This window comes from Corvus hawaiiensis, chromosome 10, assembly GCF_020740725.1.
Source record: "Corvus hawaiiensis isolate bCorHaw1 chromosome 10, bCorHaw1.pri.cur, whole genome shotgun sequence".
Taxonomy (NCBI): domain Eukaryota; kingdom Metazoa; phylum Chordata; class Aves; order Passeriformes; family Corvidae; genus Corvus; species Corvus hawaiiensis.
Window position 1 is genome coordinate 24,454,114 of NC_063222.1, and position 69,303 is coordinate 24,523,416.

The following is a 69,303-nucleotide window of genomic DNA, read 5'->3' on the forward strand; positions in this document are numbered from 1 at the left end:
TCTAAATGTTTGCCAGCATGGTACCTCTCATGGGCAAGAGGATTTTCCTGATGTTCACTTTAAGTTTTTCTTCTCCTCATCTTACCCTGTTGACTCTTTGCATCACTCTGTGCCTCATTCCACCCTGTCTGAATCCTTTGTCTGTTTTCACACTGAGCCAAGCCTGTCCTCAGGCTGGTGTCTGCTCACCTGCTTGCAAAGGAATTGTTGGTTTTGTTTACCAGCTTTATCATTCCCCACTAAAATCACTCCAGTTTGCATATGTCTTTAGTGTATACATATCTGTGGATGGTCCCTTGTATCTAAGGGAGTATAAATTATATTGCAGCCGGTGGAGACAAAGGTGAGCAGGAAATGATAAGGGAAATGAAGAGTTTGTCACATGAGGGGAAACAAGAAGGGTTTGGCTGGTTTTGCCTACAAAAGGAAAGAACTGAAAAAGATTATCAAGCCTAAAGAGATTCAGCATAAATGGCCATAAGTATGGTTAGGACAGAAATTGTGATGTTCACCATTGAGGAAATCAGACTTTAGGGCAGACAGAAAAAAAAAGGTGTGCTGAAGTTTGAGGTATATATGAGGTGTGTCCAATGATTGCATTGTAATGTTGTATCATGGTGTTGCCCAGAAGATGATTGTGACCTCTCCTCTCCTGTCTCCTGTGGCCCTAAAATGATCAGGAGTATCCTACTCCTCGGTATCCCTTTTTCTTACTGAGCTGTGCAACATCCTGCTGACAGCAGGGCTCTGCTCAGCCTCCAACACTATTGCTGACCAGTATGGACAAAAGGGGTGGGAAAACAAAGAGCTTTTCTTCAGGTAGTCTTGTAATCTGATCTCTACGGTGACTCAGCCTCTTTAACAACAGCTGTCTCAGGGACATGCAGTGGTTTGCGAGCAGTAGCGAAGATTTTGCTGCCACTTCCTGATTTCTGCCTTGAGAGTGATCTAAACTGGGACATGACTGAAACATTTAAATGGACTTCTCAGCCCCAGGAATGGCAGACTTTGGGATAGAGTACAGAGGAATAGAGACATCAGGAAAGAGCCCACAAACCACTTGTGCAGAGCTGCTGCTATCGTACTGATGAAGAGAGAAACTTGTGAGAGAAAACTACATGGAAACCCTGAAAGTGCTGTAAAAACTGAAAAGAGTGAAAGGGATCCTCAGGTGTACCCATGGAAAAGACAGGTATGTTCTTTGTTTAAAATAATATCTCTCCACAGCAGGAAATCACAACCAGAAAAAGCAGGATTTCTCTACAGCTCAGTAGAGCTGTAGTGTACATGGAGGTCCACTGGTTTGTGTCATTTTTGTATTTCTAAGAAATACAGCTGTGACAACATATTAAGACCCAGACTTTAAACAATGCTTCAGCTTTTTGTAATTGTAAGTGCTCTGCTCTTGAACACTTGTATCATGGCTATGATATATGTTTGGATGGAGGTAATGGTGGCAAATTGTCAGTGCATCTGAAAAAAGGTAAGCAAGACTAAACGTTACTAAATCGAATTCTGTCTGCTGATCCCCTGAAAGATGACCAGAACTGCCAGGATAGGCATGAAGAGGACAACCCAAAGAGTTCCCCATTTGACTTTGTTATAAAGCAGTTCCAAGGAAAGAGGTGTGCTCCTGAAAAAAGGCAAGAGCAGCCTTCAGCTGTCAAACAATTCTTCAAGGGCTTTGACTTTGGGAAATCTGAAGGCAAGGACAGAAGGGAAGTTGAAGAAACAGAAATAAGCCATGCTGGAGCTGATGACCAGAGTGACAAGCAAGATCTCTCTGTAGAAGGTAATGGTGGTACAATATGAGTAAATATTTTAATTTCAGAGAAAATCAGCTGGTTTTTTGCTAGCCAAAATCCTGTATTTGCTGCCTACAGTTTATCCTCTAGCCAGGATTTACTTCTGATTAGAACATTATCAAGCATGTTTTCTGATTTGATAGAGGCCAAGCAAGGAGTTAGATCCGTGTTGCTGAGGAAGGATAAAGCTTTTGGATGACTTCTCTCTTGGTCTGCAATGTGAGAGTCAGTGCTGAAGTCAGCTCATTAGTTGCAGAGCTTATTTGGTTTCAGAGCCAGGCTTTGAGCAGTAGCTTGGCTTGTTGTATTTAAGATGGGTCTCTGTTCTGCTAAAGCAGTCTGAAGACAACAGGAGCAGATGTTTCCTATCCCTTGACACTGGGCAGGGGGAGGGGAAGGGAATGGGAATCCATCATTTATGTTATTTTGCACACACAAGAATACTCTTTACATCCACTCCAGAGAAAATGGAACTATTTTTCAAAAGCAGCTGGAAGGTGAGGCTTAGTACCCCATCCTTTGTCCTAAGGGGCTTGGGTCAGTTTGGGGAAACAATAAGAGGGCAGCTACTGAGAGTGGGACTGCTATTTTCTGTAACTTTTTCTTTGAAAGCCCAGAAAATCAGGAACTGCCTCACACCGATGTATGAAAATGCAGCAGGAACTTTGTACTGATTTGATCTATAGTGATCTTATCAGTCGGGTTGTTGTCCACATTGATGAAAAATAGAGCCTGGTTTATTGACAGATTTGATTCATTTCCTAAAGCCTTCACCTGCAAGCCTCAGGCAGGATTTACAGTGGTGTTTCATAGCAGAGGTAACCAGGGCCCTGTTTTCTTTGTTGCTCAGATGGACTTTCACATCTCACTTCTGAAGTGGAGTCACCATCTGGTGAGCAGAGATTTAATCAGTTCATGGAGAAACTGGGAAAGAAACCCAACAGCAAGAATCTGGATCTAAATAATTGTGCATTAAATGCGGCAGATGTAACAGAGCTGGGTAAATGCACATTTTATTCAACTAATCACTTCATATATTCCTTTAATTTTATTTGCCTGTTCAATTTTTCCCTCTCCTCTTTTCCCTTCCCTTTCTTTTATACAGGCCATATTGACATTTCATCTAATGGTCCCAGGTCCCTGAGAAATATTAGTTTACAAATTATATAAATTTTGTAATATATATTAAATATAAAAATCATCCAGATCTGTGAAGCAGATGAATATCCTTCATTCAGATACAGATAAGAAAAGTGAGGTACAAATTCTCATGGCTTTATAATTTTGTATTGGTTGTAGAAAACATCTCAATATACATCGATATCCAGGGTGTGCAGAAACATGAAACAGAAAAGTTTTTCTTTTCTTTCCTTACAGCTTCTTTACTGCCCTTTCTCCCAGAGCTGGAAGAGATCAGTCTGTCCTGGAATGGTTGTGTTGGAGGGACTTTGAAGGCTCTCACTGTCCATCTTCATCATGTGAACCTGTTAAAAGTCCTCCGACTTAACAGCTGCAGGCTGACAGCTGAGGATGTCATCTCCTTAGGTACAGGATTTCATTTACATTTACTTCCAGACAGCTTGGGGCTAATGTAATCCATCTCATCTCTTCCTATGTCCTGCTCCTGCTGCTTCCACACTGAGCAAAGTAAACTCCTGCTGCAAAACAGTAGAAACTTGGGCTTACGGGTGACCTTACACCTTTAGGTAGCTCTGCAGAGTCATTCCTCAGGGTGTGAAGCTCTCACACTCAGAAGGGAACAGAATTCAGTCTTATTTGCAGGAAAGAATGTTTTCAATTTGGATTAGGATTTTTTTGGCTAGAAGCAGAGTCAGTTACAATAGGGCCAGCTTAGGTCTTGGAGCTGCAGCACAGGTGAGTGCTCATCATGAGAACCCCAGTGGTCTTTTGGGAGGAGACTTAAAACCAGAAGTGCTGCTTCAGAGCTTTATGGCTTGGTGTTTTCCAAGTCTGGGAGAAGCTTATTCCTCTGCTTACTTCTTTGCTTGGAGTGCCTGCACCCGGCTTTCTGCAAAGCATGAGATGTAAAGGTTTTAAAGGTGGTGTTACACACTCAGGTTCTGACACGGAGTCACCTCTGGGCTTGGAGTTTACTCTGGGGTGGATCTGTGGTTTGTATTTAAAAGAAGGGCAAACACAATAAATTAGGAATGATAAAAGTTACTGCTTATTTTGTAAGTTCTAAAATGGGTCTGTGTCATAAAGCTGGGGTTTGTTTATGTCATCCATATCCAAGCCTTTTCCAGGAAAGGTTCAGAAATAATACAACATGTATGGTGGCAGATAAAAAGTGGGTCATGCTATCTCTTGGGGAGGAAATAAGCATCTCTACAAAAGCTGGTGAAAATAACTGCTCTGTTTCTGATGAGTGTAAAATCTGTGTATTTAATTTTCTAACATCTTTTCAAAATTATTTCATTCTCTTTCCAACCCTTTTCTCATATTTTTTTTCCTTTTGATTTTTATTGGTTATTTTTACAATTACTTTATTCTGCCAGGTTCTCCAGTGCCGTTTCCTTCCCAGTTTGGTTTAGCTTCTTCTGGGACAGATGCAAAATTGATTGCAGGACTTGAATTTCCAGTCAAAATGTGATGCCCTTGACATGTGGAATAGCAACAGTCAGTTTGCATTGATTTTGCCTGTGATTTTGAAAACAACTTGTATATTTAGGCCAATCCTGGCTGTGTGACCTTGTCCACATCTCTCTGAAGAAATGTGGCCTCTTGTGGACTCAGCACATCCTGCTTAGAAATCAATGTCTGAAATAGAACCATAATTTCAACCTATTCTATGTGATTGCTCAGAGCTTGACTGTGAGAGGTGATAGGAAACCATTCCTGGAGTTATATTCCTTTATTTATCTTCTGGGAGGAAAATGTGTCTGGAATTCTATAGTCCTCATGTCGAACAGAAACAGGCTATGCTGCACTTCTCAACTGTAGAGCATTGCTCAGTGTTCAATACTGAGGCAATAATTTAAAATAAATGCAAAAATAAAAATTAAGACATGTCCTTTCCTCTCAAACCCAGATATTCACTTAGAGAAATAATTATTTTTCTATTATAAATCTTTTGTGAAAAATTAATTATGAAAACCACCCAGACATGAAAGAATGTTACTGTTAAAATACAATTCTCAGTTATTGGACTTTAGATCAAGAAAATTGTGTATGACACTTTGAAATTGTATTTGCATATGGTCTGATTAATTGATCTTTTGTGGGAATGAGTTTATGCAAATATGCTCTGCTTCCCTCCTCTACAAAGGAAGCTAGGAAGCTGGATTTTACCGTGGGATGTTAGTATTTCAAATAAACCCTAACACAGTTCAGATTGGCAGGTATGTCAAGCCTGGAAAAGGCTGATTTTTCTGAATGTAGTAAAAGTCAGTTCTGCCTGCCTTGAAATCAAGGGAAAGTTAGTTTGAGTCAAAACAATGCTCATCTTGGTTTCTTACGAAGTGAGTCAGAAATTCCTGTCAGAAATGAAATTTTCCCATTTCAGAAGTAGTTGTGAGAGGACTTCTTTCATTCCCTCCAAAATGATCTGTGGACACAGTACAGAGGATGTTGGAAATTTGCCAAATAAAACAGCAGAATTCTACATGACAGTAAATTCAGACTTGTCATCTGTACTGATTTCCCTCTAGACTGGACTTTCTGGTCCCAGCACAGGCCAAACAGCCTGAGGAGGGTTTGGGAATCCAAATAAATTTCATGTTTGTGTGCACTGTGACAATGACTTGTGATCTATATTGCTCCTTAGACAATGTGAGATTTTATGCAACACTGCTGCAGAAGCAATAATTCATTTATTTAACAATTTTCCCGACAAGACATTCAATATAAAGTAAACTGAGTATTAAGCATCTAACCTTCCTCTTTAATATATTCCAAACCTGTATTTTTGTTTGCACTGAAATTGATACATAGAATGAATCATCCTAGACTTCCATTACAGGAGAGGCATTTGAAACTGTTTCTCAGCTTGAAGAACTGGATTTATCATGGAACAGTAACATAGGTGGAAAACTATCACTGCTGACAAAAAAACTCCAGGATGGATGCAAATTAAAATGTCTGAAAATTACAGACTGTAACCTGACGGCAAAGGATGGAGAATCCCTTGGTATGTGTGTCCATTGAGCTGGGCTGAGACTGGCTTCACAAAAATGGAACTTGTTTGACTTAGATGATGGTTGTATTGAGCTCAGTATTAGTGAAAAGTTAATTTATTTCAAGCTCTGCATTATAACAGTATTTATGATGTGGGGATTTAATGCACTTTCTTCCAAAGAAGGAAATTATTCGCTCTAATCGTATGAGGGAGGGTTGAGAAGATCTAAACCACAGTCTGGCTGCCTCAGTGGTCCAGGGTTTCTGGATTCTTTGAGACCTTGAGCAAAAAACATGTGCCAGAATTTCCACCACTGATTGCTTAAAATTAAGCAACTGAATATGTAGTTGGCCATGGGATTGGAAAGAAGGTCTGAGGACTGGGAATTTAGGCTGAGTTGGCAACCACTGACCACCCTTTCCTTCTGTCCTCTCACCATAGCAGCTTAATCCTGTGTGGTCTTTTTATCTCATTGTGTGTTTTAAAAGGTGTTTGCTCAGTAAAGAGAAGCCTCATGGCTCTCATCTCCACTGTAGGAGGAGCCCCATATGTAACACACATTCCTATGTATTTTCAGTAGAAAATTTTCTTTCTCTTTGTATTTCTGCTTTTTATTCCCCTGTATTTTTCTAACAGTCCTTGTATTTTTTCACTTTTATTTTCATAAATGTTTTTCACATATTTCTTGATTCCTATCCAATCTTTATGTTACTGTGTTGTTTAGGTAGAACAGGAATTTAGCAAGTCTAAACCACACTTACAGGCAAACCCAGGCCACCTCTTCCTGTTTATCATGGTGCTGTACTTTTCTAGAGTTCATCTGTATGTATTACAGACAATTACCAATTCTAGTTTTCTTTTCTTTTTTTCTCCCCAGCTGAAATTCTAAATGTGATCCCAAACCTCGAAGTATTAGATCTCTCTATCAACAAAAACATTGGCTGCAGCATGAAGGTTATTGCTCAGGATCTGAAAAATGTGCCAGGCTTGAAAGAGTTAAACTTGCACATGTGTGGATTAAAGCAAGACAGCCTCCAGAGCTTAGGTTAGACTTTATGTTCAGAAGACTTTCATTCTGAATAAATTGTACATCTGAAAACCATTTAAGAAAGGCAATGAGGTGGGATTTTGCTGATGGTTTGGCAGTATTAATGGGCAATCATTATTTGCTGTTTGAGGACTGATAAAAGACTCTACAGGGCCTTTCAGCAGGAGTGGAATTTATCTGCCCTGAGCTCAAGCTTGTGAAAGTCAGTGGGGAGAGTCACCCTCCACACCATTTATCTGAGACACATCTCAGGGCTGTGGCTCCCTGGATGTGCTTCCTCTTTCCCCAGACAGAACACAGACAAAGACACAAACAGGTCAGCTAACTTTTAACAAGCTAATCCTACTTTCCAAAGGAAATCCAAATTTTCCATTATCACTTAAAGAGTGTCCAGTGGAGCCCCATGAAATGGGATTGTTATATGTGCCCCTCCCTAGTGGATGTGGCAAAACAACTGGCATTAATTAGCACATCCAGCAGTAATTTCTGCAAAAGGCTGAGGATTGACTGGACCTGGGGGATGAGCTGGCCTCACCTTCACCTGCTCTCCCAGAGAAGAATGGAGCTGCATGGACAGGGAGGCTTTGCTGTATTACTGTGTGTCTGCTGTGATTATACACTGAAGCTTAGCCCAGGAGCTTTGCCTGCAATACCTTGGGCAAACTTTGACGTTGAAGTAAATAGATGCCAAAGCCCTGACCTGGGCTCTTGTGGCAGCCAGTGACCAGCCTGTTCCCTTTTCCATTTCAGACACTGCTTTACAGCACCTTGCAGAGCTAAGGAAATTAGACATCTCGTGCAACAGAGAGATTGGTGGTGGCTTTAAAGACTCAGCAGCTCATTTGGCCAGCTTGAAAAATCTGGAAGTCCTTGATCTTCACCAGTGCTGTGTCACAGAAGAGGACATGACCGTTTTGTGTAAGGACATGTTGAGGAAATCCATTAAGGATCTCAGTTTTGCCTTCTGAAAATATCTCAAAGACATAAAAGATTCTGCCTGGCAGAACAACTGATCTCAGGACTTTTTTCATCAGGCACCTCTGAAAGTACACTGTGGGGGAGAGCTTTCTTGGTCAATATGGAATGGGGTTTTTTCGCTGAACCAAAGGAAATCTCAGAGTGTCTGATCCCATGTGGAACTAAGGACCTGAATCTGCCATGATTCAGACCCACAATGGGAATGTGGGAACTGCCACCAAGCAGTGCTTTTTCTGATAATCAGTGATTTAGGAAATATCCAGGGACAGTGCCCCAGTGGTATAAGCGGGATGGATCCATGGTGTGTATGTGCATGGAAATATAACTGCCTAAAACTCCCTTGATGAACTGCACACCGAGTAGAGGGTATTTTAGGAGGTCTTGCATTGCTGCTGCTGTGTGCTTTCTCCAAGTTGAATTGACGTACCTAGAAACCACTATGAAGAAAAAGGCATTTCACAATCAGTTTGTGAGACAGCCTGTTTTTCTCTGTTACCATAACTTTGTCTTTACTCTTGACAACAACAACAAAAAAAATCCCATGACTCAAAGCCTATATTGCCCACATCCTATTTTCCATGACAAACAACTTGAAGACATGATGATGATGAAGCTTTAGGAAATATTCAGTATTAGTGATATCAATCATGATTTAATTTATTGAATAATAGAGAATAATAGCATTAAGACAAGAAAGAAGTTTCAGTTAGCAATGAATGCATTTGGAAATTCCCTACTTCACCTAAAATTTCCAGGAAGCCATATTCTGACAATGCTCCACATAGCATGGAAGACTTAATTTCTGAAACAGTTTTACTGAAAATGACAAGGCTATTTACGGTCTAAAGCATTACTCACCATGAACTTGACTGTAAAAACTTGGTCTTGACTTTTGGATTGATTTATAAAGAAAAGAAATTATGTCAGGCAAATATACAACTACACATTTTTTATGGATTAGTGACTGTCTAATAAATATTTCATGTTTTCATAGGCCAGGTGATACCTTTACTCTCCAGTCTTCAAGACCTGAACTTATCCTCGAATAAAAATGTAGGACTCTCATCTGATCCTCTTCTGGGCAGGCTCAGGTTTTTACCGAAGCTGAGATCTGTGAGCATCAGCAATTGTGGCTTAGGTGAAGAGTCCCTTTCATCACTAGGTAGGAGTGTTTCTTTAAAGTGTGCCTGTTCTCTGTGTATCCCTGTAGGACAAAGCATTCCCTTCTCCTTTGGCTGAACTCCAAGGATCATGGTTACATTATACCTCAGGTCCCGAGTGGAAATGCCTGTGACGAAACCAGTGCTTTGTAGGACCAGGTTTCAAGGGAAGAGAATTGTATGGCTTCCTCTACTACACCTGAGGGGGTGAAGTTCACTTAGTCCTTTGTCTGATTGTGAGCTTTTAGATATTCCCTAATTTTGGGGGAAAAAAAGAAAAACATGCTTTTATGTTATGTTGTAATCATAGTCTGGGTGTAACACTTTACTCACTGGGCTAAAGTTTTGACTGAGGGTTTTTCACCTCACTGCAGGTGAAAATTTCAGTAGAAACTTTCTGGGTTAGAGTTCAGCATGGGGAAATGGAGGAAATGACTGCAGTGGTGGAACAGATATTGCATAGCCATGAAGAAAAGTCCAATCTAACACAGGACATGTAAATTCAGCCTCTTTTGCCTACTTATTGCAAATCTCTGTGGATTAGTGGCCTTTGATAGGTGTTCCATATGGCACATGAAATCTTAGTACAGAGGGATCTCTCAGTTACTGTGTCTTGTGCACTTGTATTTTGTACTGTTTACAGTGACATTAAACCTGGAGTAAGACTTGACTGCCTCCAGCAGAAGCAGTAGCAAGCTAAGCTGGTCAGAGGTCCTTGCAGAAAGAGTATTACATAATTGTAGTGATATAAATATAAGAGTGACACCATGGAAATCAGAGCTGTCAAAAGATAGAGAGCTTTACACCCTAAATAGTGAGTTCACAGCAAAAAACTTGCTGTTTTTAAATTAATATAAAATGGTTTAAAAGCAAGTTATTAAATTAATTCAGTGCAACAAGGCCAAGGCAATAATGTGAATAGAAAGACAAAAAAACCTCTCCTTAGAGTCCTCATAGATTCTATAGGCAGACCCTTCTTATTATCTTTTGTCTGACTTTTATTGGGATAAAAGAATTCACTCTAAGCACAGGTACTCAGCCTGTTAGGATCCTATTTACGGGTGAATTGCAGGTGAGGTGTCTGTTGAGGCCATGTTGTTTTCTCTTAGTAAGCAGAAGTTGCTGGTCTTAATCTTTTCAGCTGAGGCTGCCCTTCACCTTCCTGAACTGGAGATATTAGACCTTTCTTGGAATAAGTGCGTTGGTGGGAACCTAAAGCTGCTTTTGGGAGCACTAAAGCTTGCAACGGAGATTCAAGTGTTAAGACTGAGCAGCTGTAACTTGGTGGCTGAAGATTTGGCACTTCTAAGTACGTATAACATGGTATTTACTAGCACTCAAGGAGCCAGGGCATTTAGACCACAATTCAGAAGGGGCTTGTTCCATGGGCTGAGCATGGTTTTGCATAAATCAAATGAAAACATGGAAAATACAGGAGTGTTTTTCCCAGAAAGGGGTTTCATTTTTCTGTGTGTCCTGGACATGCCCAGTGGAAAAGCCTAAAAGGCTAAAATGCAAAGAATCTTTTAGCACTTTTATGTATTAATACAAACAAAAGCATCATTTAGAAAATGTAGGGTTTGCATCTGTTTTTTATATCAAATATTTAAAGCTGCCTCTGAGGAGTTTTATTTCACTCGGATGCTGTTTTAGGGCTCAGTACTTTAGAAAAAAATGTCTGTGCTGACAGCCAGTAATACAGGCACTAGCAGCTCCCAATCCATTAGGTGGGTTTCTGGAGTCAGGCTACTTGGGGAGAATTAAACCAGGAATGTTTTCACCCACCTCTTAGCAGCTGCTAAGAAGTACTGGAAAACTGATAAAGGACTAAATTCTAGGATTCTTTTGAAACTCTCTTATTTTATACTCATCCTTGTGATTCTGTGGGCCTGACTCGGGGGTTTGAGTGTCTGAGATTGGCAATAGCTGTGTGACAGCTGTGAGGCCCTGGAATGTGAAATTTGGTGAGGTGAAGCCTGAATATTTTTTACTTTAAAAACCATCACCCTTGATGGGTGTTTCCTTTGCCAATCATATGTTAAGGATCCCTTTAGGGTATATTAGACCCTCCCACAGTGAGAGGTGGCTGTTGTAGTCATGCAGTCTCACCTAGTTTTGCTTTCCTCTTTCTAAATCTCCCTGTAAAGCCTGTCTGCCTCTTATAATTGGCACTTGATATAGCCTCCTTCCAACTGACTCCAAGGTTTTTGGGTTGCCATACACTTTTAACTCAATACTTTGTTCTTCTTGAACTGCCTGTGCTTTAAGTGTTGTACACTCCTTCAGCTGTTATAAAACTGTCTTTCTGAGATCAGCAGCAAGTGGTTTTATGCTGCTGAGGAGTTAAATCTTGCTGTTTGACTGCTGAAATGAGGTATTAAAATACCATTCTCCTTTCTGAGAAGCTTTTAAAGCAGTTGCCAGGATTTATTAGTTGTGTTTGTGTCTGTCATCTCTTGCAGCATCCCTGAGGCAAGATGGCCATTTAGCCAGATTGCAGAAGCTGGATTTGAGTTATAATAACAACATCTCTGATGAAGGCTGGGCTGTCTTCTGCCAAGGTTTAGGAGCATTCAAGGAACTCTCGGAGCTGGATGTGAGCCTCCGGCCTTCATCCTGCCGGGACTGCGGGCCATGGTTCAGGGAATTGTTGGCAGCACTGACACAGCTGCCAGCCTTGGCAGAGCTGGGCATGCAAAGATGGGCCCTTTCAGAGTCCCAGAGGAAGCAAATGGAAAGCTTTAATCAAGACAACAAAAGAAACATTCGTTTTGACTGTTGATGAAGGTTGGAGGTGTCTGGAAGGCCTTTTGAGAGCAGCACATGAACCAAGCATTATGTGTCTCTGACTTAGAAGACTGCAGTTTTTAATAATCTCTTGAAATAATTTCACAATTATAGAAAACTGTTATTTAACCTTCTGCACCATAGATCATTCCATTTAATAACATATTCTTTCAGGTTCTCTGGGCCATGCTTACACTACTTTATCTTCAGGGTCACTGCCCGCAGAGCAGTGCTGGATTCAGAGGGGATGCACTGCAGGTTTGGCCATGGAGGGAAGGGCTGGGGTGTGTGTTAGTGCAAGTGGGTGGGCAGTGTGAATGTGGCCTCGGAAAAATACCTCTAATGTGAAAATACCTGAAACCTCCATGTTTTAATTTTAGTTTCTTTTCCCCCCAAACTTTTGCCTCTTTGTGAATTAATTAAATCATAATTGGGAGATTTGGCAACCATCCCAACAACTCAACATTACAGATTAGTCCAGTAAGGAGAATACAGAAGGAGCTGGTCTGCCTCTGCTCTGGCCCTTGATGCCATCTCATAGTGTAGGTGAGTCCTGTATAGAGGATCAGAATAAAATCAAGGTAAGAAACCATTAATTGGTGTCTTTGCAAGTCTCAGGGGCAAGGAAAAAGCTGTGATTAAATCAGAGATATGTCCTGCTACTTTAACAAGAATTTTGGACACAAAGCAATCAATAAGTGCCAAATTCTGGCATAGTCACTTGTGCCATGGAGCATGTTAACACGTGAGCTCCAGGACTGCAGTGGGATTATTCATCGGTAAGGTATTTTAGGAAGTAAAGATATTAGATGTGCCCACTGAGTGAGGAGTCTTAGAGAAATCCTGAGGCAGCTTGAGGGATAAAGTACTGCTCAATTAGCTCTGAGCATCTCTACACGCTGCAGCAATCTCCTGGAGGAGAAGCACAACAGGATCATTCAGTGGCACTTTCCTAACTTGCTAAGGCCCCCCTCAGCAAGTTCTCCCCTGCAGATGCTGATCAACATTCAGCTTTCAGTCCATGCGACCCTTCCAACATCACCTTTTGCCTGTTCAGGGCTATAACCAGCAGCTGACCATGCTGTGCTGATACCTATTGATCATTTAATCCATGATTTCATGTAGGAGTCACCCTGGACTTCCTGGTTCCACTTGCAGTTCCACTGGAAAAGTGCACTTGGCTCCCCCAGCTTGAGAAATGGGTTGAACTGGAGTCCCTTGGTCAGAGGCAGTAGGCAATTGCTGTGTGGGATCCTAAACCTCTGAAATAAAGAAAAGAGCCCCCGCTTCATACAGGGCTAACAAGAGATTTTCAAGCAGTGACTTAAGCCAGGACAGTTGTTCTAATGGGGAAATACCATCATGTCTGTTTAGCAGCAGCACACCAACCTGTTCTTTTTATCACTTGTCTTCATGTGACTTTCCTGCTCAAATCTGCCTTTGATCCAACTGGGAAACTGATCTTTCTTCTGCTCTGTGATAATTTCTCTGGATTAATCCTTTCCCACTTGAACCTCTCTCTCCAGTTCACCTTTAATGTCTACATTCTGTTGAAGGCTTCCTGACTGAACTCAACTTCAGTGTTGGGGTTTCTTGTTCTTTCATAGCTGGGCTCCTCATTCTCATCTCCAGAGCACAGTACAGACCCACTGCTGGCAAACTCTCCCCCTGGGCCTGATCCCCCTGCTCAGTCCTTTGCCCTCTTACTATTCTGTCATACCTATTGTGCCACTAAAAACGTTTTGTTCCTTTTATCACCTCTACTAAATGTCCTGTCAATCTGCCAGTCTTCCCAGAAATTTCTCTTCCAACGATTTCCTCCTTGGCAGTTTCTGATTCATCCTTCGATCTGTTCCGCTTTGCCTTTACTTAGGGTGAAAAAATTTCATTAGACATTTCCAAACAATCAAAACAGCCTCAGTTACCCAATGAAATGGAAAATCAGAACAGAGCTGTCCCACTTTCCTGGAGTCCCAGCTCTCTCTTGCCAACAAGCATATTAATGAGATTTCAGTATCAATCAAGAGCCAAACAGAAATGAGTTCCATACCCTGGATGCAGATTCAGAGAGCACTGCCTGGGGATGGAACTCTGTGAATAGCTGTCTCAGTGGCCCTGCCTTCATCAACTCCCTCAGGATGCACCACCTTCCCTGAGGTGAGACAAGGGGAGGGAGAGCAGGACTGCAGTTCTGACCAGCCAGTTAAACTAAACAAAGGGTTCTGCTCCCACCCACTCTGCATTTTGAACCTGCACAGTGGCTGGCCCCAGTCCAGCTCTGTGCTCTATGTACACTGCAAATAAAACTCTGAGGGACTTAAGGGGTAGCTGAGCAATACGGAATAAAAACTAGACAAGGACATTATGTGTCTAGGACAAGCAGCTGCCTGCGTGTCAGGCGAAGTGGAAAGACATGGTTGCACATAAACTTGGCATGCAAGAATTAGATAATATTATGTTTGTCATGGTTCTTCTTAATGACAAAGGTGTTATGGCGCGTCAGAACCAGAATCATGGCAGAAATTGCATCCTGCAGACCCACTGCTTTCAAATAAGCCTGTCATACACAGACACATCACAAACTGTCACCAAAGCATCTTAGAGAGGAGCAGTACCACTAAGGACGTGACAGCTTGCAGTCATTCAAAGTGCTGTAACTGCAGATTGTCAAAACATCAGTGAACAGTTTTGCGAAAGTGTGGAGATACTTTCAAACAGCTTTTTACACCTCTCTAAGACAGGATTGACACAGACCAGCACCTTAATTGTATCTCTCTTGATCGGAGAGGCTTTTTAGAGTCCTTGCTAGGAGTCAGGGAGATGAATGGGATTTCTGTATTTTCTCTGTCTTCAGGTTGTTTATTATATCTTATCAATAATTCACATGCTGACAGCATAGCACGAAGCAGAGCAAAATACAAAAGGCAAGTTGCAGGAAAGCTCAAGGCTTTTTAAAGGTAAACTAACCAATGGTCACTGAAAGTGTACATTATTTTTATTTTTCTACTAATTATCTAGTCACACAATCAGGAACTGTGGAATTCTTTGTCTAATCATCAACTACTTCTACTGCAGAATATGGAGTAGTAGAAGAAGAAGGTCTGGAGAACAACAACAAGCCTCTACTTTGATGTTTTTTGCTTTTATCTATTTACTATATTAACAAACCCAAAACCTCTAAATTTTTCACCCTGTGACAATCTTATATTCTATCAGTTCACACCAGTGTAGATTCTAATTCTTCCCAGAGGGTAGGCAACTTTCTCCATGGACAAAGGTCAAAACCAGTGTTGTCCAAGGGGGTAGAACCCTTCAAAACAAGCAGAGAAATATTCTCTGCACTCTGGGTTCCCACAGGATGGTAATGCAGGTCCTGGTAGAAGTGTGTGTTCTGCTTGTCTGGAATCCTACTCCATATTTCCAAACAAGGTACTGATTGTCTCTGGAGTTAAAGTGCATAAGTAAGGTTTATAAACTGTGATATCATTGGAATCATTACTAAGCATAGAGAGTAAACATGAGTTTTAAACACTGAGCTTTGATATTATCCCTGTTGTGACAGCTCTGGCCTGATGCTGTGTCATGTACCTAAAGAGATTAAGAGTCCCTCCAGTCCTGCATTTGGGAGCAGCTGAAGTCCATGGAATTTCCGTGTTGCAGAGATCTTCCCCCTTCTATTGCTCCACCCTCCGATTTGCTTATGTCTTCTGGCAGACATTTAATTCCTTTATCTTGTCCCAGCTATAATCTTTCCAATGACTTCAGGAGAAAGACCTTCTTTGGAACGATAGCAAATTGATTTTCAGACAGGCTAAGGCATTTAAAATTTTCAGTTCCTTCACCTCTTCAGGTATCTAGACACAGTCATTAAAAAGATATATTATGTCAATTAAATAGTAATCTTTGGGATTTTGTTTTTAGGGAAGAAATCTCCTAAGAAGATTCTGTGGAGCTGCATTACTGTTGATAGATGAACACAGAATATTCTGCTCGTTAATGTCCCATTATACCTCACAGTATGGTGGAAATTTTGGCAAAGACATCTATGTTGTTTCCTGTGCTGGAAAGATTTCTTATGGGTTTATTTCTTAGCAGAAACATTAGTCTGCTTCTTCATTTCCTTTGTATGCACAGTGCAGGGGAAAGCAATTTAAATTAATGAAATCTGAAAGGGAGTCTTTTGCATAAACTACTACTTCTGTAAATGTAACCTTCAAGAAGAAAACTGCATCAGTGAAAAAATCCTTGGGAGAAAAGCATTGCATTATATAGAAAGGAAAGTGTATTCTGAGCCCTAAAATGAGGATGTCTATGAATACTCTTACACTTACCATAGCCCAAGGGTGCATAATTGCTCATTATCAAATGAACAGCAAATGTTCATGGAGTTAAAGACATTAACAATATCACATCCATTTTTATATTGCCCTTTGCTCACTTTATGACATATTGATTCTGTGCAAATGCAGCTCTTATTTTCCAGTGTACACAAAAAAAAAAAAAAAAAAGGTGCAAAAAAACCTGCAGCAGTCCCTCCAGTCAGGATTCCATCTTTATGATTCAACACAGAGGTCAGTGTTTCCACATTCTTGCTTTCTTCTCCCTGCCTGAATGCTGAGATGCCAGCGTTAATGAGGAACCCAGGCTCGGGTGTGCACCAGTGGAATGTCCCTTCTCCCTGTGGTAGGGAAAAGCGGCACTTGTTTGTAATGGAGAACTTAGATTGTGCAAAATGGAGGCATCAATAAAATAAAAATTAAAACAAAGGAACAGATACATTTTTTTCATAGTGCGTATTCCTTTAGGAATAGCATCAGAGCGTTTTTCACTCAGATCTAGTGTCCTGACGCTGATTAACCTGGCGGAGAACACAGGTACAATGTGTAATGTGGTATTCCTCACGCAAACACGCGAAAGAGAAGGCCAGCAGCAGAGCTGGCGCGGGATCTTCTCCAGGCTGTCCAGACAGTCTGAGCGCTCTCGTGTCAGGGGGATTCTCCAAACCTGGAGGAAGTTCGTGCAGGAGATAACGAGCCAGACGCAGCACAGCCAGCTCCTGGCAGCGCTGCAGTGCAAGAAAACGGAGCCCACCCTCTCCTGCCTAGGAGGGCAGTGGTGAAATCACCAGAGGGATTTATTTGCTGGGAAGGGCCAGCACAGGAATCTTTGAAGGAGCAGCTGATCCGTGTAACCATGGACAGTTTTGCAAAGGCTCCTCGGAGACCGCGGGCAGACAAATCCGTGCTCTGGGGGCGCGGAAAGGAGCCTGCCCTGCCCTGCCCTGCCCCGCCTGCAGGGTCTGGGCAGCACCGGGGGCTCAGCCCCGAGCAGGGACACCGGGGGGCTCCTGGCAGCTCCTGCTGCGGGCCCGAGACACCCTCGTTGGGAACGGGCTCCGTTACCGACCTGGGCTCGGAGCAGCCCCGTTACCGAGCCCACCGCGGGCCGGCCACCGCAGGCTGGGCTGGGGACAGGGGAGAGGTGGTCATCGCTCAGGTAAGGCCTGCGGGGCTGGGGGGCTCAGCTGCCACAGCGATCGCTTCCCTGTTAGCTCAGATCCTTTTATCTCTGAGTTTATTACAGAATATCCTGAGCTGGACGGGACTCACGAGGACCACCAAGTTCAACTCTGAAGTGAACGGCCCACCTCGGTATTATTAGCACCGTGCTCAACCAACTACAGCACATCAGAAACACACCCACCCTTTTCCTCATGCTTTTCCTGTATCTATTACTCCAAACCAGGAGTTGTAACTCTTTCCATACCAAGCCCATTTATATTGTTATGCAGATCCCTCCTGGTGCTGTTGCTAGGCTACCACAACGATGCAGTAACACTTGGTTTTGTTTTCCTGCAGGTCATGTCGGTTCTTCAAGATCTTCACCTGCACTATGTGCAGGCCTGTCAAAATTTGAGCCAGCCTGAAAACCCCTTCATTGCTCGTGTGCTTCAAGAAGCTAATAAAAATGATGACATGTAAGGAGATAACAAACGCTGTGTTTCAGATGCTTCTGAAAGCCTTAAACGGGGTAGCAGGATGAGGAATTGAAAAATGAGAAAGTTCATGCAGTTTCAGGCTTAAACACAAATCAAATTTAACGTTTACTGCTGAAGTTCTGGTTTGACTCATCTTGACATCATCTTGGCAGAAGTTTGTAGCTATATATCCTTTCTGGGCAGCTTTACAAGCAGTGAAATAAAAAAAAAAAAGTGAAAAATGTACAGGATGGTGCCTTTCTGTCCCTTAAACAAGCCAAACCCAGTGTCTAGTCATCCTAACTCCCTTCTTTGTTTCTCACTCCTGTTTAAAAAGTCTCAGCTGCATCCAGTTGCCTTCCAGATGGTCATGCTTCCCTGAGCTGTCTCTGAATCCTGCCAAGCTATTAACCACACAAATTCTCTGTCATTAAGGGGCTAGGTACTGCTTCCTCTGGAAGGTACTGGATGGTGCTGGGGTCAAAGTTAATTGTCCTTTGGGGGAAAAAAAACGTGAGAAAATGAAATTGTTTGTGTTAGGTTTTAATCCCGAGGGCAGGATAAAGTAAATAAAGGAAAGGGTGCAAGTAAAAGGAAGATGATGAGGTAACCTCTGAGATAATCTTTATTTCCATCTGCCATCCCCTCATCTTGGTTATTTCTGATTTCTGTGCAAGTGTGGCCTTGCAGCTGAGCAGTACTTTCAGAAAGGGCAGTGCTGAGCTACAGCTTCAATCTCCTTCTCTGTCACGGTGTTACCAAAGCCAGTGGCAAGTGCACCAGTGCGGGCAGCCGTGGGCACACCTCTTATCTGGAGAGAGAATTTATTTCTCTCTATCATTTTACTTCTCCCATGTGCTTACATTTTTATGTTACTGTAGAAGTTCAAAAGGAATCACATTAAAATTAGCTGGAAATAATCATCTGGTGCCTGTGCTGAGAGTTACAGATGACGATCTTGGAGTTCTTGTCTCTGTCTTAGGCCAAGCTGCCTTTATCACAGGTAAGGTTTTTCCCTGCGTGTTTGCCATTGCTGTGTTAATATAAGAAAACATGATCAGTCTTGATTTCAGCCTTAGTTCATCTTTATTTCTTTTTGTTCAGAGATCAGTTCAATGTAGATATGCATCTGTCACATTCCTTATTCTTCATCTTTTTCAGGTTTGGATCTTGCCTATAATGTATTGACTGATGCTGGAGCAAAGACCATGGCAACATTCCTCCAGGTGCCAAGAGATATTCATCTTTCAGCAACTTGGAATTTATTTGTCTGTAGTAATATTTATATGTGGTGTACTGGGAACAAGAATGAGCTGGCTTGGCAAAATTCCAATAATTTTGATTATCACATCCCAATCCATCCTACTAGAACCTCAGATTGTATTCTCTGTGGAGATTTTTAATTTCTCGTTGAAGACCTTTGGATATTTGGCTGGGGTGTCCTGAGAAAAGAATGATGTAATAAACTATGAGGCTTTTAGGCTCACAGTTCAATTCAACAAAGGGGGTAATGGTTGTGTCAAGTGTGCCAGGGCCTTTGTTTCAGCTATTTTATAATCTCTGTTAACCTTTTTATAGGCTTAAACATAGGGAACAATAAAGCAGCCTTTTTGTCACTGTAAGCACTGGGGTACAGGTGGAAAATAGTGAGTTGTCACCCTGTGCCTGTGTTCCTAGAGTGTGAGGGGCACTGTAACGTTCACAAAATGCCTGAATTTGTGTATCTGAGCTTGACCATCTGCCTTGTTTGGTCATGCTGAGCACAGGATTCCTGGGTGGTTCCTGAGGCCCTGTGAGAGCCCTCCCCACAACAGGCTTTGTGCCTTGCCCTCATGACCTGACATAATTTGGCATTCTTTAATCACTTCTCCAAGTCATGAGCTGCCTGAAATGCTGCAAAGGGCAGAGTTTGGGATCTCCTTTTTGGAAAATAAGCTGTGCTTTAGAAAAAACTCTCATTGCTTTCTGCTTTGTTTGTTCCCAAGGAAAAGTCCACTCTGAGGTACCTGAACCTGATGTTCAATGACATAGGTGCAAGTGGAGCAGAGCTGATAGCAGGAGCACTCCATGTGAGTATTTGCCTGGGAGATTTAGACAATGGCATCTCCTTTGATCTTTCTGCTTTTGATGACCAGTACTGGCTGTCCTGCCAACACCAGAGCTGGCTGAAAGGGGCCTCTGTCTTTGCTCCATTCAGCATGTTGCTGTGTCACAGGGATTGCCTGTTTTCCCAAGGCACACTTCAGAAATCAGATTTCACACAAGAGAAAGTTGCACTGTGCTGCCATTAACATTTAATTATCTATAAAAACACGTAATTGTCTATAAAAAGCACAACTATTGCAGCTGGGTTTTTCTGTGTGAGAAATGCTATGCTGTAGGATATATGATGACATAATTTTTTCCCTTTTTTTTTTCCCCAAAAAATTAGATTAAATTTGCCTGTACTTTGACATCAATATTTGTCTTGATTCAAGATGTCTGAGACATGTTTTCAAAACTTTGCCTTACGGCAGCACCACAAAACCAAGTTTGTTATTTTTAATGTGGTTTCCCAAGGAAATGAAGCTTGTGTGTAAGATTTGTTGTGTTTGTGAAGGGAGACTCACATGAGCTCTTTCTTCCTCCTTCACATCTTTGAACCCTGAACTGATTTCAACCAAAATTGACAGGCCTCCAAAACACTAAGGCTGTGCAGTAGATGTACAGGGCTGGGCTCATACAAGGCTTACCAGATTTAAATCAGTATTGATGCTATTTGCATCTCAGATGCCAATTTAGGCAGAAATATTTGCCTGGATTATTTTCATGAGTGTGATGAAATTAATGAATTTGGAAGAAACAAAAGTTTTCAAATACTGGAGTTTTGCTTGCAGACTCTCCTGTGTTTGATGCCACTGAGGGGAACCTGAGCCAAGAGCTGAGCTAGTATTATCACTTAGATACAATTCTTCTGGAAGTTTGTTTTGCCTCTGTGTGACAACCAGCAGAATTCACATTAAAAAAAAAAAAAAAGATAGTGTTGTTTTTCAGACCATCTTAAAGGATTTTTTTTCTTTTTTTAATTTTATCTAGAGGAATGAAAGTCTTGTGCACCTGAGAATGACTGGAAACAAAATAGGAAACCAAGGTGGAATGTTCTTTGCTTCAATGCTAAAAATTAACTCAACCTTAGAGAAGTTGGATCTTGGAGACTGTGATGTGGTAAGTAACCCAGTAAAATTATCAGCAATAAGACATAAGTCTTTCAAGGGTATTACAAGGGTCCTGCAGTGCTTAATTAGGGGGAAATGCCATCTGTTGTCATTGATTTTGTGACAGCCAGAGGTAACACTATATATAATATTGCAACATGTGCTTGGAAAGACACATTGCATAAAGCACCTGTGAAGTCAGAACTGGGGATATTTTAGAGCCACTGTGTCTCTCCAGGAATTCGAGTGCTTGGCTTGCAAATTTTCTGAGTTGTTTTTCTGCTGTTCCTTTCTGTTAAGCTTTTTCTGATGTTCCTTTCTGTTAAGCTAAGTCCTGTATAATTCATGTTGAAGAATGGACTTCTCATTCCCCAGAGAATCTTTTCCTTCTAAAGTGTGCAGTGCCTGTAACACCTGAAGGTCACCCATCCCATTGCTCTGCTGTGCCTCTCAGAGCTTGACCCATGAAGGGCATAAGCACAGCAGTGCTGAATTGAGTAGAAAAGCACCCATTTACTCTTGGACAATGTGGTTCCTCCTAGAGCTGGGCACTGAAACTCTTACACAGAGCACAGGGAGACTTGGGAAGCTGTGCATCACTTTTAGAAGGCTACATTTGCCTCCTGGAAATTTGGAATTTGCTTCTAAGCCAGAAGGGGAACACCCCTCAGAAAATGTGATGGTGTTAGGAATACATGAACAAGGAAAGTGTAGGCAGTGTAGGATTTATTCAAAAGCTTAGCATGTGTGTGCTTGGTAGGGAGTTGATAGAGAGTTGGTTTAAAATGAAATGGCTTTGGGTACAGACCAGCCTAATTGAAAAGTAGCACAAATATAAAATAGAGGGCAAATTAGGAGGAATTTTTTTTTAAAAAGTCTAGATTTGCCTGATTCATACTAAATATGAATTTACCTAGTGGATAAATGTTAGGGGAACTCACATAAGCTGATTTTGCCTCATAAACCAGGGAAATCAAAATACAGGATCAAATGAATGTACAAGTATTTTTGAGATCCATTATTTTTGCTTTTTATTTTCTGAGTTGCCATGTCATTTGTACTACTTAGTCTAATTTCACTCTGCTATTCCACAGGCAGTTGGCATTGGTATTATCAGAAAATCTGTTACAAGTCTGTAAGCAGTTGCCTACTGTACTCTCATCCCCCAGAGTACATGAAGGCAGAAATAATAGTAATGGTAATTTGGTAGCTTAATTTATACACTGAACAGGTTTCTCTAAATAGTTTATTTCTTTTTTGTTCCCAGGGCCTGCAGTGTCTGATAGCAATAGCCATAGCCCTGACTCAGAACAAATCTCTAAAAGCAATAAACCTAAATTGTCCTTTGCTGTCCAACCAACAGGTATGTGAGTGACTGTGCAGTCAGCTCAGAGAGAGGGGCATAAGTCAAGTCAGTACTGATGTATTTATGGACATCTGAACTACACAACTCTCCAGATTTCCTTACAAACTGGAGAAAATGGTTGCAGGAATATTATTTTTCTCTTTCCAAGTTTTGTGCAGTCACTGACTGCCCCTGTTTAACTAGAAGGTTACATTTAAAAAATTTTCTTTGTTGGTACATTCATTAAATAATGGGCTAGTGGAGAGGGATTGGTATTGGAGAACCAAGTCTTCCTTCTGTTGTTACAACATGGAGTCTCCTGCATTGTTCAGCAAACTGAGGGAGCAATACTGTGTAGCAGGAAATGAGAGGGAGCACAAAGGATGCTGTTTGCCTGAGCCTACAGAAGAAAGACCCTGCAGCAGTACCCCACATTCTGTGGGCTGGGTGGTTTTGCTGTCTCACCCTGTGCATGGCTGGTGCTGCTCAGGTCTTGGCTGCAGAGCTGGGTGGAGGTGGATTCACCTGCCTGGCAGTAGTTCTCAGGTGTCTGGGACAGGATCAGTGTTTTCCTGATGGCAGGAATGAAATTAAACTGTCATGAAGGCCAGATCCTCCTCAATTCCCAAAGGTAAATTTAACAGTTTGTACAGATTTTAGTTGTTTCTCTTTCAAGGCAGGGCCTGATCTGCCTAACCCCAGCCTTGGAAGTCAGTTTAAACTACTGCTATTGATAATGCAGTAAGGACCTGGTCTGGACCTGCCAGAGACTCTATTTGTCATTGTTTCCACCTTCAGCTCTATCATCTTCTGAGGCTTCTGGGTTTTTTCTTTATTTTTGACTCACAGTATTCACTCAGTTATTTTCTTAACTAAACATGACAACTTCAAACAAACTTCCTTTGCCTTAGAGTGGTTGGACATATTTTTTCCCATAGCAGTCCTGCTTCTTTTGCATAGAATTAACAGAATCGTTAAGGTTGAAAAAGATCTCCAAGATCAAGTAAAAACTTTCACCAATTCCTTCTCGTATGAAAGAACTAGCATCATGACAAAATACTTTCAAATGTTAGCAAAGACTGACTCAAACATTCAGTTTTTTAAGAGCAGTAATGGGGAGGGAAACTGATTAGACATAATTTAACATTGACGCTTCACGGATATTTGCAGGGATGTAGGTAATACTGTAAATCTGCAAATATCTCTGTAGTATTTTTCTTTTTTTTTTTTCATTTTTAGCTTTATCATAAGATGTTGTTTTGTGATTATTTTTCTACAGTATACAAAATAGAACACTACTGATGACCAGATCTTGCAGTTAATTGTGTATCTGCCTCCTACTGAAGCAAGACTGTATCTTATCCTAAAGACCAGATTAATAAAATGGAGTGTATGTTTTTAGGAAGAGACCACAGTTCATATAGCTCGGATGTTGAGGAGTAACTCTTCTCTTCTGGAACTACACTTGGGCAAGCATGAAATGAAAAACTTTGGTGTAGAGCGACTGTGTGAGGCCCTGTATGAAAACTCCAGCCTGAGATACCTTGACCTTAGCTGGTGAGAATGATTAAACATGACACAGCCCTGACTAACATTAGTAACTCATTTTCTTGGCAACTTTAAAAAAACCCAAAAATTAAAAATATGCATCTCTCTTTCAGTAATAACATAACCTGTGATGGTGTGAAATTTTTGGGAGAGCTACTAAAAAGGAACCAAACCCTGGAGATCCTGGATCTTAATGCAAACCGAATAGAAGATGTTGGAGCCATTTACCTGAGTGAGGCCTTGCTTACATGGAACAGGACTCTGCAGGCGTAAGTATTTGCACAGATTCCCCAGAGACTGCAGGTAAGAAACCTGGACTTTGCAGTGGCTGAAATGGCATCAAAGCTCTGAGCCTTGATGTTGATCAAAACAGGAAAGTCAGGAAGTTTCAAATGTTTTGGCCAATTTTTCCTTCTTGGGGAAAAAAACCCCATGAGTGAGAGATTGGGTGGGATTTCTTTGCTAAGCATAGGTGTCTGCTGCCATGTGAGATGCCCCAAGACCTGTGAGATACCCTGGGGTGCTGGAGGTGAGTGCCAGGTCTGCTCAGAGCCCTCACAAAGGGGAAAGGCAATTGATCTGTTAGTTCTTTCCACGTCTCTGAAGTGCAGGTCCCTGTGGCGCACAAACGAAAACAAGAGCTGTAGGTCTTCAGAATTTTGAGATAATCAGATTCCACGCTGGGATAAGGCACTATATTTGTTGGTTCTGATCTTCAACACTTAAGAAAATCCTCTGTTTAAGTTCGCTTCAGGTGAACCCAGAAGAGCTGTAATCTCTTCATCAGGGTGTCTTTTGCAGCCGCGGTAAACCCCCGCCGGCAGGATGTAAAAGCCGATCAAAGGTGTTACCTGAAGCCATTAGTTTTAAGTAGCAGACTGAGGAGGTGGCGGCTGCGAGGTGCCTCTGAAAGCCTTGCAGGTTCATATTTTATATTCACTAATATAAAAATAACTGCCATTCCACAAAGATCAAAGCTTAGTCTGGATAAACGCCAAGGTTTGGGCTTCAAAGCAGACTAGAGATGAGACCTGGCCACCATGCAGCAAAGTCACTGACACTGGAGAGCTCAGTAGTGAACAACCTGGCTGCATGAGTCATGGAAATGCCTTGAGAAACAGAATAGGCCAACTGCCTTTGGCCACCTGATATTAGAGTAGGACTGGCCTTGATACAAATAAATGTTATTAATAAAAATATTATTACTATTATATATAATTATTAATATATAATACATATAATATCATTATATATAATATTATTGTATGTTATAATAAAATATTATTAAGATATATATGTAATAATAAGACTAAATAATAGTTAAATTCTTATTTTTAACTAAGAGATGGGAGTTCCATGGTTTGGCACACATTTTCCCTGTTTTCTAGGTTGTCCATAGTAAGCAACAATATAACTGGCAAAGGACTTGTAGCTCTTGCACACACAATGCAATTCAACACGCAACTTTCCCATATTTACATCTGGGGGAACAAATTTGATAGAAGCACCTGTGTGGTAAGTGTTTGGTTCTGAACTCGCCTGAGAAGGTTGGGGTTTGTTTGTTCTAATTTGTCTTTCCACTGTTGGGAAGACTACAGCAATAAGAAGACACCTGATTTATATGGTCTTTTTTTATTGTGGTTATAATATGGTGGAGCTGGAATGAGACTCCCTGGAGCTCTGCACCCTGAAGGGACTAAGTGCCACGTGGTATCCTGCAGAGCCTTCACCGCAGTGCAAAGCAGTACCACGTGTCATATTCCTGGTTTTATTTGTTCCAGGAATTCTCGGAGCTGATCGAGATGGGCCGCCTGCAGCTGGGCTGCACCGACGTGGCTCCCTACAAGGTGGACGGGAAGGTTTTCCTGGCAGAGCTGTCCCACGGGCTGGCCAAGCACCGCTACTGGGCCCCGCGCTGCGCCACCGTGGCCCCCGGCGCCGCCAACGCCAGCCTGGACATTGTCGCTGTCTCGGAGTATTTGTGAGTGAGGCTGCACCCCAGGGCACTCCTGTGCCTGAGCTTTCCCTACTGTTTCTAGTAAAATAGGTTATATCAGTATCAGACTTGCTGCACGTTGTTTCTTTGGGGTTTGAGCCTAGGAGGAATTTAAACCAGCTTGAAATGGCAACAGAGAGAAAATACTGAAAAAATGACCTTGAAATTCATTACTAAATAATGCCCCATCTATTAAGAGTCTGTAACTATGAAAAGATTCACACCCAGGCAGAGCACACTGACAAAAGCAACACCCAGGACTGCTGCTGGGCAGCAGTTCAGGTATCCTGCAGAGTCAGATTCCCGCTGAAGTTGAGAGCTCTGGGTAAATCCATTTGTTAGCACTGCTCTCCATGTACTCTCTCCTTTTCCTTAATAATTGCATCCTTTTGATCTTCTTCCAGTAGTGACTTTTTTAAAACCAAGGTAAGTGAACTTAAGCATTAAGCCACAGCCATGCTAGAACTTAAAGCTGGTGACCCCAGTTTGCTGGGATATACATGGAATTTTGATTAAATTGTAGCACATGTTTCTTGTAGTACAAATGGAAACCACCACCAAACCTGCTGCCATCATTTCTTCTCATCTCATGAAAACTGCCTAAAACATTTCTATCATTATAGCCCTCTGGCAATTCCTACACACGAGTAAAACAACATATGCATGTAATGGTAGTTAAACATTGTTTAATGGTTTGGATACAGACTTTGTGTAAGTTTGGGAATCACTCTGCTTGTTTCCTTTTTCCATTCACTCTGCTCATCCCTGCAGAAGTGACTTAATTTATGCTCCTAAACAGAAAAAGTCACCAAACAGGACAGCAGAGGTTTGCTCCAAGCCTTTCATTAATGCAATCCTCTGCCCCTCTAAATGTGCCTGTTAAATATTAGCATGAAGTGCCAGAATGATCTGTGACTGTACGTACCAGATCAAAGCATGAGGGGAAAAAGGTAAGAAAGTTATTTCAGTAAAAATAGCTGGGAAGCAGCAATGTAACTGCTGCTATTCTGACTCTGTACTATCACTGTGGTAGCGTAGGAACAGGAAGACATTTGGAAACTCTTCTGCAGCTGAAATGACCAGGGCAGTTGCAAGAGCTGGTGGAGGTTTGTTGTTTTTCCGTCATTGTCCCCACCCCCAAACACAACTTATTCAGGCTCTGGTGCTCCAAGAGCCCCTGGTATCCTGAGAGGACTTAGAGCTAAGCCCAGGGCAGGTATGTTTGTTCTGCACACCTGCACAGGGCCCTCCCAGCCTGCAGTCACTGTGTTGAGCACAAAGTCCATACATCACCCTGTGAACACCCAGCTCTAGAGAGGAGCTTATATTTTAACTCTTGTTCAACAGGAAGGATGGAGCAATGAAAACGAAAGTTGGGGATACACTGAATGTGGTGGTTTGAGAAGAATCTGCACACTACGAACATTCCTAAATTTTGAAATAATTAGGTAAGCCTGTGTTGGTGCTTTTCTGAGTGCTGCTGCTCTGGATCACTGCAGGCTACACTCTGATAGTCTCAGTACTGACACACTGGTGACAGAATTTCTTGCCAGAAAAACCACTGCAAGATTCAGACAGGTATTTTTTCAGTGTATCTTTCTTTCCCTTGTCAGGTATATGAAATTCAGGCTAATTCAGTGCTCAAATTAAGTCTTAATTTACTTGTAGGAATGACATTTGTTAATCTGAGGTGGTCACAGGTACCCAACTTTACCAACAGCAGTATTTTGTTTTTAGTGATGTGGTAAGATGGCAGCACTATCATAGATCAAGGATAAATGGCATCTACTTTCAAAAGTGCTGGTGTATGTGTTTGAAGTACTTGCACTCTATCTGAACCCCTGTTTAACAGCTACTTGTTCTGCCCATAAAGCACTCTCCATTATTGACAATATCCATAGAAACAGTTCATGTGTTACAGTTTTCTCTGATACTCCTTTTTAAGAAAGGGCTGCAGAGTAATTCCTACCAAATTCTGTATAAACAGCTTCCTGCCAACTAAGACAATTATTTGTGCAAAACCCTGTATTGCTTAAAGAGGCCTGTGCCAGACTTTTACTGCTTCCTTTTTCTGACCTTGAAATTCTTAGAAGATGCATCTTGTGTTCTTTGGAATGAGAGAATTTACATAGGCTAGAAATTTTTTGCCATGTCCTTCTGAGTTATTCTAGTAGCTAAAGCAAGCATAATCCTGCCCTGAAAACCATTTTTTCAGCTTTTAGACCTCACTGTACCTTGCTGAAAGGCAGCATTTTTGCCCCAATTTTAGAGGAGAGGCAAATGACTGATCCAGCAGGGCAGGGGTGCAGCAGAGGTCCCCCAAATCCTACCGTGCCAGGGTGGTGACAGGGGTTGTGTCTGATTGGTTCCCTCCTGCTTTTGTTGTTACCCCTTGCAGTTATGAACAGGAGACACAAGGTGAGGGAAAATTACAAAACAAGTTTATTAAAGTCTAACATAAAACACTTCAGGCTAAATATGTACAACTCCCTCCCTTCCCAAGGGATTATAAAATTGAGAGTTGAGGTATATACAAATAACAGAGAAAAAATTGTATATACATGACAGATACTTTAAAAATAATTTAACCAAAAAAATCAGTTATTAGTCCTTATCTGAACTTAATTCTGCAAGGCTTATTGAGCCTCTCCAGGATCACAGCCTTGAAATCCTTCATGTGGAACTTGTCTGTACTTGAAAATTGTTTTGTAGCACATGATTTCAGAAAGGTTGTCATGCTTTGTGCCCACTTAGAGGCACGAATTTAGAAGTAAATGTGATACAAGGAGCTAATCTCACCTAACTACTTCCAGTCAATTCAGAGATTTAGAGATGCAGATAAGCTATTCAGGCAAAACTTGCACCAACCTCAGTACAAAATTGCCTGAAACAGCAGTGTGACAAATCATGTCATTTTCTCTGTATTACTCTTAATAGAATTATTGAAATTCCTTCTTTTCTTTTCTTTTGAAAGGACATGTATGCCTAAAAAGATTCCATGCTCTCCCATATTAATCCCTTACAGAAATTACCAGTACTGTTATAAGCCTTGTACTTCAAAATGAATCCAGAATCCTTAAGCCTAGGACTTAGATGTGCAGCTGATTTCCATGCATCTATTGGCAAAAGGTACAGTCCAGACCTACAGCCTGAACACACCTACAAATATATATATTTATTTATTTAAAATCTATATTCTAGTAAATGAATACAGTTGGCAGAGATCATACCTCAGCAGCTGAGATATCTTCATGAAAGATGAGGATAAAAATCAAGATTCTCAGATGGGGACTCAAGAGTGCAGGTCACTAAATTATTGCTCCAAGACAAAACTACAAGCCTGTGTATTCTATTAAGAAAGGTTAAAATTGTTGTCTTGTAAAAAATAATGAATATCTCCTTGTCTATAAAGAAAACTAAATGACTAATAAAGCAACTGTTACTGTTATAAGTATCTAAACAAATCCTGTATAAATCTAAGCACTGTATTTTTTTAAAAAGTCTGAAATCTAAGAATACAGTAATAAGCTATAATTTTAGAAATATAAAAACAGTCCAAACAAACACTGTTATGGAATGCATTCTCTATGTAGGAATGTATTTATTGTTTAGGTTTCTTTCCAGAGCTAGTTCTCTCTCCTGGTTGTTTATCCTGGCTATGTTTACCTTGAGCTGCTTTTCCTCGGGTACCAGCAGCATATCATCAGTTTGTCTTCCAAAGCTGCTCAAATATGGAAGTTGTATGATGTTTTCTTTCTCAGTATTCATGACTAAACCTGTGTCTATCCCAAGATTTCCGCTCTACTTTCAGAGAGAGACAGTAAAGAGGAAGCTTAGTACAAGCTACACACAGTCAAGATCCCAATTTTGTGGTTCTTCAGTCTTAAATGGCAAGGCTGAGGAATCCCTTGGGGGCTACACCAACAACAGAAGCTGAAAGAGACAAGAGGGGAGACCAAGGGAAATGCCAAAAAAAAAAAAAATACCAGAGAACTTAATCCTTTGTCTTTTGCCAGCTTTATGAACATCAGCTGTTCATAAGCGTAGCGGGATAGACAAGCAGAGAAATTAAAGGCCCAGCAATAATTAGGTCCAGTGGGGACAGCGTGAGAGATTCCTGTATTAGGGATGTTCCTGTTGAACATGGCTGTACTCCTGCTGTCCATGGTAGGCTTCATCAGCAAATCTACCATATATTAAAGCATAAAATGTGACCAAGCAGCAGGTTAGAGATGTACCAAATACTAAAATGATCAACACAAAGCAGCAAAAGGTCTATTACTTGACAAATACAAACATGTAGGAAGAGAAAAAAAAAATTATAGTCACACTCAGGAGTCAAGGGACCATTTTCAGACTCTTTAAATGAAATCCTCCAGGAAATTTTTCACAAGTCTGTTTAATTAAGGTGCAGATTAATTATTACTCCATGTGGAACAGAATCAGTTAAGAGGTATCTTCTATGCTCTTCTATTTATCAGTGTCTGGACACAAGGCATCGGTGGAAATAAATGCTAGCACCAAGTAAATAACCAACAAAGGACAGCTTTAAATGCATTGTTGGTACAGTATCATGACTGTTTCATTATTGTTTGATGATTACATAAATAATGCTTACAATTGTTAATGGCACAAACTGGCACAATGGAGTAGAAAAGTACTTCTATTGTCATCTAGTCTTTTATGACCCTACCAAGACATTAAAATGTTGCTTTTTAAATATGTCTGTTGCTAGTAATAAAACCTATCTTTACATGGGCCTTGCTAGGTACCAGTTTTGTGCAGTTACTGTGGACAAGTGACATGAGAGGTAAAGCAATACACAAAAACTTCAATTAGAACAAATCAGTTAAACTCTAACAATTCCTTGCCTGGAAGAACATCAATCTGCTCTGTTGTATTATTCTTTAATGCCCCCTCATGTAGTGTTCATTTATTATTTTCACAGTGAAGGGCAGGGTTTATTTCCTCTTTTGTACTTCCTCTCTAGCACAAGAAGCAGCACTACAGCAAAGAAAGGATTACGAAGCTCTGATTCATGCCTCACTAATTAACTCACTGCATCTTTCCGTCTCATCTACAGCAGGCATGTCCCAGCTCCCCTTTTGTTGCTATTTGTGCCAAACCCAGGATGTTTCAGGGATGTGAAAAATAACTCTGGGACAAGATACAACAATGCTGGATTCACTTAAACAAACAAACAAAGGCAACCAGTTGGAAAGAAGACCCAGTAGTATCTATGCCATTAGGACCCTCCAACTTGCCACACTACAGACAAAAATTAACGCTCCTTTACTTTCCTTGTCAGGAAAATACACCCAAACCTTTCTTTCCCTCTGGTCAGGCTTCCCCTGAAGATGGCACTTCTGGCAGCCAGCAGCAAACCTATGCAAGCACCTCAGCAGAGCACTGACCACTCATCATGCACCATTCGAACACCTTGGAGTGCAGGCTTACTAATACATCCAAATTATGATTTCCCCCTACACCTCTGGGTTGATCTTCCTAAACTATCAAATATGGCTTAAAACATCTGTTCTCAAATGGCATTGTGACACATCAAATCAGCAGGAACATGGGAAGAGAACTCCAAAATACATTAACATATGTAACAGAGAATTCTTAAGGCAGGTGTTGCTGGAAAGGAATCATCTCCTGGAAATCAGTGTTAATCACAAACAGAAATTTGATTGTAGATTAGCACAATTCAGCACTGCACAATGGAAATGCCTTACAGGTGTCTTTACACAGAGGAAAACAAAGAACAAGTCCAATTCAGAGAGCATGACTGGTTGTTTGATTGTGTTCATCTTACCAAACATTTCCAAGTTCACTACCAAACTACCTGGATAGCTCTGCACTGCTCTGTCAGTACAACTGCTGCAGGAAAATAAACTGAGGTTCTGAATATCCAGTCACAGCAGATCTCAGTAATGTTTCTGATGAAGGGGACTGGCTCCCTGTCACAGGGAGCAGCATCTGATGGTCTTCAGTCCCAATGGGGAGAGGAAGAGCTAAAGACATCTCAGAGGGTTTCACATCTATGGACTCCGATAATGGACTTTTCTGACTCTGAATGGATTCTTGTTCATTGAAAGAATTATCAAGTGCAGTAGAATCAGGGGGAGTTTCAGGTCCTGTGGAAACAAACAAACAAAAAAAACCAACAAAACCCCAGAAAGAAATGTTCAAAAGCTTGTGCACAAATTCTGCAAATTCCCTTTCAAAAGACTGTCAGAGCCAACACCTGGTGTGTCACAGGCTGCCTGGGCAGCTGGGATATTGGTACTTCCATGTGCTGCAAAGCCAGACCAGCTGTAAGTACAATGTCAGCACTGGGAATCAACATCTGCTGCTGCTTGTAGTGTGACAACTGGAAGGATGATGCATTCCAACCTGATTTCTACTTGGCATGGTACAGAAGATAACAAACCCTTAACATCACAGTGAACAAAGGATCTATGGAATCATGAAAGTTTCCTTGAGATTTTCCACCCCAGAAAGTCTCAGAAGCAGAGCCACATCCAAGCATCCTCCTTTAAATGAGATAGCAGTGTACGAAGTATCATCTGTCTGTAAACTTCTTTGGAAGACAACATTTGTTAACTTCATTCCAGCCAGCCAGATTTTACCCAGTCACTTGAAAAATTACTTTCTATTCAGAACTGAAATGCCTGTTAGCAGGTTCCTTGCTGCCTTCCTGCTGGAATGCAGCCGGCCACTGCTCTTGGATGGCTCTCTGACAAAGCCACATTGGGTATCTGACCCTTCCTCTACCAAAGCATGCTCCAAAGCCTATTACTTCAGTGCTGAGGCACTTGTGGCTGCCTGCTGTCTCTCCATGAGAGCTGGCCTGCCTTGGCAGCTCTCCCAGCTCACCCCTCCAGCTCTGCCAGGTGCTCTCCACACTCAGTGCTGCTCTGCCCTCACCACTGCCTTCCTGCTGCACTGGGGCCTTTCTAAATTCAAAGCTGTCTCTGCATATGGCTCATTTTCTCACCCTCTCCCTCCCAATCCAGATGTAAACAGGCACCAATTATTCCCTTTTCCATATGATAGGAGCAAGAGATTTATGGTCAATACACAAGGATGGACAGAGGACGAGGAGTATGGAGCCAGTGTTGAACAAGGCTGGATACAGATGCTTTTGGCCCTAAAAACAACTACTATCCAAAATTCTTTTGTTTTCTAATTTCAGGCCTGGATGAGCAAGAAGATTTATTCAGCACGGCAGGCAAAAGAGCTGATGTGGTTTCTTAACCTTTCTTTGCACAAGGAACTCACCTGTGTGAACTTTCGTTTTGTGCTTCTTAAGATTTTTTATATCTGTGTAAGAATTTCCACACATTTCACAGATAAATGGTCTTTCACCTGAAAAAAATTGGTTTGGCAGTGAGAACAATCTTGGTGTTGAAAAAAATACAGTTAGAGACATAGGATAACAGATTTCAACGTTCTATTTTGAAATACAACTTTGTAACTCTTATTTTGTCTGTCTCTCTATTCAGAATAAAATTATTTCCAGAATAATAGTTTAAAACAAAGCAACAAGACCCAAACATTTTAAGTAAAACCTCCATCATACATCAATACCTACGCTGTGGCACAGATACTACTCTGAAAAAGGCAATTAAACAAAATTAATGAATATTTTCTTTACATTATGTTAACCCAGAGATACATAAATTAAGAAACTGCTCTACTTTCAAGTACAGCCCAATACAGTGTATTTTAAAGGCAAAAGAGTAAAAGTAGATTATAATTTATAGTGCAGGAAGCAGCTTGTCTGAAAACTGACCTGTATGGGACCGAAAATGTTTATTGAGCTCTCCAGAGGAAATAAAACTCTTTTCACAAATGCCACAGATATATGGCTTCTCTCCTAAAGGAAACAAGAGCACGCTGTTATTTCAATATACAAACCAGAATACACACCAAGAACAACTAAAACGAAACAGAGATAACATCCAACAGGAGAAAGGGCTCCCTAAACCGGAATCAAAGATACAAAAACACGAGCAGGGAGCTGGATGACGACTCCCAACGCGGATTCTCGAGACATTCCCCCTCTCCAGCCCCGCCAGCGCCCGCAGCGCTCCGTGCCCCGTACCTGTGTGCTTGCGGGAGTGCGTGATGAGCGAGCTGGACACGGCGAAGGCTTTGCCGCAGCTGTCACACACGTAGGGCTTCTCGCCCGTGTGCCGCCGCACGTGGTAGGTCAGCGTGCTGGCCTGGGCGAAGCGCTGCCCGCAGCGGTCGCACACGTACGGCTTCTCCCCGCTGTGCTTCCTGCAACAACGCGCCCCAGTCACCCTCGGGCACGGGCAGCAGCAGCCACGGCTGAGGAACCGGACTCAGGGAGCGCTGGATGCCCAGAGCTCCTCCTGCTACTGCTCTGGGGTACAGCAAAGAGGTACAGCTGAGTCTGGTGGGAAACTCGCGGCCTGGTCCCTCTGGGATCGGCACATCCGTGATTTCCAGGGCAGCTGAGCTGAACCACAGGCCCTGCACAGGTGATGTGCACCGTGGGAACTCAGCGTGCTTTGCACTCTAGGGTACTGAAATATAGGATGATGATTCCTAACATGGGAATAGCATTCCCACTCCTGCCAAAAATGCCAAAAGCCCCACACAGACAGAAGTGAGAACGTCTCTCACTTCCCACCATGGAACTCTCTCCTCTCTGGTGCTACAACCAGTTTAAAACAAGGACACCAGACCCAGCCTGTACCATTCACCCAGCACAAGTCTCCTCCCTAATGAGCAAGTACATCCATGCAATTTTTCCATTAGGCATTGTGAGAGAAGTCCCATGGGAAAAGGAGTAGCAATGCCACAATCACGTGAATGTGTAACTCTTGCTCACACCGGAGTAAATGTTTCTATTTAAATAAACCCAAGGATAAGCATTTGCAGGATCTCACTTGTGCCTACCTGGCATGGATCTTCAGGTTGCTCGAGGTTGCAAACTGCAGGTTGCAGACATCACATTTGTAAGGCTTCTCCTCTCCATGGTGCATCCGGCTGTGGAACACCAGCTGGCACTTCTGGGCAAAGCCTTTGTCGCACAGTTCACACTTGTATGGCTTCTCCCCTGGTGAAAGACAACACCCTTGTGCTCTCTATTTACATAAGAAAGCTTTGCAATCCATGACCTGACCAAAGATCAGGAGTATGTTCTAATGCTTCTTACAAATAACATCTTGGAACATCCTGTAATCAGTCCACTGAAGAGGAACGTGATAGAACACAGACCATAACAGGACTATTTTTTAACACATTATGTTTGGGTAAAAAGCAAAAGTAATAATGTTTTTAATAGTGCCACCTTCTCCACATTATTTTAAGAATGCTGCTACTTCAGTTTCAGACTCATTGCTGGTTATGTCTGTTCACCATTCTGAATATTTAAAATGAACAAATCATCTCCATTTTCTTGCTTGTCTAACAGCAACAGGTCTTCAACATACAGTCTAGTGCTCCCTAATTTCTCATCAGTGTCTGCTGCAGAATGTTACAGGTACTTCTCTGACTATCCATGTTCTCTTAGTGGTGAACTCTCTCCTGTAAGGGCTTGTGCAACTCTGCATTTCTATGAAGTATAAAAATGCCATTCTCTGCCACTCTGTGGCAGTGCACAATCAAACCTCATGAATAAATAATATACATAAGAACTTCAAAAGTAAAAGTATTAGACATCTAGCATGCCATTTAGCAACCAACACCATGGAATTTCCTCCCCACTCTTGCAAAAATTCCCAGGACAATACCCTCAAAGGTACAAAGTACAGCTGACATTCCTCCCAGCACTGTCCCTGAATTCTGCAGTCAAGCTCCACCTCATGTGCGAATCTTTGGTTAGACCCTGGCTGACAGCATTTGAAACTCTTTCCCTAGGTCACAGGAAGAGCAAGGTGTTCTCCTGCAGCTGTTCCACATCTCCTTCCTCTTCACAGCTTCCTGGGAAAAAGCTCCACTGTGACCTCTGCTCAGAGCTTTGCAACATACAGAACGTATGGAAAGACAAGCACAGGACTTCTCCCTGCATCTTCCCAGGCTCCAGCAATTTGTTGCTCATCATCATTTTAAGTCAGACACGCTGGATTAAATTGTTTCAGTGTTCCTATGTGATTTCTCTTGATGCTTGATATGACCCAAGCTCCTGGTAATGTTACTGAATGCAGAGATCATAACACCATCACACCTTTCAGCTGCACATCTACTAAATAAAATCCCAAACGTTGTAATAATTCAGCCAACCTTCCTACGTTTTTTTGAAGACCCTATAGGATAAGTTATAAGGCTGATTTTTTTCCCCACTCTTGTTCTCATATATTATGTTTTGAAGTTTAAAAAAAAGCAACAGGAGTTCTAGTATCAAGTACAGCTTGCTTTTCATGCTCTACTGACAGTAGTTTTTGGCCACTCCACAGAGCTGAAGGACAGCCAGTTCTCCTGAGTCTTTCCAGAAATTGAGATGCTCAGACAAATCAAAATGCTCAGACTAATACAGTCCTCTCTAGCTATTGAAAGTACAAACTATGATTTTGTACTGAAAAATGCTGAAACGTTTAATGTTACCAGGATACTGGCACTACCCCTGCATGCACAGCGACAGCAGACAACATTTCAAGAGGAAGAAGTCAGAATCTTTCCAGTTCTGCACTCCCAGGCTGTGTGTGACCCCAGGCCTCCACAGCCCACGAGACACTGAAGCCAGTGGCTTACCTGTGTGAGTTCTTACATGCGTTTTCAGCTGATTGCACTGGGTGAAGGCCTTCCCACAGAGCTGGCACACGTAGGGCTTCACCCCCTTGTGTATCCTCATGTGCCGACGGAGGCTGCTCGCTTCGGAGAACACCTTCCCACAGGTGTTGCACACTGGCTTGGCCTTGGAGAACTTCTGGTCCAGCTCCTCTCCCGAGCTCTCCAGCTGGTAAGTGCCCTTGTCAGCGGCTATGTTGGACATGCAGTGCTCCTTCAGGGCACAGCTCTGCTGAGGCTTTCCCCGTTTCTGTTTGGCTGCCATGGTCTGGGCCAGGATATCCTGTGCCGCCAGTGTTTCGCTCTCCACCACCGCTGCCAGCTGCAGCTTAGAGTTATCACTGCCCTGGGCAGCCTGTTCTGTTATGTGGGTGGCCAGCTTATTGGCATCTAAAAACATCTCAAAGGATGTGTTCCCGGCCACTTCGTTCTCATATTGTAGGGATTTATTCTCCATGCTTTTGGGGGGACTGACATTCTTCTTTCGCTTTTTGGGTTGAGGTGATTTCTTTTCTAGAGCTGCCTTCTTTGCCTGTGGTTGAACCAGCTCTGCAGCAGCAGTAGCAGCAGCATCTTCCTTCTCCTCCCGATTATTGTAATCTCGGAGAGTCAGGAGGCAAGTCTGCTGATTCATTTCAACATTCCCAGTGATACTGGATGTCTCTGTGGAAGAGGGATTAGCAATGAAAGCAAAGTCCTCCATCTTGATCTTGCATTTAGTGACCACTTCTTCTACTTTGAGATAGTCAGCAGCCTGGTGAATCTCTTTAACATTCCAGCTGCAAAGAAACAGAACTTGGGTGAAACATTCTGGATAAAGCAAACATTTGTTCTGCACCCATTGTATCACACACGGACACAGAGCTGCAGAAGAGTTATACTGCCAGAAAATGTAACTTTGAGAACATACAGCAACATTTAATTTCTCCGTGCTGTAGTGCCACAAGGCTCTAGAATGTCAATTATTTCTGAACTGAAGGTCCGTGTCTAGTGAGGTCTGCAGACCCTCAAACTGAGGATTTTATTTTAGTCACATGCCTCTTGTCGAATTTTAAGTTAAAAGTCAACTTGTAAGGTGATGAAGCCAGATGTGGGCTTGTTGGTCCAAACAGCTCAGAAATAACAGCATGAAGAGATAAAACACTGGAAAATAAAATACATAAAATACCATTTCATAAACATTCTGGCCAAAGTCTCAGGTAATTCCCTAGCAGTGCATTCACCTCAGCACTTCTGCAGCAGGTATTAATCTTGTTTTATAAAACGATTTGTAAACAGTCTTAATTCTGTATTAGCTGCACACAGACATCACTAACACCAAGGAAGTCCTCATTTAAACCACTACACTCTATTTTTCAGTTCCTGCCACACAGGCAGGATGGTTTAAGAAAAAATGATATGGAAAAGGTGGCAACACATACCATGAGTGCATTTATGGATTTACAGCACTCTGAAGAGAAATTAATGGTAAACAAACTCATTCTAACAATCTATTACACAGTAAATGTAATTGAACAATGAACAACTTGCCACAGTTACTCTCCATATGAATGCAACTGTTTCAGGATCTTGTACCATGGGAGTGCTGGGTTCAAAGTACCCTCCTGGGGTACCCATGCACCCACCGCCTCTGAGGACAACACAACTTGCAGGCAGCTGCAGCAGCCCCAAAGGGACACAGGACAACATGACAGGTGTCACCTGTAGCCAAATAGTTCTCTCTGGGCAAGAACGGTACTTTCACCTTCCTCCTCCTGCAGAGATCCACCTGCTCAGAAAATCCAGAAACTCTCCTGCTGCAGTTCCAGATGGACATCAAGAACTCTGCACAATTCTGCTCTTTTGTAATTGGCAAAGCACCAATCACTAACTTCAGCTCTGCTGCTGATACAGTTTGTAGCTAATTAAAAAAAAATACTCTGCATCTATGCACTTAAAATTATCGAGCATGAGTTTCCACACTTCAGTAGAAATGAAGAGTGTTTAAGCCTGCATTTGACATCAGACATTGAGAAAGAAGTAAGAATCCTGGACTTGGTACTTCTAAGTAGCCACACCTCCCTAATGAGAGATAAAATCTCTTTCACTGAGAAAAAAGCCCTGCAAAGAAAAAAACACCCTCACTGTATGTGAAGCAGCACAACAGGCACAAAACCAATGCAGTAATGAGGGGACACACTTTTCTGTGACTCCTTTTGGGCAATGTAATATAAAATTTTAAGTAATAGATCATGCAAATTTAAAAATCGTGCCTATCCTCATCCATCCCTCAGACTTTAGTCTCTACCACATTCACAGTTCCTGGGTGCTTTTAAAAAAAGAACTACTATAATTCACCTCCAGACACACACTTGTCCTTCCCTCTCCTGGTAATCATGCACGACGTTTAATCTCTCCCAACCCAGACAGAAACAGCAGGAGACTGAAACTATCAATTAGTGGAATATCAGACAGCACATCTTTATTTTCGCACTCACATGTCCCGGGGTATTTTAAAGCATACAGATGAACTTCAAGTTGTCAATATGTATCACATCCACTGCTACTTGTTTCTCCACAGTTTATTATGAAAGATCCAGTTCTGCCTTACCACAAAGTTTATTTCCCTATTCCCTTTCCCCCTTTAATAGTGCGTTACCTGTCAAGGTTTAAGTTTCCTGTATAAATAAATTCCAGGAGCTTTTGGAATCCATCAGCTTTCACTTGAGTCTGATCCAACACAACGTTGTTGTCAGATGCATCTCTGTAAAAGGCCCCGAAGTACTCGCTGAAGGAGGCAAGCACATTCCTGTGTGCTTTGAACTGGAATTCCCCGATGACCACGGTACAGTCGCAGAGGAATCCGGCCTCTCGCTGCTTGTTCAGCCTCTCCAGCAGGTGCTCACAGTGATGGGAATACTGCATTTTGAGAACGCGCTGCAGCCGCTTTCTGATCTGCGAAAGGGAAAAAAAAAAAAAAAAAAAAAAAAAAAAAAAAAAAAAAAAAAATCAATTTACATGCAAGATTTTACTTTTTTTCTCTCCTTAACAGAGTTAATGATTACAGAGCAGTCGAAGTCCGACCCTGCCCGTGCTCACTCAGGACAGTCTGGCAGCAGTGCGAGGGACAGCGCGATGCTGGCTGCTGCTCGACCCGGGGCGCTGCGATGCAGCGGCGGAGCGCGGGGGCGCGGGCGGAGGCCGTGCGCTCCCGGGCCCCTGGGATTAGCCCGGCTAAGCCCGGGACCTGTCACACCGTGTCACACCCGGGCTCAGGGAGCGGCCCGAGGCTCGGAACGCGCGTCTCGGACCGGGCAGCGCTCAGCCCGCGGGGCGGCCGCTCCTAGGCACCGGCACCGGGGGTCGGGCGCGGTCGCCACTCGGTGCGGGCGCGGCCCCCGGGCCCGGGGTTTGGGCCGCCTCGGCAGCGAACGGGGCGCGGAAGCCGCAGCCCCGCGGCGCCCCCGGCCCAGCCCTGACGCCGGACGGGACGGAGCCCGCAGCGCCCTCCCCGTCCCGCCGCTCCCGGCCCGGCCCCGCCGGGGCCCCGCCGCCCCGCGTCCCCCCGCGTCCCCCCGGCGCCGCCAGCCCGCCCCGGCCCGGCCCGAGCGCCGCGGCCCCCGCGCACCTGCGGAGGGGAGAGAGAGGCGAGCGCTGCGCTCAGGCCGCCATGTCCCGGTGACGCCGCCGCCGCTTCCGGGACGCGAGTTCCGGCCTCCGCGCCGGGGGCGGCTTGGGAAATTGGGGAATAAAACGGGTTTAATGTTCCTGCCGGGCAGCGCCGCGGCTTTAATTAAAATAACTCGGGCAAGGGGGTTGAAAAGCTGAGAATGGTGCCGCGGCCCGGCAGAAAGCGAAATAAAAAGCCAGCTGCTCTCGTGTTTCCGCCCGGTTTCGAACCGGGGACCTTTCGCGTGTTAGGCGAACGTGATAACCACTACACTACGGAAACACCGCTGCAGCGAGGTCTTCCAGCTACTTCCCTAATGCCCTCCCACCCCGTCTGTCCCCGCTGTCCCTTCCGCGACCTCCGCGTCCCCTCCTGCCCCGCACCGCGCCCGGACCCCGCGCTCGGGCGGGACCTGCACCCCACGGACACCGCCGAACGCCCCCGGAGCCCGCATCCTCCCCCTGCCTCCTGTCCCCTTGCAGCGCCGGCAGGTCACCCCCGAGTGCGGGTCTCTCCAGGGGGGCCATGCGCTCCCCACGCACACCAGGAATGACAGCGTCGGTGGGAACGAGAAACTTCAAGGAGAAAGGGAATGTTTGGCACTGCTGGCAGGGCAGGGCAGGGATGAAGCAGCGCACAGGAGAGCTGGGAGCTGGACACGGAGCGTGTGACACCCGTCAGCGTCTGCTCCGCAGGCCTCTCGCTACAGCCGGAGTTGGAGAATGGGGAAGTGACTAATCCTCCTGGATTTTCTAGCGCACTAGGAACTAAAATAACATATCTTGGCAGGAGCCACACAAGGGAATGTGGTTTTGCCACTCTTTGCAAAGGGAAACATGAGCCAAACTCCAACCAGTGGAAAGATACAACCTATAACATTTTCCAAGGTGCTGAAGTTGCCTGGATTGTGACAGGTCAAATGCATTCCCAGAATTTTTTTCAAAACAAAACACATAATTGAAGTGTACACATTCCCAATGTCCTTTACCTGAGACATCCTCAAAATATCTTGACCAAAGATGCTGGTGAGATGCCAGAGATGCTGGTGTTGCCACAGAGACGTGGCAAAGTGCTTATCCAATACCACTGTATTTTGTTTGATTCCTGTACTTATCAATAAAAGCATGGGATTGTCATGTCCTGGGGAGATGGGAGGCTGTGGGAAGAAATGGCAGGGGTCTCCCTTGAGCAGGCTGCTGTGCCAGCTCTGTGTGCCAGTCCAGGCTGTGCTCTCACTCTGGCTCCAGTCTCAGCACAGGCTGTGTGACAGACTCCAATCACGGTGTCACCCACAGTGACAATCAGTGACAGCAATCTCTAAAGGCTGCTGCTTTCCCCCTGGTATTTTCCAGTTTGACCTGGACAGCTGTGAGCTTACAATTCATGTAACATGGATTCTGAAAGTGGCACTTCACAAGTCACAGGAGCTGAGGAGCTGCTTGTACAAGGCATTAAAGAAATACAATGTTATGTGTGCCTCAGGCATTGGGAAGGGATGGCTAAAAATCCCAGTGATGTGGAAAAAACTTTCCACATTCCATGACATTATAGTTCAGAATCAGGGGTTTAATTGTCTTAAAAGCCTCTTCCACCCTCCTGATCTTGGCACAGTTAGCAGGGAGTGGCAAGTCCTGCCTCAAATCTGTCATGAATAAATCATCACCATGTTGGCATAAGGGCTTCCACTCCATTCCTTTCTTGTGTTTTCTGGTGGCCTCTTCCCTGGAATTAAGCTCAATACATGGTTCCGGGTGTTGAGGTGAAAGTCAAAGCTTCTGCTAATAAGATTTCAGTTTGGACAGAAGGCTCTTTGCTTCCCTGGGTGCCTTCCAGCCCATATAGATTACTGTGACAGAGCACAGGGAGGCTGAGCCTAACACAGTGCACAGAAAATGTTTCTAAAACATGTTCTTACAACAGATTTTCCTTGACACTTCATGGAAAAGAACCCAAGATTACAGCTACCTGGGAGCAATCAGGGAGAAGTCTGTGTCTGTAGCACACCAGTAAAAATCATAACATCTCATACAATTTATTCCTTCTTAGTCTGTGAGTACATCTTTCTGAATAGGTATAAAATACTTTTTTTAAGAGGCTCTTTACCAGAACAACCCTGCACAGCATACGTACGACCAAAGTTGGGAAGACCAAGAGCTCTACACTATTGTTTCACACTCCTTTGCACTTGCAGAACGCCTTGCTTTTCCATGGAAATCTCAGCGTTGAAAAGCACAAAAGCCTCTCTGGGGAACATGAGGCAGCAGAGGGGTCCGAGGTGAATGCTCCAGGGAGCACCGCAGGGAGCATCCGCCTTGCACAAAGAGAGGTCACAGCAGAGATGAATAAAAACCATCATCCAACACAGCATGGGAGGGGGAGGAGGGGGCTGCTGGGGTTGGCACAGCCCTGCTTTGGGGGAACGGTGGGAGAGGGATGGCCTGGTTCCTCATCCAGGGATCCTCACCTGGGACGGGATGGACCTGAACGCAGGCTCAGGCTCCCTCAATCCAGCTCACAAACACCGGGTCACGGCCCTAAACCCCAGGCACCAGCTCCCAAATCCTGATACCAGCCCCCAAATCCCAGGCACCAGCCCTCAAATGCCAGATACCAGCCCCCAAATCCCGGGCACCAGCCCCCAAATCCCGATACCCGCCCCCAAATCCCGGTACACGCCCCCAAATCCCGGTACACGCCCCCAAACCGTAGGCACTGATTTCCAAACCCCAGGCACCAGCCCCCAAATCCCGCTGCAAGCCCCAGGCCGGGCTCCGGGTCGCCGGTCCCCGTCCTAGACCCAGGCCGCATCTCCCGGACCGCGGCCGCGGGGCACGGAAGGCGCGCTCCCTTCCAGGCGCGCTCCCGAGAGCACGCGGAGCGTTCCAAACTCCCGCCACCTGCCGCGCCCCGCCCCCTCACCCCGCCGCAGCCAATAGAAGCGGAGGGGGTCGCCCCTCTGACCAATGGGAACGCGGGGGGCGTGGCCACGGGTTATAATACGCAAGGCACGGCGCGCCCGCGCCCCGTGCCGGGGTGGGCAGGTCCTGCGGCCAACTAACCCTAATGGCGGCTGCGCCCCTTACGCCCGCCCGCTGTTTTACTCGCTGACTTTCAGCGGGCAAAGGGAGCGGCCTAAGCAAAGGGGGGGGGTGGGGGGAAAGAGGTACGGCCTCAAAAAAAGCCAGCGAGGGGGATCTACACCCCGGCCCACTCTGGGGTCCCTATCTCTCCTCCGCAACCGGGGATGCTCTCGCCGTCGCCCCTCGTGGAGGCCGCGGTCGGCAGGCTCAGCGCCACTACCGCCGCGAAGAGCTCGTCTCTGTCAGCCTCGGCGGCGGCTGGGACCGGAGGGCCGGCCCGCCCACCTTGGGCAGCCGGGGGACCCCAACAGAACAAAACGGGCGCGGCGCCGCCGGGCGCTGAGCAGCCGCGGCTCCCTCAGACGTGGGGTGCGCGGCCGGCGCCGCCCCGACACCCCCCAAACCCCCATCCCCGCCGGGAGGACCCGGCCTCTCGGGGTCGGGGTGTTCAGGCGGCCCCCGGCTCTGCTGGGCCGGCCGGGGACCCCGAACGGAGCTCCCGAAGCGTCGGTCCCCGCCGAGATTTGTCGTGTGCTCCCCTCGGAGTGCGGGCGGTGGGACGGATGCGCTCGCCGCCGCCGAGATCTTATCTAGGAGAGCCCTGCGGTGATGGAAGCTCACAAATGCTGAATTTTTTTCATCGAGTTCAAGAAATGTTGAGTTTCACTCATCGATTTTGGCGGCAAAGAGCTGAATTTGTGAAAACGTGAGAGATGGAGCACGGGAAGCTGGGGACAGATACTTCGCTGCAGTGTGGAGCAAAGGTTGTGAGGGGAAGGTGTTGTAGCTTGTCTTCCCTTAGCAATTCCTCTCCCTGTGCTCAGGCTTTGGCACTGCCATGAAGAGAAACTCTCCAATGCGTGCCAGGGCACAGCACCAAACCTGCCTATTTTGTGCCAGGGGTACAGCACCAAACCTGCAGTGATGTGCTGAGCCCCAGCCCTGCCCGCCTGAGGGAGGAGTGCCCAGGGCCCATCCTGTGCCATCACCATCACAGGAACTGGCTGTTTGATTACCTCTGCTGTCAGTTCTGACCATTGCCAATCCTCTTTGATATTTCTGTATCTGGCATCAACCATTTACAGAAGGTTCACCAGACCTGCGGGTGCACGTGTGGAACACAGACACAGCCCTACAAACTGCGCTTGGGCATCATCAGTGCTCATTTACCAACTTTAATATCCTGAGCGTTTGACCAGTGCCATCTTGTGGCCTTCTATTTTTTCCTTTGCACAGAGGATGGGAGTGAACTTGGGTACATAATTTTTTGATTCTGTTTGAAAGAAACCTTCTGCAGCCAGAATAAACAGAAACAGGAGAGGCTGACCGCACACACGAAGATATGTAGGGCCTTTGTGGTACTGGAATCTGAACTTGCTCAATAAATCTGATCCAGCTAAAACTAGTGCTGGCTCTGCTGATAGTAATGTTCTTTCTTGGTTCAAACAATTGTGTTTTCACTGTTTTATCTTGTTTCCAAGCAACAGCTTTCACTTTAGCATCAAATACTTCATTTCAAACTCTCAACTAAACGTGCAGAGCCAAGATATTTCATGTGCTTAGGACATTGTTTTTTTGAACGAAACTCGACTTACAATTGTCTCTCTGAAAAAAAGTCTTCCAAATATACCAGGTTTGGTGGCATTTTAAATGATTTTTTTAAGCTGTCCCTTCTGAAAGAAGTGATAAGCTTAAACTGCCACGTTTCTGTGGTCATAAAAAAGTATGTACTCTGCAGATCCCCGTGTCAGAGAGAAAATGCTCAGAACGTGGTCTACTTTTGTTTCTATTTATTTATGGAAGCAAGGAAAACTGTGCAACGTGGCATTGTTGCAGAGAGGACAACAAACGGAGCTGTAGGTACAGCTTGCTACTGTTTCCGAACAGCCCGCAAGCTGCCCTACCTGCCCCAGTGAAACAGGCCAAAAAACGTGCTAATGTGGCTTTTTAGGAATGCAAACAGAAGCTCTCAGCTACTTCACCCCTGAAGTGTTTAAAACCATTTGCAAGTGTATCAAGGGAATTGTCTCTCCTAGGAGAAGATAGGAAAATAAAGTCACCCGGCATCCAGCGGTAGTTACCTGCCCCAGTCAGCAGCTCCATCTTGTATCATTTGGCATGAAGTCAATTTTCTTCCCTCAGGACCTAAGTGCCCATCTTAATGTCTCCAGATTTGTTTGATTTAAAAATCTTTTAAAAATCCTGTTTATGATTATGTTTGGGAGAAGAGGAGCACTTGTGCTCAGTAGTTATGAAAGGGTGTTACTGAGGTTCACACTCCGGGCTGACGTTCTGTTAGCTTGGGATTTAGGGTTGCACATCCTGGGTGACTTGTGGAGTGCCAGATGCTCAGGAGCTAGCACCGAGTGCTCAGGAGCTTCTGTAGCAGATGTTTAGGCTGAGCTTTGAAGGATGGCTGTTTAAGGTGAGCATTGCGGCTGTTTAAGGTCAGTCACACGACATCTGCTGTATCAGGCTGGGTACGGGGACAGTGCTCTGGCCAAAGGTGACCCAGACCTGTCTGCCCTCCCAGCAGGATGAAGTGGCCTCACTGCACCCCTTTGTGCCTGGGGTTGCCTTCCTTTTGCACGGTCATCTTCTCGTGTGCTGTTTATGAGCACCCCAGAGCTTTCTGTCCCTGTGGGAAAATTGATCCTCTTCTGTGGAGAACCTAGGAAAAAAAATCAGCAGGCCACGGATGAAATCCCTTAGGAGATGCCATAGAACTGGCGGGATAGCAGGAGGGGTAACATTACAGTGCTTGTGCAAACAGCTCTGAGGGTGTTTTGGGAGCCGACAGACCTGGGGCCCCTGAGGGGACTAGCACACCTCCCCCATTACCACATTTCCAAGCGCACATTTCTCAGGATGAGGTCTCAGCCGGGTTGATTCCAGCTGTGGTGCTGTGCGGCAGGCACGGTCCTGAGCTGTTCTCCACTCCTGGCTCTACCTAGGCCTCTGCTTTCAGTCACCTCTCAATGTCGTTGCCCTTTTTCACTCCCTGTACATGAAAGCAGCAGGATTTTATCTTACACTGCTTTCATTAATCTGTTCCCAGTTTAGGTTTTGTTTTCAAACTAGCGCGAGAAAGCTAATCATGGTTGTTTGGGTTGGATGCGATGTGTCAGGGCACAACAAACAAACCAAGGAAGATTTAAACCAGTGCAAGAGGTTTATATGCAGAGATGGACAAGTATAAATTCACATGTTGGTGTGACTTTGTGTGCAAATTTAAAGTCCACTTAGCAATGCCCTTGAAATGACCAAGAGAAAAGCTGGAGTTTTTTCAGTTACTGAGAGTTCTGCTAAACACTTCCCAAAGGTGTTGGCAGAGGTGACAGCACACGCAGAGTTTGTAAGAACAGCACGAGCAGAGTTAACGTTGTACTGAGATATTGAGTCTAAGAAAACAGTTCAAGTTGACCTTGCTTATGAGGCAACAAAAAGTGTCTTAAGGAAAAATAATAATTATCAAAGAGTAAAGAATGGTTTAATTCAAAGGCTGTTTAACCTCCGACAGGTCTGGCAAACATTAATAGAACCCTACCCTAATTCTGTTTGTAGATTGCCTAGACAAGGGGTACCTTCAAAATGTGGTTGGATGTGGTATCTAAGGATATTTATCAGGAAAGGGAACGGAAGAAGCACAAGTCTCAATCATTTTTACGTAAGTAATTTAATGGTGAAGACATGCAATCAAGTCTTTGTAAATGCTAAAAACCGCGGACTAAAGATGGTGTAAGAATATAATAATTTTCTTTGCCTTTCTTTGCCCAGTTCTCTGCATTCAGCTCAGCTGGGAAGTTGTTTTATCCAACAGAAGTTTGGAAAAACCAACCCCAGGCAGTGCTAAACCTCTGGCACGAGAGCCTGGGAGAACTGCTCTGGGTCCTGGTGCTGTGCTTGGTGACTCTGCCCTGCTCCATGGGTTAGGTCAGGTCCATTTTCAAGCCAAGGCTCTGCATTGCCTGGCTGTGCTCCGGCAGCCGGGGCACGGCTTCTACCTCCCGTATTTACACTTTTCAGGCTGCAGAGGCACGATTGGAACTTGGGCCTAATTTTAAAATAATGCTTTATTAGTTAATTTTTTAAAATTTGTGTGTACTCTAGCTGCAGTTCTGGGTGAAGCCTTCCGAACCCTCAGATCCGTACATAAAGAAGTTGTCCATGTTTGGATTCGTGTTTACTTCCCAGCTGGATCAGACCTAAGAGTCACGGTGGCTTATGAGTGGAAGGGACTTTTTTCTACCTCTCTTTGGTCACTTGAATTTTGTATTTCAAAGATTTCACTAGGGAGAGCTTATCCTCTGTGGCTGCTGAAGCCTTTGTTTCGCACGTCTTATCTGTGCTGTTATCTCCTGCTGTTGATCCTATTTTTCCAACGGTAGATGGCAACAGCCATTCATTTGTAAAACACCGGAGTGGAACTCGGTGCGTTACACAGTTACACATGTGCAAAGAGGGGAATTTAAGTGAAACTATGTGCAAATAGTTGGTTGTTTTGGGGGTTTTTTTTTGTTTGGTTTTTTTTTTTTTAAAGTACAGACAAACTGCCATTAAATGGAAACGTTTGCAATTTAAATAAATTCTTCTTATGGAATCCAATTCAAAGCAAAAATTTTAAAAATGTTATTTAAGCCTCGCAGGAAGGTACTAAAATGAACTGTCATCGCTATGTGAAAAGGTATTTAAAAATGCATTTTTCAATGTATATTCTGATAAACTGATTAAGAAATGTTGGTTAACACTAGACTTTTATTCCCTTTCAAGTTTTCTCAAAACACTACAAATTTTCAGTTTGCATTTGGTTGAGAAAATAATTAAAACATATTTTTGCAAAAATTAAAGAATTTTATTTCCTGTCTATCCTGTTTAGGATTCACCTTGGCGAAGCATTTTGACAATTTGACTCCATTGAAAATAGAGTCAGAGATCAGCATTTGCAAATCTTCAATTTTACTTTTGCCTCTAAGGATGCATTGTATGATTTGAAACTAGATGTGCAAACGTCAGGCTTTCCAGTACATAGCAATATGTTGTAGGATAAATTGCTTTCCATATTTCTCGTTTATTTAAATAAATATACTGCTTGCTTTTGTGGAATATACACTCTGTTTCCCAAAAGCAAACGTGGGAGTTGTGTGAGTGAGGAAGGTAATCATCTATAACAAAGTTATAACCAAGTCACAGGACTTTTGGGAATTTTACAGCTGCAAACCGAAGTTCTCATGCATTGTCATAGCATTCTGGTTTGCCACGATAACGAGTTTAAAGGCTGGAATTTCTCTGTTTTTATTGAAAAGATAATCAGACTTTTGTACATTAATGGTGGGATATTGGCAGCTATGATAATTTCATATGAAACATTTTAGTGCGGCAATTAGTATTTTAATAAGGTTGTTTCTTATTACTGTCTTTGGTATTATCTGAATTGTACAGTTGGGCGCTTCACTGCGCTCCACGGGGGACAAAACAAGGCAGAAAGGATGAAAACGGACTGAAACGAAGTGATGAGGGGGGTTTGGTCCCAGGACTGCTACTGACTCCAGATGTGCCCTTCTGAGCTGCTTGGATTCGTCCTGTGTAGCACTGTGGGAAGGATCCCGCCGCCCTTTGGAGGCTGAGGATGGAAGTGCTGAGCTGCGCTCTCCTGCTCTCCCCCTGCCCAGGGCAAGAGACCCATCGAGCTCTATTGTTTCCGGAGAACCCGGGCATAAAACTGTCCTCTCGCTCTCAAACTTCCAGCATCAGCAACATTTACCAAATCAGCATGCTTCAACTTTTTTTCTCTCCGGTTCAGCCTCTGAGCCTCCTAAAGAGCAGAATTCCATTGCTTCTTTCATCACTCTAATATTCCTTTAAATAACTGTATCATGGGATCTATTGTACTTAGCTGTAGTATGTCTACCATACAGCCCATGTTTTTCATCACAGGAAGCAGCTTGAACTGCTTATAACACATGGAGCAGATATTTGTCTTGTTTTAGAACAGCTTTATATCGTTCAGCTGGCTTTACAGCCTCTTCTGTGTCTAAAGATAAGTACGTTTAAGGATAATCCTGAAGTTTTTATCTTCTGCATCACCAGCCCACACTTTCGTTACCATTTCATATTGCGCTGCTCCAGGCAGCTTTGAACAGCCTTAGCTTGACAATTAAGGGAGTGAACTGGCAAAACTGCTAATTTCTCTCCCTTTCCTTTCACTCTTATCTCATATTCTCTAAGGTACACGTCTTTATCTATGCGTTTCCAAGAAGGTGTTCAATTAATAACTCAGACAAGTCAGAGCTGATAGGATCTTTTCATGTATTAATTTAACTCTTCCTTTCAAACGGAGTGCCAGAAAAATCACTGTTTTCATGTTTTCTCTAGTTATTCTGGCTGGATTTTTTAATTGAAGTTGCATGCTGTAGTCCTTTGATTCTGGACCCAAGAAATTATCAGGGATTACAGTAGTGGCCTTACAGGTAACAGGGGTTCTGACTGATGTCTTGAATAGCAGCTTTCTTCTCTATTAATGTTGATTTTAAATTGTTTTTATTTATAGCAAGAAGATAAACCCACAGACTTAGCCAGGCAGGATACAGAAATATTGGCCGGTTTGTCACCCAGTTGGTTGTGTTTGTTTGTTGGTTGTTTTTTTTTCTTCTGATAATAAGAATGATGCAACTCAGCTGGTGAGTAAAACAAAACTAATTTTCAGTGAACTATCACAAGACTTGTCCAAAGGCAGAGATCTATTGGTGTGTGTATGTGAACGATTTAGCAGTTACAGAGAATAATGTTTCAAGTTCTCTGTTCTTTCATTAGACATGAAGGACAATATGTTTAGTTTCCACCTGTGTTGATCTTGCAGCAGGTTTAAACTTGCAATAAGAGCTAAGTAGATTTGGTATAAGGAAAAAAATCCATTTGGCTCTTATCTACAGTTTAAATTGATCTTGTCCTGAGAGGAAACCCTTGTCCTGTGAGCTGTGAGATGCAGAAAAACCACAGGCTAGAACTGGAGATGAGCAGCAGGTTGTTTTGTGAAGATGAAATGAAAGAATTTCCCTGAGAAAACGGGTTACAAACTCACTAAAACATGACGTTCTATACTGAAAAAATTCTTTAAAACCCATTTCAGGGCGCCTTTGTTTGTTTTGTTTTATTGGAAATTAAGATAATGATTCTTTATTGGTGTTTTTAATACCAAAATACTATTGATAAAGTATTTTAGAGCTTTCTATTCCTATGGCTTATGAGTCCATGTTCTATTTGTCTTCAGAGAGAGCAACCACCATGAATTTGAAACTAAATAAATGGTAAATTCAGAAAAATGACAGTACACTCTTTCTCCTGATTTTCCTTGTGAAAGCACAGGAACCTTTATGTGAACAATTTCCCAGAAATAAATGTATAGAATCTATAGGTAGTGTTAGGCAGTACAAAAATTGTTATGTAATACAGAAAAAAAATTACCCACTAATAAACTTTTTGATATCATCCGTTTTTCTACCAAGTTGATTTTTCCTTCTCCAATCACAAGAACTTCCTGTAAGGATTTTTTTCCTCAGAAATGCCATTTTTAATTTAGCAAACTTATACCACCAGGATGAAAAGTTGGTTTACATCCAGTGAGGATCATAAACACTTGTGGACTAATAGTTAAATTGCTGATTCTGTGATTAATACAGTGGTTTAGTGGTCAACCTATTTAATGGAAATCTTGTGAGTAGAAAGTTCAAGCTTAATAAGCTCAGGGATACAGTAGTTCTGGAGTATTTCCAGTATTTTACTTCTATTTCCAGGTTTATCTTGGTAGTACCACCAAAGCAGGTGACACATGAAGCCACAGGTGACTCGCTGGCTTGGCAATGTTACACTTTAAAATTCAGTTTAGCGTTGTAATAAAACCCGTTCACATCATGTTTTAAGTGTGTATCTCAACTCCAAGTTCTGGCCAATTGTGTCAGACATTTCAGGATTTTTCGCCTTAAAGAAAAAATATGCAAGAAGGAACAGTGTTTAAAGAGGTGAAAATCTACTTTCTCTAAGACAAGTCCTGCAACACTTTATTTTCCTTTTTAGAAACAGTATAGTGAGGGCTTCAAGTGTTTTCCATCTTCATGTTTGTGCAAGGCAAATTGTGCTTTTTAAATGAGCCCTTTCTAATATTTAAGAGATATGTACATCATTGGTTGAAGATTTGGGAACCAGAGTGAAAGCCAAAGGAGATGTTACTGAGTGCTCATTGGTATAGAGGCAGATCTTGGGCTGTCCCCAGGTTGCTGCTTGACAAGGAGGAATATATACTGTCAGTGTTCCTCCAAGGAATGCTTCAAGGACAAAATGAAAACATTTCCATAGGGTGCAGCCATCAATCAGCAGGGGGATGTTCTTGTACACCAAGTGCAACCCAGCAGAGCTTTCCAGTGACCTTAACACACTGGCCAACATAGGAGCTGCTACAGTAATTACAGATTACATTAAGTACCCAGTAAAAGCCAACAGCCAACTACCAGGCAAACCTTTTGTACATTATTAAAATCATATCCTTCCCAGAAGATTCAAGCTAATAAAATTGAACTCGATAATGCAATCAGTAAGAAGCAGGTTTTAAAAAAAATGTTCTCCTTTGTTGATAATGTCCCAAGAAATCCTATGTTTTATATAGTGCCTCATATACATAAGTGTGGAAATAATCCCCCAGGTGTATTAACAGTTTCAGTTGCACATTCCCTGAGACTGTCTTGAATTTTTTATAATTACATTTTATTAAGAAATAATTGTTATATATCAAGTGTGGCTTGCACTTAGATTAAAGATTAAAGGCTGTGGTTACCTAATATTTCAGCAAATAAAATATAGAAAATTTTAAAAAGTGGGAAATTGGAAGGATTTTTCTCATGTATCAAGGAGCTAGTTCACCTTCCTGAGGAACTGCCTGGGACAGTTTGTTACATGCCCTGAAAAATCAGAAATATTAGAGGTTTGACATCAAACAAAGAAAAGGGAAGAAACACTTTGTATGTAAGGAGACCAATATTCCCTGCTAACATTTTTAATAAATCACTTATGAGTGGATATATTCTATATTTGGACTCCTTAAAGGAGTCCAGGCGTGCCTGACTCTCAGACCAAAAGTTTCTGAGAACCTGGCGTTTTGAGGGATTGGCTGAATAAGAAATTTTCTTCTTGTTGGCCAAGACATTATATTTTATTATACAGTAGAACCAGGGTCACCTGTGTTTGAGAACTGACACTACACAGCAGCTGCGTTTGTGAGGTTATTGGTCAGCCTTTGATTTCATATGACTCTTAAAATGTTAAAACAAGGTATATACTATTACCATATATCTTATACGAAGTTTAAGAAAAAGGTTAATATTGAAGAATATTCTATGACTGGATTAGTTTTCTGTTTCTGTGAGCCTAAAGGGTCTGAGACCCAGCTGTAAAACTGTCAGCAAATGAGTTGAGTGTGCAGTGAACATCTTGAACATGGCTCAAAGCAGAATGTGGTGCAGATTCTCTGGGTAGGCGGTATATGGCCGGGATAAATCAGCTTCGTGATACATTTTACACACAGAACACAGTAGATGAAAAAATCTCTCCCTTCACTCATCAGCTGGCAGGGTAGAACAGGATGCAGCCATGCCAAGTGAGGACCTACACGTTAACTGTTTCTTCAGTTCTCCCAACATGATTAGAAATGTTTCAATTTTGTGTATCAGACCACAGCTATTCCCTAAAGCAAGAAGTACAGCCCGCCCTGTTCCTATGGAAGGAAATACTGCTTCCAGCAGGAGTTAACTGGGAGTTTGTCATTCTTAATTTAGGCAGTTAGTTAGTTACTCCAGGTCTGGATATAGTCCTGGCTGTGGCTTTAGAACAAAAATTGTCTCAATAAAGTCTATTTTTACTTTTTAAAAGTCAGATTGCTTATTTCAAAAGCAAAGTGTAGATTCCTATTTTTGTAAAAAAACATCCCAAAGCAAACCCTCTCCCACCCCGGCCTGATTCTTTGTTGTTCACTGTCTCAGAAAACTTGTCTGAAGCAGCAAATAGATCAAGGAGTAGCAGTACAACAGACCAAAGTCAGCCCACGTGCAGGTCCAGTGCAGTCCTTGGAGCACTGCCTGCTGAAACTGGGGCTGAATTTCTTCTCTATCTTTGCTGCGTCAGTAGAGATTCTGTTTCAGTTCTTCAGAGGTGCCCAAGAAAACTTTGTAATTGATGTTTTCCACTCACTTTCTTTCTCTGCTGGTTCTGTATTTTGCTAGAATCGTGTTTCCCCAGCTTTCAGATGTATGCTTGAACACTGGCAAAACTCACTCTCATGCATAATGAAAGAGGAAAAGTTACAGAGGAGAAATTTCTTGGCTGGAGTCTCCATTCCTGCTCTGTATCTTGCTCTACAAGCTCCCACAGCAAGTGAGTGGTAGAGCCAAGAATAGAACACCACTTCTCTGACACCCAGTCCAGTGCCTTAACCCCTGTCTCCCGTGAGAAATTTTGTTTCGCTTTTCTGTGCAGTGCAAAGATAAGATCATATTTTATTTTGGTGCCTAAATTGATCTCTAGGGTGAGTGAATAAAGTTGGGAAATAGCCAGAGAATAACACAATGTAAACAGTGAAACGTAAGGAGGTTATATATATAACACTACAGCTTCTCAGACTGCTGTGTGTCTAGATAGTATTAATTAAAAATGTTATGAAGCATTTGAGTTCTTTCAGGGTTGTTTTGAGCACATGAGGACTTCTTCAGTGAGAAAGCAGGATTTCTTTTTCTCAGCTGGATTTTGTTTGAGAGCAGCCAGTGGAGGAGTTCTTTGCTTGTGACATAAAGTGCCTTTCCTCTCTGGTAGCACTTGCTTTGTTCGGGTAACAGCAGGTGTTGTGTTGCCTGTTTGGGGATAGCAAAGGAAATTTGGGAAAAGATGGAGTTAGCATGGGTTGATTAGTTTGTTCTCCAGAAAGAGTTTGAGTTCTGACAAATCAGGGAGGTATCACCTTGCACTCAGTTTCAGGCAGTGTAAGGGCTTCTCTTTCCCAGCCTTTCCCCATATGTGGGCAAGAGGCAAGTGCTAAGTGCCAGAGGTGAAACCTGTATCCCACCTCTCTTTTGAAAGCATATAGGTTCGAAGAGTAAATATTTTTGGAAGATTTATTTCCAAAGTCTCTTCATATATCATGAAGGGGTGTGTATATGTATATGCAGGGAAGAGAGATTGCTGTAAAAGGATAGAAAAGAGGTCGCTGTACCTTTCTACCTGTCTTCTTTAGCCATGTTTATTGTTTTTATACAGGCATTTGCAATACAAACTGCTGAAATGCATTAGAAAATGGCCCTACATTATTCCAGGTACCTGCAATTGTGGGTGCCCACACAAATTGCTGGGGACAAGATGAAGCGTGACCTTACAGCACCACTGGGACAGGGGCTTCCTTCTCCACTGATGGCAAAACAACACATTTCCTTGCTCACTGGCTGGAAATGATTGGGAATTTTTTGGCAGTGTTTTGCACTTGGGAACTCTTTATTTCTCACCACTGAAACATTTTGTGGGAACATGCCAGTTTCAGTGAAACTTCTGTAATAAAACTTTGTTTTCAGGCTAGGATCTAGAGGGGGGTGTGCTCTAACCCTGATCTGACTCTCTGAGAAGAAGAATTTAACCCCCAAAGTCTTCACATTCCAAGAGAGTCCAAATTCTTGGTTATGAGGATGTTAGGGTGCTTTGTTTTCCTAGGCTTCTGTAAAAACAAACAAAACCCCCCAACAACAAGCAAATCCCACTTCTGAGGTCATCTTGTTGTCATTGAAAGTGCTTCTCAAATACTGAAAGGATTTCTGGGATGGGAAAAAATATTTTCCTTCTCTTTCAACTTTGCACCTCACCACTCCGTCATGAACTTTGCATCTGAGATTTTGCTCTTGATGAATGAGCTCTCAGCCATAAAGACTGCTGTGAACTAAGCTTAAGGACTTCCCTGGAAAATGAAAGCCAAAAGACTAAACCACAGTTACCTTATGAAAAGTGAAGAAGGAGAAAAATGCAATCTTCGCTCTCCTGCCTCTTCTGTAGGGTTTTGTCACCTGTTCTTCAGGCAGATTCTCCTGTGCAGAACTGGCTGCTCCTGCTCAAACGAGATGTGGGTGGGGCATTGCTGTGTGATCAGAGAGGGTCTGCTGGGATCTCGGGGGACTGGCAGGCAGTGGCATGGCTCTGCTGGAACTGATCCCGTCATCAACACCAGCCCTGATGCTTCGTCTGAAGGAAATCACAAATTGTCTCTTCACCTTCACGGGCTTTTTCGGTTCCTGCAGTAAGGAATGCTACCTGCATTGTAAAATAAATGTAAATTCCATCACTGTTCTTTCTGGTATCTGATATCTATTGTTATTTACTGCTTGCTGTGGTCGTGGCTGTAATTTTTTTTGTCGTTATCTGTGTGACAGTTAAAAGAAAAGAGCTGAATTTTGACCTCAGATAAGTGTGGACAACCAGTGCTTATACTCTGCCTTCTTCCAGGCAGCAGATGCCAAGAGGCTGCTCCTCCAGGCTTCAGGGCTCTCAGAGTAGTCATATCTTCACGCATAGCTGTATCAAAGTGAGAAGTTTAAATCTTATAAATCACTTCACATATACTCATCCTCCTCTCAGGAAAAAAAATGTTCTAAGAGCTGTTTAGTGTGCTCTTATTATGGTGATGAGTGCAGAATGAAAGAAAGAAATGGGAATATTTTAGAAAAACTTACAAAGACATTTAAAAAAAGAATTACTCTGTAATCAAAGTATTGTGACACTGCACTTGATGGGCTTTTAATATACACTGGGTTTAAGTGCCATGGAATTCTTTGGGGATTCCATATCTAGCAGAAAGTTCTGAGCAGTGCTATCTGTACTTACGTCCCAAGCAGAAGTAGTAGCACATAACATACGAGGGAGTAATTCTGATCTGCTGTGGGAGGAACTGAACACCCTGGGCTGCTGCCAGCTGCAGGCTCTGTCTGTGTGTGCCCTGCAGTGATAGAAGGTGTGGGTTGATGTGTGCCCTCACGAAAGCCTCCACAGACTGACAGAGCAGTGCTCTGAGGATGCTTTCCTTCTTCATGTCTCTTAGAAATCACTTCCAAATCATCTCTGAGTGTAGTTGAATAAAGTCTGGCAGTGAATTCGTGCTTTAATACCAGTGATTTCTGTGCACAAAGTGATTTGGAAACACCTTTCAAAGAGGACAAACATGGTTTGTCTCAGCCAGTGTGGAAGTCCCACAAAATTCCTAGTGAAGGATTGCAACAGAATGGAATATTTGCTGGGTGCTGAAGGGCAAAGGAAGCCAAAAAATTTTACAATTTTTCTAAATTATTCTTGTGTGTACCTCAAATTTGCTTCTGACAAACTGTTTTATTCACTATTAATTTTAATAAATTGAAAACATTTTTCATTTCTAGGTAGTTTCTACTCAGTCTTTGAGCCTTGAGGGTGATTGTTTTAATTCCACAGGGTCTGGAGGATGGGGTCCTTTGCTTTGGCACAGTAACAACGCTATAAGCAGCCATCGTTTTCTGTTCCCTGCTCTCTTAACTTTCATTCTTTATGTGACACTATTTGCATTTTAGCTCCAGCAGGCATCAAATAAGATGTTTAATTAAAAATGTTATTGGAGGTCCAATTTAAGATCAAAGATCACATGCTATCAGAGATCCAGTACTTTGATACCACAATAATAGGTACCTTAGAAGTAGTCAGATGGGTTAGATTAGATAGTAATTTATTTTAGCTTGTTTCCTTTTCCTTAGTACTCATTCCAGATACCATAACCTGTTAGAAGTTTTAAGAAGAAGCAGTAATTTTTAAAGCAAAAAGTAAAAGGCTCCCAGTTTAAACAAAACTGATCAAAAAATTATGGAAGTAGGAAATTGAGACCTTTAGAACATATAGGACCAAAAGCATAATAAACATTGACTGGGAGCATAATCCCGAATGCTAACAGAAGTCTGTTTGTTGTAACAACATTTTATCTAATTTAATCTTCAAATGTATTACTGCCAGAAAGAATAGAACTTTCAGGCTGTAATGTGTTGGTTACTCTTGAACTTCGGCTTTAACTACTGGTGCTGGTAGTGTCTCCCACTGCAAAGACCATTTTAATTATTGTTGTCATCCATCTCAGTGCAGTCCGTGCATGTGTATTATTTACAGATCATTCTTTAAACTGCTAAATAGGATATACACCCAGATGGGAACAAGAGATAAAATTAGGCTCTGTTACCATTAGAGCACGACAACAGTGTGTGAATTTGAGCTCCTGTGGGTGCAGAGCTCCTGACACAAAACTCAAAAGAAAGCAGAGGCCAGGTTAGTTTGTTCCTTGGCTGTGCATCTGCACAGTGAGTGCTCAGGTCTCACAGGGCATTAATCACCTCTGTAAAGATGCAAGAACCCTCCAGTTCTAACCCAGCCCACGGCAGTTAATGGAGCCGGGCGATGTGCCTTTACCTTTTGTTCTAGTTCTGCGTTACTTTGATTTTAGATTAAGTAATCTAAATGTCTGTTTGGTGGAGAACAGCACCTTTTTTTTTTTTTTTTTTTTTTTTGTATTCTTTCACATTTATAAATTATTCTAACAGCTCTTCCGGCTCATAAATCATAACTAGGTTGCTTCTAATGTATTTGAACTATCAGCCAGTATGTGCAGAATGTTATCAGTTTTCTTGTGTTACAGATAGGGGAGGTGGAAAAGTGGTTTTCAAATGATGTTAGCTACTGCGAAGATTTTCCATTTGCTTCTGAGCCATTGCCTTTGTGCCGTCTCAGAACGATTGGGTTGAAAGGGAGGGGCTACGATCTGCCAGGAGGGACTCTCCACAGAGCTTCCTTTGGCACCAATGGAATCCAAAATCCCTGAACTGGGCAAAGTGCTGTGATTCCCCCAGACAGACAGGGGAGCAGAACTCCGGCTCCTGCTTCCCAACCCCCAAAAGACTTTAAGTGACTTTCCATTTTTTTCTTACCCCGAAGTGGCTTTGGAAACACGGCAGGAATGCAAATAAACGTGTAAAAGAGTCAGTCTAATCGGGCATACAGTTCTCAGAACTTCATTACTCTTCCTTATCTGAAAAACTGCACATAAGAAGGGAAACGCCAGCAGGGCAGAGATGCATTGTGACATTGCAGACTTTCGTGTTAGGAGGGATAGTTGTGAATGCTAACAGAAAGCCTAACATCCAAAATTCTGTGCTTGGGTTCAGCCTTGTGAATGGACACTATTTTTAGAAATGAATTCAATTGAAAAATCCTTATTTTCCATGTAAATGGACAACTTGTTTTAATTCAGAGGCAAAAAAACCTGGGGTTAAGTGTAAGACCCACAATTCGATTTGCATGTTGAGTAATTCAGACTGTAATAGAAGCTTTGTCATGTTAAGGTTAGGTCTTTCCTGTGGCTGTTCAAGTGGGCTCTAAAGACTTTTTAACGTGTTGCAGGATATTAAGGGGGGAAGGTTTGACCTACATCCATTTTTTTCAGACCCACTTCTGCAGGTTTCATCACGCTCCCCGTGTCTCACACGTGGGACATTGCTGAGGGCAGGATAGGTGCCCAATTGCCTACATACAATTTCATCAGGAAAGGTATATGATTTATTGCCCTGTAAAGGGTTTTGACACGAAGCCTGTGAAAAGCACTATATAAATGCCAATACAATATAAAACGTCACACAAATACTTTGCTCATTAATTCCGACCCCGTGCTTTTGTACTGGAGAGAAATGAGAGTGAAATATGAATGTGTTCCTTATGCTTTAAAGGGAAAAATGGGGCTGTGGATTTTATAAAGGCTGATGTGTTAACCTGCTTTTGTGGTTCCTTTAAAGACAAGCAGCAAGAAGCTCACTCTTGCCTGGGAGTGACACCGTGAGTGAAGGCAGATAATGCCCTGAACAAAGGGGAGCCCCACGTTTGTGATGACAGTCCTTTTACCGCACGAAGAGATGATTTGATTTTTTCGTTTCAAAATTCCATTTATTTCAGCACTACGAGCTCTGGGAGCCTGTCTGCCATCACCCCATTACAATTGTACTCCTCATATTTTTTGGTATTATCTTTAAACAGCTTAATATCCTATTTTTTCCCCCAGCCTTCATGGCCTGTTTGAGAACGTGGCTTCAGCCAAAGGAAATGTACTTCACCAGAGTGTTTTACTGACTTGCTAGAGCTAAGCAGCCCCTGTTGTTCATCTTCTTTGCTTTGGCCAAAGGGGACAACAGCTCCTCAAAGCCCAGATCTCACTGGTCACCAGCTCTGTCCTTCTGGGAAGCCACTGGGGAGGCCAGGGAGGAAGGGGAAGGTTATGGGACATACTGGAAATCCCCTTTCATCCTCTACAGGGATTTTCCAGCCTTGCCCAGTTCACTTGGCAGAATGGGAGTCAGCCTGGCCCAGTGGGTATAAATCACAAAACTCTTGTGTCTGATCAGCTGAGGTGTTCTCTCACCTGCTGACCCACCTTCATGGTGGGACTTCAGTTTCTTTAAACGTTCATGCATCAGCTTTAACTATGACTGTGTACCGAGTAAAATTTGTTCCATTCCTTTATTTTGATTTTAGGTTGCTTTTCAAATTCCTTCCCCCTTCTGTGTTTCTCTGTGATTTCGACTGTTTCTATTTTCACTTTAAATAGGATGTTCACTTTCTGCTGATCTTTGCTGACATTTTTCCCTTTTGATTTGCAGTACTATTAATTCCCCTCTCTTCAATGTTTTGTCTACATTCAGAACATGTTTGTTTTTCTCTAGTGGCCTGTAATTACTTTCCTCCTCCTACTCTTTAATTTTTCCAATTATATTCTCCACTGATGCTCCTTTAAGAGCAAGACATACTGGGGGTAACCTCTTGAGGATATGAGGATATGACATTTTTGGCCAGAAAGTGCTTTCAGTCTCGGAAAAGAGCTTGAGTTGAGGGTATTGATTGCACCTCTCTTTGGTGTAGGGGTAAATGACCTTTTTGGATGCAGTTAGATAATATGTAAGTCCTGTTTCATGCTTAGGGATGGTCCTGAATCACCACCTTCTAGTGGGGCTGGGGACAGAGGCAAACAACCCTGCTGTGCACCTTAAAACAGAGACCTCCAGCTTTTGGGTTTGGGGAAGCCTCTGGCCATTTCAGGTGAGGGATAGGGGGATGCAGCCAAATACCAAAGTAACACAGGAAATCTGCCAGGAAGCAGAAAATCAGGTTCAGTTCTCCAGTGTCCTCATTTACCACAGTGGCCTCCACACCGGTCTTTCAATCTTGCCTCTGGCCTGTTCATTTTCCTCTGTTTTCCTTTCAGCCTCAATGTTGTGGAAATCCAGGTCCTTCCTACAGGCAGAAACAAGATCTACCTCATAGCTGGCACCCTGCACCGTTTTCGTAGGGAAACATTTCTCGGGGAGTGTTGTGCAGGGCTCAGCGCTGCGCTGAGCGCGTCTCCCCGCCGATGAATGCATCTCATTCTTCGCGGCCGCGTGTTTTCAGCGGCACTTTCACCGGGGACAGCCTCGCCCCAGCCCCGCTGCAAGCCCCGAGCCAGCTCCGCTTCCCGGCAGGCGCCGGTACCGGACCCTAAACCTGCGTCCCATCCAAACACCTTTTTTTTTTGGGAAGGTTTTCTCCCCTCCCTCCAGCGCGGGGTGCGCACCCGCCTCCCGCGCCCTGCAGTGCGGCGCCGCGGCCGCGAGGGGGCGCCGCAGACCGCGGTGCGGCGCGCAGGGGCGCGCAAGGGCCGGGCGAGCCCGCGCAGGGGCGCGCAGGGCGCCGCGGGGGCGCGCAGGGCCGCGCAAGGGCCGCGCAAGGGCCGGGAGAGGCCCCGCGGCGGCGGAGGCACCGCTCGGCTGCTCCGCGCTCAGCCGCCGGCCCCGCGGGCGCGCAGCCGCTCCCCGCGGATCTCTCCGCAAGTGCGGCTCGAGCAGCGCTCCCGAGAGGCGGCGGGGGCTCCGCGGGTGCTCCCCAGCCTCTAAAGTCGTTTAGAGGCGGCAGAGCGGGGCGCAGACAGGGAGGCTTTGTGCAGGCGTGTGCGTGGATAACAGCGCAAAGCAGGAAAAAAATAAAGAAAAGGGGGAGAGAAAAGGGAAAAAAAAAAAAAAAAATGTGGTCAGAGTAGGTTTGTTAAGGAATCCGGTAAGTTATAGGAAGCAAAATTAAATGTCTGGTGCTTACACGACGGCATGTTTTACAAGGGAGAAGGAAACTGTGCAGAAAATGCATGGGCTTTTATTGTTGGATTTCATTGCCTGTATTGTGGTGGATGCTTTATGCTACGGAGAGCAAGTTTAATTGAACCAGATCGCTGATTTCATATAGTAGGGGGCATGGGGTGGTTTTTTTTTGTTTTGTTTTCCGAGTTAACTGTTTCGGGGACTAGAGGCAGGCAGGGCTGAGCTCTACAGCTCCGGATTTCAAGCCAGCAAATAAAAACACATTACATAAAAACAAACACCGAACCCAGTTATCAAAGCCTCAATCTCTCGCTATTATTTTCCCTTGTATTTGGTGCCTTTTTTTTTTCTTTTTTTTTTAATCACATGTGTCGTTCCCAGCCTTTCCCAGGAGTGCAGAGCAAAGTGGACAGCTTCCATGTGACCACCTAGTACAGGAGGCATTTTCTGCTGGGAAACTTTGCAGTGGCTTTCTCCTTTCCTTTCCTTCTGAGAACTCAGAAGAGAAAATGTGCAATCTTCCCAGTGATTAAATTCTACGTATTTGTCTTCAGACTTATCGGGTTTATCCAAACTTTTGTGTGTGTGTGTGTATCCCCCCGCCCCCCCCTCCTGTGCATTTGTAAAGTAGCCCCATCTAGCAATGATAAATATCCCTGTTGATCACTTGATTGATTACCTCTCGGAAAGGTCACGCGGGCTTGCAGTAATTTCCTTTTGCCTAAGGCTCCCTTTTCACTTTTACTCCCGCACGACAGCTCCAAGTATACAGGATCTTTATTTTTGATTTTAACCCCTAAATAGCTCCTCGAAAACAATGCGATGGTGAAAAGAAGGAGGGAAATCAGCCGGCGGCTCCGCGCTGCCCCAGCCCTGCCGCGCTCTCCCGGGGCGGGTTCGGGGAGGCAGAGCCTCCCTCCCCTGCTCTCCTGTGGACTGAGAATTCGGATTTAAACAACCAGACAAGCTATTAATTTACCCATGCTACCCAGGGTCCTGAACCCAATTAATTTCTAATAATTACAGCCCAAGGGGGCTGGAGAGATCCCTCTGCCTCTTTCTAGCCTTGCCACTTCGCGGCACCGAGGTCAGCATATAATAATAAAGTGTATATTTTGAAAGTGATCAGCAGAACAGTGAGTTATTGCAATGAATGAAAATTGTTTCCATTTTGGCTAATTGAGCCCGTGGCTGAAAGCTGGAGTTCTGAGACTAAATAAAGAGGACTGTTTTATTTCGACGTGGGCTGGAAATCCCTGCATAGCTTTTCGGTCACCCAGCAAGAAGCTTAATTTCTTAACAGCAAACCTGAAATCAAGCGTTGGGTAAACAGTATTAATAATTGCATTACAGTGATTAAATTAATCTTACTGGTAGCTAGGAGAATATAGATCGAGATTGAATAACACGATGTAAAGTTCACTGCACAAAGACAATAGCACAACAAATACCTCGATAAAGAATTCCAACTTTTCTCCAAGTAGACTGCAGGGCTTGTTCAATTATAATGTAAGGAAGAGAAAATTTCCTGTTACGGGGAATGCACTGAAACCTGTGTATGAGGGGGTGCCTTTGGTCTCCAAGCCTGTATTAGAAATAGATTTAATTCCACCCCTCCGTCCGGAAAAACATATCCCCAAATTTAAATCTCTGTTTCTGCCCGTGGATCTGCTGAAAGCGACCCCGCATCCTCGCCGCCAGTCGCTTCCCACCCGGGAGGGAGCGGAGGCTGCCGGCGCGGAGGAGTTTCCCGCACGAACGAAACGGAATTCCCGGGGGACTGCCCGGGACCTTTCGGGGAAGGGGGCGAACCTGGCGGGGCCGGGCGGGCAATGCCGGGGCCGCCGGGCGGGCGGCGGGGGGCGGCCGGGGGCGGCCCGGGACGGCGGCCGGAGCCCCGGGCGGGCGGCGCGGCACCTGCCGGGCTCCCGGGGCCGCTGGGACGGCGGGCAGGTGGCGGTGACAGGCGGGCACGGCCGGGGTCAGGGCTGCCCGCCCGGGAAACCCGCATCTGTGCTCCCGGCCCCGCACGGGGCTCGGCCGTCCGGATGCGAGCGGGTCCCCGGGCACGGGGAAGGACGCGCATCTCTGCCCGGGCGGCTTTGCCGGGGTCTCCGCTGAACCCGGGGTCGCGGGAGGAGGGGGGAGTTTTGTAAAAAGTTCACGGGCGTGTTCATTTCTCCCAAATGACCCGGTGCCGCAGGTCGAGGGGGGTGTGTGGGGTGATCTGGGGACGCCTCGGTGCAGCCCCACAAGGAAAGGCGCTGTTTGCGAGCGAGGTCGGGGGTCGGGCAGTGCCAGGACCCTCAGAGCAGCCCCGGCCCCCGGCCCGGCCCCGTGCGTCCCCTGCGCAACCTGTGGCCGCTCCCCGGCTGTCCCGGCCCTGCCTCCGCCTGGACAGAGTGGCCCAGCTCCTCCCGGGACAGCCCGGACAGGGCACCCCGAGGGTTGCAGGGGGTCAGGGGAGGCCGAGCCCCGCACAGCTCCCTGCCCTCCTGCCCCTCCCACTCGGGGGGCGTTAGGCGCGCCCCTGCCCGGCTGCTGGGGGGGATACGGAGTGGGCAAAGAGCAGCTGCGTGTCCCTTAAAAAAAAAAAAAAAAAAAAAATCCAAGTTACAGATTAAAAAGAACGATTGGCATCAAGGACGGCTCCACAGAGCGGGTTCAAGTGCTTGCGCCCGTCTGCCGGGCGTTTGGGGCAGCAGCTTGGGATCCGCGGTGCCCCCGCCCCACGCGCGGGGTTGTCACCGGTGGGGTGCGGAGGGTCCGGGCGGGGGGGCCGGGCCGGGCGGGGGCGGGGGGAGTTCCACGGGCGGTCCCGATCCGCAGCACCGGCAGCCGGGGGGTGAGGGGTGGGATTGAAGGGGGAAGGGGCGATGGTGAGGATTTTATTAAAACAAAAAGTTGAGCAGCGTGTATGTACTGGCGCAGCCCCGAGTCTGAAAGATTGTAATTTTCTTTTATGGTGTCTGGCAGGATTTGCAACAGATATTAATGGGAACATAAATAGCGCATGGAAGGTATTGAACAAAACTGTTTAATGCAAGGAGGTTGTACCAGGGGAAAATCTATACGTAGTTTGGATTGATTCATACCTCGGACACAGCCATCCCCTAAAGGAGTTCCCAATTTCTGAGCGCTCCCTCTTTGATTGGCAAACCCTGTAATTAAAACAGATTAGAGCGGTCGGTGTTACTGTTTTTAAAACGCTTTTTTTCTGCCCAACTGGTGGTGGCTGAGCCGAGTTCAAGGTGGCGAAAAAGTGTGCGCGCCGGGAAAGTGTACGATTTCATGGTACGCATACATAATAAAACATGTAATCAAATTATATCTCTCTGCCTATATATGCGGAAAGATCTACGGTAATTGCTGCCGGGTGAGAATAAACTATTTAAACGTTGCAAAGACTCCAGAACAGTATTTAAAAAAAACCAAAACAAAACAAAAGGCAGAAAAAGAAAGGTGTCACTTCTCCCCCCCAGCCCTCGCCCCGCGGGAGCGCAGGTCTCCCCCGCTGTAACCCCTCCCGGGGGCGCAGGCGGTGGAGCGGCTGCCCCGCGGCCGCGGTGGCGCAGCCCGGCGGCGGCTGCGCGCCTCGTCCCGGCCCGTCCCGGCCCCGGTGCCGGCTGTCAGGGTCCCCACCGGCGGTGATGGATCGCTGCAAACTTTTTTTTGGCGGCGCTGAAATGTTGAAGAGCGGGGGGGAGCCGCCCGTGCGCATGTGCGAAGGTGTCCAAACTGACAATGCTGGAGAGATAGCGAGCCGGGATTGAGAGAAAGGGAGAGTGTGTGTGCGGGAGAGGGAGAGGAGAGAGGGAGAAGGGGAGCGAAAAAGGAGGAAAAGCTCCGGGAGGAAAAAAAAAAAAGAGCCCCCCCCCACCCCAAGCCCACGCCAGCATCGGCCGCGGGACTGGCAGCATGCGATCCAAGGGCAGGGCGAGGAAGCTGGCCGCAAGTAGGTGCAATACCCCTTTCTCTTGGCTTTTCACCCTCCCTCTCTGCCATGTTGCATAGACATGTCTGGTGCGGCGCGGAGCTCGCAGGCAACCTGCAGCATCCCCTCCTAGCCGCCCGGCCCGGCTCGGCTCGGCCCGGCCCGGCCCGGCTCGGAGGGCGGCGGCGGGGACCGGGGCGGGGGGTGCGGCGGCGGGAGCCGGGCCGGGGGCTGCGGGCGGCCGGCGGGAGGTGGGGAAGGAGTTGAGGAAAAGTTCAGTGGAGAGCGCTGGAAGTTGCTGCCGCCGCCGGGGGCTGGAGTGGGGGGGGGTCGGGGAAGGGGGGGTGCGAGAGGCTCCGGGCCCTATAGTGGGCGCTGTGGGCTGTCGCAGGGCCGGGGGCCGCGGGGGGGGCGGCGAGAGCGGGTGCGCGGAGGTGCAGCGGCGGCTCCGCGGGGGAGGCGGCGAGCCCCGGGCGCAGGTAGCCGGTGCGGAGCTACCGGGGATCCCCTGGGCCCTGCCCCGCTCGCCCGCGGGCTTGTGCCAAAAAGCGGCTCCCAGCGCCGAACCGGACCGCGCGTGGGGCGTGCGGGGCGGGCGGGGCCGTGGAGAAGCCCCGCGTGGCCGGGATGCCCCGCGCGGTTCGGCGGGGGACAGCGGGGCCGCCGGGCAGCGAGGAGCGCTTCCCAGCCCGCTGGAGTCACCCGCTAAAAGTTGATGTAAATGTTGTAATTTCAGGCGATTTTCCAGCACTTTTTTATACAGTTTGGCCGCCCGAAGGTCTGTGTTCCGCGAGGCGACGGCTCGGCCGTCCTCACGCAAAGCCCGACTTGCTTAATTATTTGTCTTACGCTCACCCCATCTGTTTCTCCTTTATGATAGGGATCTCTGCTTCTAACTGCTGCAGTGTTGGGGCTCTTTTTATTATTATTATTATTATTATTATTATTATTATTTTTTGTTTAAGAAGAGGGATTCAACAACAAAACTTCGCCAGCTTTCGCGTCCTATTTTTAAAGCAACTGATGTCTTTATTTTCTCTGACACATCTGGGCAAGTTTCATTTGATATCCATGGCGATGGCAGCTCACATTCCCGAGTGAAAAAAAAAATGGGCAGGGGAAAAAAAGTCAGATGAAATGTTGCATAAGTTGCGTGACGTAAAAAGCAGATGCATATTTACTCTTTATTTGTGAAGGGGGAAAAAATAGAAAAGCGGGGAAAAGGGGAAGTGAAAGATGTCTCTGGATCATCATCAGCTTTTCTGTGAACCTGAACAACAGCAGCAACCTGTGTTTGATTAGGTGATCTTAAAGTGGATAATCCAGCGCCCTCAATTTAAAAACAAATATATTGTTAAATCTCAAGGTTGCCATCCCTGCTTTGGAGCTAATTATGGGAAAAGAAATCTCCCATCCCCGACAAAATCCGTCAGGTTTCCTCGCCTCTCCCTTGCTTTACTCGCTGCGCAGCGATGCAGGGCTCCTGCTGCTGCTCCTGCTCCGGCTCCAGCTCCGCGGGCGAGATCCGATCGACTGCAAACTTTGCGCGTCTTGGCTTTCGCAGCAGCAACAGCAACAGCAGCAGCAGCAGCAGCAGCAGCAGCAGCAGCAGCAGCACTTTCCCCTCCTAGACAGATGTGTTGCATTAAATAATCCTTCGGTTACAATCGACTCATAAAGGAAATCATATTTAAAAAGCCGGGATTTATTTCTTTTTTGTGTTCCGAAAAACTGCTTCTTTCCCCCCCGAAGAGCGTCTCAGTTTCATGGCAAGTGGAAGGAGGGTTGGAGGCGACCCCTTTAATTTAATCGTTCGAGAAAAAAAGGTTTTAGCTTTTCAGTTCTTTCTGTCTGAGTTAGGAATAGAAAATATTTTGTAGCCTTCACCCTTTTACGTGGAAAAAGGTAGAGATCGGGTTAAAGCGCACTTCTTGTATTATTTCACTTTTGCTGCTTTAAGCGTGAAACAAAAAATCGCCCCGATTTCGTGACTGTCGCCAATACCCAGGCAACCTTTTCCCTCTTAATTAAGGGAGAATACCTGAAGGGTATTTTCTTGACCTCAGTGTAAAATTGCTGAAAAATAATTTTGAGCCTCTGCCCCCCCTTAAAAAAAAAAAATAGAAAAATAATTCAGAAGAAACAAAAAGAGCCACGCGGGGAATAGCCAATGAATTTTTAAAATGTCCAGCTGTAAAAATAAGGGAAAACACACGCTGGAGTCGGTCTGCCCGCCACGCTTTCGGGAGCGGGGCGGTGAGGATCGGGGTGCGGGGAGCGGTGCGGGGTGCGGGCTGAGGGCCCGGGGGGTGCGGGCCCGGCCGCCCTCAACCGCGCTGCACCTGCGCGGGCATCCCCGCTCCGCAAGAAGCCAGGACAGGCCCCGGCCCCCGGGGCAGCTGCTTTTCCACTCGGGTGGGTTTGTGCCCGCCTGGTGAAACCGTATCCCCGAATAACCCCCGCCCCAGCACGGGCCGCCGCAGCCCTGCAGCCGGCCCGGGGTAGCCCCAGCCACCCAGTAGCCTCATAAAGAGACAGAAGGTGATCAGATTAGGGGAACACACGTGAATAAGGAGGCACTTGTTACTTTTACACTTTATCGCCACTTTTTTACAGGCAATTTAGTGCAGTCAAGGTAGATCCAGATCCCTCTAACCATCTGAGATAGTAAAATAGCACTTTCCTAAGTTTCAGCAGGTTTTCCTGCGCCTGTAATTTGCCTCAGTCTAGTACTTAAAAGGCTTGATTGAAAAACAGAGCCGGCAAGTTTATTTGCCTGTTTAAGACTGTCCGGGAATTTGTTTTCGAGCAGGGAGATGTTTGCCGTGGCCCGCCTGCCGGCCCTCTCGGCGAGTCTGTTTATTTGCCATCGCTTTACCATCGCCTTCTCCTCCGGGCCCCTGCATCGCCGCGGGCACCGGGTGCCGATGCCCCGGGCCCGGCGCGGGGGCGGCAGCGCGGGAGGCCGGCGGTCCCTCGGTCCCTTGTTCCTCTGTCCCTCGGTCCCTCGCACCCCGCCCCGCCCGGCCCGGCCCGGCCCCGCCGCCGCTGCTGCCGCCGGCCGGCACCGCCCCGGCACCGGGCTCGGCCCGGTTCGGCACAGCCCGGCCCGGCCCGGCCCGGCGGCATCCCCGGCGCGGCGCTGTCCCCGGGCAGCTCCTGCGCGGCGGGCACGGGGGGCTGCGGGGACGGGCCAGACAATCCCATTATATGCCGGGCACATTTTCACCAGGCGCTTCATTAACCCTTTTCGGGGCGGAGAGCGCGCGTGTGGCTTTCGCTCCCTCTTTCTGCCCTTCCTTCACTCTCTCCGCTTCTTCTCTCTCTTACTTTCTTTTTTCTTCTTTTCTTTTCTTTTCTTTTCTTTTCTTTTCTTTTCTTTTCTTTTCTTTTCTTTTCTTTTCTTTTCTTTTCTTTTCTTTTCTTTTCTTTTCTTTTCTTTTCTTTTCTTTTCTTTTCTTTCTTCTCTTCTCTTCTCTTCTCTTCTCTTCTCTTCTCTTCTCTTCTCTTCTCTTCTCTTCTCTTCTCTTCTCTTCTCTTCTCTTCTCTTCTCTTCTCTTCTCTTCTCTTCTCTTCTCTTCTCTTCTCTTCTCTTCTCTTCTCTCTTCTCTACTCTCTTCTCTTTTTTCTCTTTTCCTCCTCCTTTTTTTCCCTCTTCCCCTTTCCTCCCTCTCCCCACTTTCTATCCTTCTCTCTTACTCAGGGTCAA

General features: G+C 44.7%; 4 protein-coding genes and 1 non-coding gene across 14 annotated transcripts in view; 3 read left to right on the plus strand and 2 right to left on the minus strand.

Annotated features, from left to right (window-relative positions):
* The first annotated feature begins 871 nt into the window (after window positions 1-871).
* LRRC31 (leucine rich repeat containing 31) lies at window positions 872-15,001 on the plus strand. Its single transcript, XM_048315112.1, has 10 exons — window positions 872-1,192; window positions 1,538-1,792; window positions 2,656-2,805; window positions 3,183-3,350; window positions 5,788-5,955; window positions 6,821-6,988; window positions 7,742-7,909; window positions 8,964-9,131; window positions 10,271-10,438; window positions 11,592-15,001. Exons 1-10 carry the CDS (start codon window positions 1,180-1,182, stop codon window positions 11,909-11,911), a joined length of 1,746 nt encoding a protein of 581 aa, XP_048171069.1. The 5' UTR covers window positions 872-1,179; the 3' UTR covers window positions 11,912-15,001.
* A 1,972-nt stretch (window positions 15,002-16,973) lies between these two features.
* On the plus strand, window positions 16,974-36,711 carry LRRC34 (leucine rich repeat containing 34). Of its 3 annotated transcripts, none has more exons than XM_048314280.1 (13): window positions 16,974-17,412; window positions 17,775-17,893; window positions 18,775-18,896; window positions 19,055-19,119; window positions 19,879-19,962; window positions 20,969-21,097; window positions 22,355-22,450; window positions 23,835-23,989; window positions 24,094-24,249; window positions 25,369-25,495; window positions 25,762-25,961; window positions 27,324-27,424; window positions 35,874-36,711. In XM_048314280.1, exons 1-12 carry the CDS (start codon window positions 17,110-17,112, stop codon window positions 27,376-27,378), a joined length of 1,611 nt encoding a protein of 536 aa, XP_048170237.1. In that variant the 5' UTR covers window positions 16,974-17,109; the 3' UTR covers window positions 27,379-27,424; window positions 35,874-36,711. The 3 variants fall into 3 exon arrangements, with proteins under 3 accessions (XP_048170237.1, XP_048170236.1, XP_048170238.1); XM_048314281.1 differs by lacking the exon at window positions 35,874-36,711 and adding an exon at window positions 17,500-17,567 and having other exon boundaries at window positions 17,322-17,412; window positions 27,324-33,839; XM_048314279.1 differs by lacking the exon at window positions 35,874-36,711 and having other exon boundaries at window positions 27,324-33,839.
* MYNN (myoneurin) lies at window positions 28,396-40,411 on the minus strand. Of its 3 annotated transcripts, none has more exons than XM_048314276.1 (8): window positions 40,348-40,411; window positions 39,379-39,674; window positions 36,705-37,519; window positions 34,911-35,070; window positions 34,087-34,265; window positions 33,775-33,858; window positions 33,261-33,347; window positions 28,396-32,113 (listed from the first exon to the last, which is right to left on the minus strand). In XM_048314276.1, the coding sequence occupies exons 2-8, from the start codon at window positions 39,642-39,644 to the stop codon at window positions 31,845-31,847; spliced, it is 1,860 nt and encodes a 619-aa protein (XP_048170233.1). In that variant the 5' UTR covers window positions 39,645-39,674; window positions 40,348-40,411; the 3' UTR covers window positions 28,396-31,844. The 3 variants fall into 3 exon arrangements, with proteins under 3 accessions (XP_048170233.1, XP_048170234.1, XP_048170235.1); XM_048314277.1 differs by lacking the exon at window positions 40,348-40,411 and adding an exon at window positions 39,819-39,887; XM_048314278.1 differs by lacking the exon at window positions 40,348-40,411 and adding an exon at window positions 39,785-39,805.
* Window positions 40,412-40,598: 187 nt separating this feature from the next.
* Window positions 40,599-40,671, minus strand: TRNAV-AAC. The gene has a single exon. It is a non-coding gene; the product is annotated as a tRNA-Val (tRNA).
* A 24,836-nt stretch (window positions 40,672-65,507) lies between these two features.
* The window catches only part of MECOM (MDS1 and EVI1 complex locus), a 329,864-nt gene continuing 326,068 nt past the window's right edge, over window positions 65,508-69,303 (plus strand). For 2 of the 6 annotated variants that reach the window (XM_048314516.1, XM_048314517.1), the window contains exon 1: window positions 65,508-65,615. In XM_048314516.1, coding sequence (XP_048170473.1) covers window positions 65,579-65,615 — 37 coding nt within the window. In that variant the 5' untranslated portion in view covers window positions 65,508-65,578. The remainder of the gene's footprint in view (window positions 65,616-69,303) is intronic. The other 4 variants (XM_048314518.1, XM_048314520.1, XM_048314524.1 and 1 more) reach the window with 3 other exon arrangements.

Bases quoted from the DNA above. Each gene is read 5' to 3' on its own strand.
- MYNN (XM_048314276.1), bottom strand. From the start codon at position 39,644: ATGCAGTATTCCCATCACTGTGAGCACCTGCTGGAGAGGCTGAACAAG. The intron at 35,071-36,704 runs GTAAGCCACTGG...GTCTTTCACCAG, and splicing joins GCATGTAAGAACTCACACAG to GGGAGAAGCCATACAAGTGT. The intron at 32,114-33,260 runs GTGAGTTCCTTG...TTGTTTCCACAG, and splicing joins CAAAACGAAAGTTCACACAG to GACCTGAAACTCCCCCTGAT.
- LRRC34 (XM_048314280.1), top strand. From the start codon at position 17,110: ATGGACAGTTTTGCAAAGGCTCCTCGGAGACCGCGGGCAGACAAATCC. The intron at 21,098-22,354 runs GTAAGTAACCCA...TTTTGTTCCCAG, and splicing joins ATCTTGGAGACTGTGATGTG to GGCCTGCAGTGTCTGATAGC. The intron at 22,451-23,834 runs GTATGTGAGTGA...GTATGTTTTTAG, and splicing joins CTTTGCTGTCCAACCAACAG to GAAGAGACCACAGTTCATAT.
- LRRC31 (XM_048315112.1), top strand. The intron at 3,351-5,787 runs GTACAGGATTTC...CTTCCATTACAG, and splicing joins TGAGGATGTCATCTCCTTAG to GAGAGGCATTTGAAACTGTT. The intron at 6,989-7,741 runs GTTAGACTTTAT...TTTCCATTTCAG, and splicing joins AGACAGCCTCCAGAGCTTAG to ACACTGCTTTACAGCACCTT.